Source organism: Nicotiana tomentosiformis, chromosome 1 (genome assembly GCF_000390325.3).
Source record: "Nicotiana tomentosiformis chromosome 1, ASM39032v3, whole genome shotgun sequence".
Taxonomy (NCBI): domain Eukaryota; kingdom Viridiplantae; phylum Streptophyta; class Magnoliopsida; order Solanales; family Solanaceae; genus Nicotiana; species Nicotiana tomentosiformis.
Window position 1 is genome coordinate 105,582,323 of NC_090812.1, and position 70,910 is coordinate 105,653,232.

At 37.8% G+C, this 70,910-nt stretch overlaps 5 protein-coding genes across 9 annotated transcripts; 2 read left to right on the top strand and 3 right to left on the bottom strand.

Moving 5' to 3' along the window:
• The first annotated feature begins 25,501 nt into the window (after positions 1-25,501).
• Positions 25,502-31,966, top strand: LOC104096487 (peptidyl-prolyl cis-trans isomerase CYP63). Of its 3 annotated transcripts, none has more exons than XM_070188862.1 (15): positions 25,502-25,649; positions 27,117-27,209; positions 27,335-27,389; positions 27,972-28,060; positions 28,686-28,710; positions 28,822-28,860; positions 28,944-29,061; positions 29,209-29,372; positions 29,497-29,827; positions 29,929-30,029; positions 30,114-30,294; positions 30,408-30,530; positions 30,644-31,003; positions 31,086-31,166; positions 31,378-31,966. In XM_070188862.1, exons 2-15 carry the CDS (start codon positions 27,132-27,134, stop codon positions 31,742-31,744), a joined length of 2,112 nt encoding a protein of 703 aa, XP_070044963.1. In that variant the 5' UTR covers positions 25,502-25,649; positions 27,117-27,131; the 3' UTR covers positions 31,745-31,966. The 3 variants fall into 3 exon arrangements, with proteins under 3 accessions (XP_070044963.1, XP_070044966.1, XP_070044971.1); XM_070188865.1 differs by having other exon boundaries at positions 31,381-31,966; XM_070188870.1 differs by lacking the exons at positions 25,502-25,649; positions 27,335-27,389.
• Positions 31,967-49,154: 17,188 nt separating this feature from the next.
• LOC104096486 (2-methyl-6-phytyl-1,4-hydroquinone methyltransferase, chloroplastic-like) lies at positions 49,155-52,156 on the bottom strand. Its single transcript, XM_009602862.4, has 3 exons — positions 51,324-52,156; positions 50,176-50,482; positions 49,155-49,566 (listed from the first exon to the last, which is right to left on the bottom strand). The coding sequence occupies exons 1-3, from the start codon at positions 51,878-51,880 to the stop codon at positions 49,411-49,413; spliced, it is 1,020 nt and encodes a 339-aa protein (XP_009601157.1). The 5' UTR covers positions 51,881-52,156; the 3' UTR covers positions 49,155-49,410.
• Positions 52,157-58,197: 6,041 nt separating this feature from the next.
• Positions 58,198-62,439, top strand: LOC104096485 (ammonium transporter 2 member 5-like). The gene is made up of 4 exons (XM_018770931.3): positions 58,198-58,507; positions 58,816-59,291; positions 59,752-60,037; positions 60,522-62,439. Exons 1-4 carry the CDS (start codon positions 58,390-58,392, stop codon positions 61,061-61,063), a joined length of 1,422 nt encoding a protein of 473 aa, XP_018626447.1. The 5' UTR covers positions 58,198-58,389; the 3' UTR covers positions 61,064-62,439.
• A 251-nt stretch (positions 62,440-62,690) lies between these two features.
• Positions 62,691-66,271, bottom strand: LOC104096483 (beta-carotene isomerase D27, chloroplastic). Of its 2 annotated transcripts, none has more exons than XM_070188887.1 (7): positions 65,949-66,271; positions 65,741-65,850; positions 64,844-64,936; positions 64,204-64,265; positions 63,948-64,054; positions 63,123-63,215; positions 62,691-62,933 (listed from the first exon to the last, which is right to left on the bottom strand). In XM_070188887.1, exons 1-7 carry the CDS (start codon positions 66,199-66,201, stop codon positions 62,863-62,865), a joined length of 789 nt encoding a protein of 262 aa, XP_070044988.1. In that variant the 5' UTR covers positions 66,202-66,271; the 3' UTR covers positions 62,691-62,862. The 2 variants fall into 2 exon arrangements, with proteins under 2 accessions (XP_070044988.1, XP_009601154.1); XM_009602859.4 differs by having other exon boundaries at positions 65,741-65,880; positions 65,949-66,268.
• Positions 66,272-67,439: 1,168 nt separating this feature from the next.
• On the bottom strand, positions 67,440-70,742 carry LOC104096482 (probable histone H2A variant 1). 2 transcript variants are annotated; one of them, XM_009602857.4, is made up of 3 exons: positions 70,528-70,742; positions 69,998-70,131; positions 67,440-67,953 (listed from the first exon to the last, which is right to left on the bottom strand). In XM_009602857.4, the coding sequence occupies exons 2-3, from the start codon at positions 70,121-70,123 to the stop codon at positions 67,657-67,659; spliced, it is 423 nt and encodes a 140-aa protein (XP_009601152.1). In that variant the 5' UTR covers positions 70,124-70,131; positions 70,528-70,742; the 3' UTR covers positions 67,440-67,656. The 2 variants fall into 2 exon arrangements, with proteins under 2 accessions (XP_009601152.1, XP_070044995.1); XM_070188894.1 differs by having other exon boundaries at positions 69,998-70,123; positions 70,528-70,693.
• Positions 70,743-70,910: the final 168 nt, after the last annotated feature.

Consider the following 70,910-nt stretch of genomic DNA (forward strand, 5'->3'; position numbering starts at 1 on the left):
TGCTACTGGGGAGGTCTGACACTTGACAGACCCTAATTGTAGACTGGTCTGGTATAATCACCCAATGCTCTACCAGGCCTGGGGTACTACATTCTCGAACTGATCTTCAACCAAGGGTCGATTTAGATTGAATCTTTGACCCCCATCATCATTGACGGTCTCATCAGCAGCTCTACGGGCTGCCTCAGCTGCTATCCGTACAACTTCTTGTTGTGCTGCTTCTCTTGAAGCTAAATCTACTTCGTCGTCACCGTTCTTAGCCATGTGTTTTGGGGTTAAAGATTGCCCCCAAGAACTTTCCGGTGAGTTCTTTCTCTTTTCTTAACTGTCGTAGACTCTTTTCCACCTCTGGATTGTATGGAATCAATTCCTTTGAAGAAGATCGAGTCATACAACAGAGAGGTCAATTTGTTGCCTGCACAAGGAGGGGGAAACCCATGAAGAATAAAATAAAAAAATAAAGTAAAATAAAATAAAATAAATTCCTGAGTTAGCACCAAAAACTAATTTGAACACTATTGATTGCCAATCCCTGGCAACGGTACCAAAATTTGACGAGCGCAAAACACAACACGAAATTGATGCTCGCTAATCAAAGATAGTATAATATAATATAGTCTCCACAGGGATTGGATTTAAACAATGTTCGAGTAATTCCTGATTTAATTGCTATTCAGGAGGATAAACACTTGAGTTAAATGATTAAGAACTAAGTTTAACTACTAAAATAGAGCAATTGACAATTGATAGCAAGGAATTGGAGATTCGCAAAGTGGTTTCTTATCAATGTGAGGGATAATAGTTTGATAGGATAGGTGCAAGATAACTATTTGGGATTTAACTCTAGTTTAATTCACTCTAATGTTCTAATGATTCTCACGAATTCACTCGATGATTAGTTCAAACATGTAGTCAAGACTCCTCTCTCGATTAAATCTTAACTATATGAGGTGAACTAATATAAGCACTGTGAAGTATGCAAGCATGCGTTAATGGATTGGTCCTTAGGAAGACGTCTCTCGAATATTCCCCTAACTTGATTCAATCAACAGTTTAACAAGCTCTTTCGATTACTTAAGAGAATCAATGAATTAAATCAAACAAAATAATGCAAAGATAATCACCAAGATATTCCTCTTCCGAATAAATGAACTGATGAATAAAGTTACAATAATTTAAAACTCCATAAACGAATTCAAGCATGAACTAGAGTTAAAATCCACAAATATTTATCAAAATACCATATATGTCAAACCCTAAGGTAAACTACTCTATAATCACGGATGAAGTCATCACAATTATAATTAAAGAATAAGAAAGCATCAATCTAACTTTACAATCCGAACTCTCGTATTGAATTGAAGGAAAGATGGTGGAATCCCGTGTCTTGTAGCCTCCAATGCTCTTCCAAAGGTTTCAAGGTCAAAAGTCCCTTCAAAAACATCTTTTTGATGTATTTATACCCTGTAGGAGTGGGCCCAGGCGAAATTACCTTTTCCAAGATGAAACAGGAAAGTACTCTGAGAAAATTACACATGCGCGCCACCCCATGCGGGACATTAGTGGGGAAGTTCAGAGATAGAATCTGACGAGCAATAGCAGAAATACACTGTCGCGCCGCCCCATGCGGCAACAGTGAAGTTTTTACAGGGTGTTTCGTTTTCTTCGCGTTTTGACATCTAGACTTGGCTCCCGACCCCCGAACGCGATCCCGGTTAAATCCCTTGGGCTTTTACTTAGACTTCAAAGCTCCAACTTGTTCCATTTAGCTCCCGAATATCATTTTAACTCGAAATCATTTCATACAAGGCATAAAATACATAATAAGTGCAATACACTAACATTTAAGCTCAAACACAAGTAAAATACAGTAATTTGAGTGCAAACTATGACTAAAATACATGATTCTAGCCTACCATTAGTGTGGCACTAAACTGGTCCCCTAGGAAGATGATATCTTGGACCTAATGAAATGAGCTCATTATTTGTAACCCAATAAATTTGGACTTATTTAACTTATATAATTAATCCAATAATATTAGCCCATAATTTTTATTTGGATTAATATATTCTGAATATAGTCCAAATTATTTTATTGAATAAATTCAATAAATTTTAAATTATTTTACTGAATAAATCCAATAAATTTTGCATGCTTACAGTAATTCATAAATACTGTACCGAAGTACTGAACGTCCACTCTACTTTTAAGAGTCTAATTACTGATTTTCTAGTTAGTAAGGAGCCAACGATTGATAAGGAAGGAAAGCATAGAGTTCCTTAATAAGATGTTTGTCATTAAGTGTGACTATTTCCATTATACAAAGAACCTTGAAAACTTGTCTCCATTATTGAAAGAAAAGAAGGAAAGAACAATATTTTAGCACATTTATATGAAAAATATCCTAATTATTATATTAGCATAAATAGTAAATATTTCAAGTAGAATTTTTCCTATACTATACATGCAAAGATAATGAATAAAATCAAACAAAGTTAATTAGCATAAAAAAGGAGTCTAGCTTCTTCTTGTTAAAAAAAAAACCTTTTTACACTTTTCTAAGGCTTATTTGGTAACTTCCTAGTATATCACCATTTGTTTGTTTTAGTATCTCTTTGTACCTTCTCATTTCACCATCACTTTGTGGTCGTGATCCTAGGTCTGTCTACATACTGTATGGGTCAAAATCTGTCTCTAGAGTATTTAAGTCAAGATATTAATAAAGGAAGAGTTCTCAAGTCATTGTTAGTCAAAATGACCCAAGAAGCAGCAAAGTCCCCGGTCGAGGTGTCGACAAGAGCAGTAGTCGAGATGTCAACAAGGGTCGAGGTCGAGGTCGAATATCATTGATAAGAGCCGTAACGGCTAGTCTTACAAGATAGGATATTAAAAGAGAATATTCTAGTGGATATTCTCTTCACTTGTACTATTAGGGTTTCTTAGGAACATGTCCCATAGATATAAAAAAAAGAGACAATGATAGGGTCATATGATATTCATTTGATAAGAACAGACTTTTGAGAAAAGATTCTCTCTCTTTTATAAAGATACAAACACTACCTTTTCATCAAGATTCTTGTTCATATTATTCCATACTTTTCCATCATATCCGAGAATAATTCAAACATTCTAGGATTTGTGTGTGATAAGTGGAAATTTTGACTACTTATTAGCGCCTTTTAGCTTTCATTTTAGTCCAAAAGTATCAAATTGTATTCCCGAAAACTGATAAAATATGCTTACCGGCAGGAGTATTGGAAAATGAGCCACTACGATGAAATCCAACTCAAGGAGGAGTGATCTGAACAAGGACAAAAAATCAGGCACATAAGCTCAAGTGCGGACTGCAGATTTCTATCTGCGGCCGCAGAATGTGAAGAAAAATCAACAGAGCCCTAGTGCAAAGTGCAGACCAAACAATTATTGTGCGGCCACAAAAAATACGTAAGAGCCAAAGTTCAGAGAGTTTCATTTCAAGCTCAAGAAGAAATGCGGACCGCACAATAATTGTGCGGCCGCAGAAACAGTTATGCGACCGCACTCAGGAAATGTGCAGTTAGCAGAAGAGCCAGTGCGGCCACACCCAGAATTGTGCGGACCGCAGAACATGAGAGATGCGGTCGCAATCCAGAATTGTGCGGCCACAGAGTCAACTCCTGTCAAGATCTGAAGAGAAGTGCGGACTGCACATATAATTGTGCGGCCGCAGAACCTCCGAAAGGGCAATTTTGTGTGAAAATTCTAGCTTTGTATAAATAGACTACTTTCACGAAATTAGGTCAAGTTTTGAATATTGAAAGTCTTGTAGCCGTTTTTCTTTACCCCTTTAGGCAACTTTAGCTTACTTTGGTGATTTAACATTGGATTTTTATTTTTTAATCTTGTAATATGAGTTTTATCATCTTTTCTTCTCTATTTTCCTCTATACCCATTATGAGTAGCTAGATATTTAGCTAGGGTTGTGACCCAACCCTAGTGTGTGAACCTAATGGTTGTTTGATTTATGGCTTGTTTATGGTTAGGTGTTTATTATTTAGTCTTGTTCTTGCCTTTAATTATAGAATTAATGGTTGCAAACATTATGCTTATTTGACTTGGTCTCTACTTGAGAAAGAAATACTTGGTCTAGAAAAACTTGGCTAACAAGAATTTGGGATAAAATCAAGAGATTGATAGTCCAAATTAAAGGGTTGAACCTAGAGATAGTAAAACTCGACTTAAGCATTTTATCAACTGTTTTGTTCAATACCCATTTTGACTTGAGCAAGCCAAATTGGACAAAATCACTCTCCTACCGAGAGGTATTGAGTGGGTATTTGAGTGTTGATTTCTATAACAAAACAAGCTTTAAAGTTTACAACCAGTTAGGCAAACACCTAGGTGAAGGTCATACCTCTAGGACTTTTTATATATTTGAAAATCATCCAAAAATAATATTCTCTAGTTTTATATCTTTAGAATTGTAATCCTTAACGTAATTTTTGAAGTAAAAACAAAACCATATTTGTGGAAGTACAACCAAGATACTTCTCGTGCTTTATCCAAATATATACTACTAATCCCATCTCAGCTCGCTGTGGATTCGATTCCGACTCCTTGTTGGGTATTATTATTGCAATCGACCGTTTCACAACCCCAAATAGAGGTGTGACTTGGACGAGACCAATTTTTGGCGCTCTTGCCGGGGAGCATAAAAATGGATTTAGCTATATATTTGGTTTTGTGTGTGAATTATCTTCTTTTCCTTCCGTGTTACTAATCTTTTTGGTGAAATAATTGTAGGTGAAACAATGGCTCTCAACAACAATGATCCTCTCAGAAATATGTCTTTGGGGGATGTGGACGTGGAAGATGACCAAGTTGAAGAGGTTCCTCTTGAACCTCAAGCAAATAGGCGAGGCTGACCGCCTCAAGACAACGTTCCCGTTCCACCTCCAAAATCCACCAAGAGCGGCTCCACACCGGGTGTTGCCGAATGAAGGGTATACAAGTGCCATAGTCCCGTCCCGTATTAGGGCGGGCAACTTTCAAATCACAAATGTTATGCTCACATTGCTAGAGCAACGGGGATTCTTCACCGGGGCTCCGAATAAAAATGCGTACAAACACTTGAAAGGGTTTGTGGACACTTGCTGGGGGAGTAAACAGACAAACGTCTCTCAGGATGCTTTAAGGTTGAGGCTATTTCCTTTCTCTCTATGGGGGAAGGCCTTGGATTGGTTAGAAAGGTTGCCAAACCATTCCATCCATACATGGGATGAATTGGCGGAGAAATTTATTTCCAATTTCTTTTGTCCCGGGCATATGGCTACTCTTAGAGATGAGATTGTAGCATTCAAATAAGAACCCAATGAGCCGTTGCATGAAATATGGGAGAGGTACCGAACTATGATGAAAGAGTGCCCAAACAATGACATGACGGAGGCTATGATTCAACGAACTTTCTACAATGGGATCAATACTACCAATCAATGCGTGGTCAATCAACTTGCCGATGGAAATTTCATGACAACGCCATATGCGGAAGCTTGTGAGATCTTAGATGAAATGGCGGATACTTCATCGACATGGCAAAGTAGAGAAAATGTTCTTCAAGGTGATCCAAACGTGATTCACCTACATAAAGAATTACATGATCATGGGCAAGCAATTGCCGAGTTGACCACCACAATGAATCAACTAGCCAAGGTTCAACTTCAACAAGTACAAGGTCCTAAGCAAGTCAATGCAATGGAGGGAGTTAATATGATGGTAAACAAGAGAAGGCAAAATGGTCATCAATTGCAAAACTGTGCGGAATATTATGTGCAAGAAGATAGTGCATTTGATCAAGATGAATCTTACAATGAACAAGAGGAGGAAGTACAATATGTGAACAATTTCCAAGGGCAAAGAAACAACTCTCAAGGTCCGAATCAACAACAATGGAGACCTCATGGTAATCAAGGGAATTGGAATTCTAGCAACCAAGGCAATTGGAATGGTGGTAACAACCAAGGGAATTGGAACAATCAAAACAATCAAGGAAATTGGAATGGTCAAAATAACCAAGGCAATTGGGGTGGAAATAGTCAAGGATATCGGGGAGGCAACAACCAAGGGGGGTGGAACAATGACCAAGGAAATCGGGGGTTGGGCTTTCAAAGGCCACCGATGTATCAACAACCGAGCAACCCGCCTCCTTATCCTTCCAATCATCCAAGCTCTTATAACAGTGAGATGGGACGAATTGAGAACATGTTCAAACAAATGATGGAAAAGAATGCCGACTCTGATGCCCAACTAGCCTCTCACAACACTTCAATTCGCAATTTGGAAGTTCAATTGGGGCAAATCTTGCAAGCTTTAAACACTCGTCCTAAGGGGACACTACCAAGTGACACGGTGGTGAACCCAAAGGGTGGGAACAACACGGGACATGCCATGGCTATTACTACAAGGAGAGGAAAAGGTGGGGATGCACCCACCTCAAGTCAAAAGAAATTATGGATGATGAGTAAGTGGTACAAGAAGATGATATCCCGAACAATGTGGCGCAAGCAAATAATGAAGTAAGAATTGATATTGATGACAATGTAGAGGAGACTCAAGAGGAAGTGAACCCATCTAGGGAGCACATTGATGACATACCGGAACCTGTAGTGCCAAAGGCTAAGGCACCAATACCAAGGCCTCCTCCTCCATATCCTCAAAGGCTTGCAAAGAAAAATGGCAAGAATCAATTCAAAAAGTTCATTTACATGATGAAGAGTCTATCTATTAATATACCATTGGTTGAGGCCTTGTAGCAAATACCCGGTTATGTAAAGTTCATGAAGGACTTGGTGACAAAGAAGCGGTCGGTGAATTGTGAAACTATAAAAGATGACTCATTAAGTGAGTGCAATTGTGCATTCAATGGCTCCTAAATTGGAAGATCCTGGTGCTTTCACAATCCCTTGTACCATTAGAAATACTGACTTTGCTAAATCACTTTGTGATCTTGGGGCAAGTATCAATTTGATGCCCTATTCGGTTTTCAAGACTTTGGGAATTGGGCAACCAAGACCCACATCTATGAGATTATAAATGGCGGATCGTACCATGAAGAGGTCGTTGGGAATAATTGATGATGTGTTGGTTCGTGTTGATAAATTCATTCTCCCAACGGATTTTGTTATTCTTGATTGTGAAGTAGACTATGAGGTGCCGATTATTCTAGGTTGACCTTTCCTTGCTATATGAAAGGCTCTTGTTGATGTAGAAACCGGTGAACTCTCTTTCCGGGTGGGTGATGAAAATGCGGTATTCCACGTGTGCAAATCTATGAGGCAACTGAATAGCAATGAAGTATGTTCGTTTGTGGACTTGGTGACCGATGTGATTATTGATGATACTAGTGCCACGATTAATGTTGATGATACTTTGGAGACTGTTTTGCTTAACCTTGATGATGACGAGACAGGTGGCTATGTGGAATGCATGAACTCATTGCAAGGAATGGGGTCGTACACTAGTGAACCCTGCAAATTGTCCTTGGATCTTGAAAATCGGAAGACTCCTCCAACAAAGCCCTTAATCGAGGAGCCTCCCACTTTGGAGTTAAAGTCATTGCATCTCAGGTATGAATTCCTTGGCCTTTGTTCTACTTTACCGGTTATTCTTTCCTCTTGTTTAACTAACGTGCAGGTAGACTCCACATCGGCGGTGCTACAAAAGAGGAAGAAAGCTATTGGATGGACATTGGCGGATATTCAGGGAATAAGCCCCGTATTTGCATGCACAAGATTAATTTGGAGGAAGATTCCAAACCCTCCATTGAACATCAAAGGAGGCTAAATAAAGCAATGCAAGAGGTGGTAAAAAAGGAGATCATCAAGTGGTTATATGCAGGGATTGTTTACCCCATTTCCGATAGTTCGTGGACCTCTCCGGTGCAATGTGTCCCAAAGAAAGGGGGCATGATAGTGGTTACCAATGACAAGAACATCTTCACAAGGTTTGGTACTCCGTTAGCCATTATAAGCGATGGGGGGTCGCATTTTTGCAACAAAGATTTTGATACCTTGCTTAGCAAGTATGGTGTCACTCACAAAGTCACGACCCCCTATCACCCTCAAGCAAGCGGACAATAGGAAGTCTCCAACCGGGAGATCAAGAGTATTTTATCAAAAATAGTGAATGCCAATTGGACGGATTGGTCAAAGAAACTTGATGATGCTTTATGGGCTTATAGGACTGCTTACAAAACACCGATTGGGATGTCTCCATATCGGTTAGTGTTTGGGAAAGTTTGTCACCTTCCGGTGGAACTTGAGCACAAGGCCATGTGGGCTTTGAAAAAGCTAAATCTTGAGTGGGATGTCGCCTCCAACTTAAGGGTGGCACAAGTGAATGAGCTTGATGAATTTCAGTACCATGCATATACAAGTTCATCCTTATAAAAGGAGAAGATGAAGTACCTCCATGACAAGTACATTCGGAACAAGAAGTTTAAAAAAGGTGATCTTGTGTTATTGTTCAATTCTCGGTTACAGATGTTTCCGGGAAAGTTAAAATCTAAATGGAGTGGCCCATTTGAAGTTGTGAGTGTGACACCCTTTGGTGCATTAGACTTGAAGAATAATAATGATGAAATATTTAGAGTCAATGCTCACCGGGTGAAGCACTATCTGGGAAATATTGGTGATGGCCACATAGCGGCAGTGATTCATTTCAAGTGATTGATGATAATCTACGTCGTGCCCGACGTTAAATCAGGCGCTTCTTGGGAGGCAACCCATGTTTCTTTTTCTTTTCCTTTTTCTTCTTCTTTAGATAAGTCTTGTTTTGTGCTAACTGGTTTTGAAGTGTGTTACAGGATTGATTGTGCTTTGTAGGAACTGTGCTCAGGAAAAGTGGCTAAGTGTGAAAAAAGTGCGGACCGCATAATTTTGAAGGCCACAACAGAAAGGGATCTGCGGCCGCATAATTCTTGTTGCGGCCGCATAACTGGAGATCAGAAATTGAAAACTCTCTAAAGTTGTGCATGTCAGAGAAATGGCCAAAGTGCGTCCGCACTCAAAAATGTGCGGACCGCAGATCATCAAAAGGGTAATTTGTAACAGGTAAAAGAGTGCGGACCACACACAAAATTGTGCGGCCACACTCAGCTCTTGAGTCCTTGCCCTAACCGGCCAACTATAAATAGTTCCTCCTCACCACTGTTCAAACTTTACGAACTTTAAACATTTGACACTAGGGCAAGTAGAGTGCACTCAATTGATTCAAGCATCTTACTCTCATTTCATCATCTTTGATTCTTCCTTACATCACTACATTACTAGTATGTTCAATTCATGATTAAATTTTTCAATTTGCTTAATTTTGTTCATAATTAGTTTAGTTATTTTTAGACCTAATGTTAAAATTCATTATCATGTAAGCTTAAAGTTGTATGGTTAACTTCCTATTTGCTAATTGGGGGATGGATAAACTGTATATCATGTCTAAATTGCCAATACCATGTCTAAATTGTTCATGAATTGAAAAACCCTAAGTGACTGTTGTTTGTTTTTGAATTGTGCGGCCGCACAAGGAATTGTGCGGTCCGCAGATCATTAGGCTAGGGTAAATATTGTGCAATGATTGTGCAAACCGCACTAAAAATTGTGCGGTCCGCAAAAATTTAACTGCGGCCGCAGAAAAGTGTGTGCAGCCGTAGATCGATAAATTCTCTGACTTCAGAGAGTTATCATTTTGGAGCTTGCAATTGTGCGGTCGCACTCAAGATTGTGAGGACCACACTTCAATTGTGCGGTCGCACTTAAAATTGTGCGGACCGCAGAACCATCAGTGCGGCTTCAAGAGGTCGAAAAAGAAGGAAATTTGGGAAGACAGATTTGTGAGCCTGACCGCTTTCAACGGATTCTGAGAGTGGTGGCCTCAGAGATCGCTCACACTTGAGCGTCAGTTTATTTTGAAAGACGTGGATAGGTACAATCCAAATGTGGCAAAATAGTTTTGGGAGAGAAAAAGGTGGGCATGGTTCACTAAAAGGGTGGTGGATGCCAAGGAGCACTTAGTCCGGGAGTTCTACGCCAATGTGGCGCACATCAAGAAGGGGACTAAGGTGACTAAGGTGAGGAACTTGAAAGTACGATTTGATCAGAGCTCCCTCAACACTTATTTGGGGCTCGAGGATATGGAGCCGGTGCAGTATTTAGAGAAGTTTGCAATGGGTAATGCAGCTTGCCCTTAGCTAGCTGAGATACTAGCAGCTTCAGGACCACCACCACCATGGATCACAGTAGGGGTTCTCATTCAGCGGAACACCCTCAACTTTGAAGCAAAAGGGTGGCAAACATTTGTGTGCAGTCGCATAGACCCAAGCCGGAATGAAAATAATCTCCCAATCCCTTGGGCAGTCATAGTTGCTTCCATCATGGCCGGTTACCCAATCAATGTGGTTGCCATCATGTCGGCCAACATGTCTCTGGTTGTCAGGCATGGTGAAAGCTCTTATCTGTATCCCAACACTATCACGGAGTATCTCACGGATGCGGGGGTGGAGCCCAAGAGCTTTGATACGAAGGTTAGGGCTAAGAAGCCCTTCTCCTGGTACTCTTTGAAGGATCCAAGGAACCTGAAGAACAAGGGTAAGTCGACTACTACCATAGGCCAGTCTGATGAGCCGTCGGTGGTAGTTGCAGATTCAGCTGTCATGCCTTCTACAATAGCCATGCCTTCCGCAGCAGTCGGGCCTTCCACTGATACAACTGCCATACCTCCACCTCCATCTTCAGGGCCATCAGTATCAGTGCCTTCCTCCTCTACTTATCCACTCTCTACACTGCGAGTCTCCCAGACACTGGTGAGTCTCAACAACTAGATGCAGACAGCTACTACAAAGCTGTCTGACCTATCCAGTGTTGTTGCAACTCAGACTTTTACCCCAGCACCCCAGATTCCTCCGTCAGTGGAGGAAACTTTGAAGAAAATATTGGAGAATCAGAAGATCATCATGGACACCTTGGTGGCACATGGGGGAGCAATTAAGGAGATTGGGAAGCAGGTGAAGAAGATGAGGAAATCTCAAGCTTCGAGGAAATCAGTTGACAAATTGAGATGAGAGGTGACCAAGATAGAAGCCGCTGGAGATCTTCCATTTGGCTTACTGATGGAGACAGATCCATCAGTACCATCAGCACCAGTGGAACCAACTGGCTAGTCTGAGGAGCCAGACCTCGCTACCCACACTGCTGAGGCGGTGCTACAGATGTTAACCAACCCAGCTACTCCCGAGAAGAGGATGATGAGATCTAGTTGGAGGAAACTGAGGGAGGTGATGTTGCTATGGACACTGAGACCACTTAGGGAGTCCTCTCTACTATTTCCCTTCCTTGTTTTTATTTTGTTAAGCATTGAGGACAATGCTTATTTTTATTCTGGGGGTGGAGTCTATTTTGATTTGACATTTGACATTGGCCTGTAATAACTGATAACATTCTCTTTTTATTTTTACTTTCATTATGTACATATTCTTCTCTCTCTATTGATGTATATATTCTCTTTCCCTTTATCAGTTTGTATATTCATTTATGCTTTTAGCAGTTTACTTCATAGCTTCTTTATTTTGTTTTCTCAGTAGTCAATGTTTAGTCTAATAGCTTCTTATTTACTTTAATAACTTATTTTTAATTTAGTAGTTTCTTTTCATGTATAAGTGATCAATAAGCCTTTGGTTTTCTTAATGTCACGGTTCTTTCCAAAGGTGGTTTTTATGTGAACCGGGTGACTCTTCCCAACGATGGATGGCGTGACAACCTTCTTAAGGGATTGAGTCCATTTTTTATGTTTAGGCAAGAACAATAGTAATAATGAATAAGAGGACCTAATTGAATCGAACTAAAAGAGTCAAGCATGCTTCACTTGGTACCAATACACTTAACTACATACTTATGATTAAAAATAAGTTCTTGGAAAGAAATAGCTCGAGTTAGTGACCTTTTGACTCTTGTGTTGACTTAAGCAATCATCGAGTGGTTTAGTTGAACCATTAGTGATTTTTAATCTCGAATATGGTTGTTGTGGGCCCTCGACTCTATCCTCTTGAACAATCCAGCTGTGTGAGAGGTGAGATCTTTTGTTGCAAGTCCAAGTACCCGTGTGAATGGTCTAGAACTTGCCCCGAATGTGTTTCTAGGCGAAATTCTAAGTTTTGCTTGGCTTAAGAAGTAATTGTAGGCTCTCCTTGACCCGTTTTGAAATTTTCTATGACCCACCAATGTTGTTATCCCTAGTCAACCCTTTTGAGCCTAAAACTTTTCTCATTTGATAACCATGTTACAAGTCTTTACCCGTTTTGTAGTGATCCTCTCTTGGCAGTCGAGCTATCCTTAACACTCTTGAGAAACAATTGGCTAAAACATAAGTTTGGGGGAGAGACGAGAAATTTGAAAGTGGTATTAGGGTACAAAAAGAGAAAAGAAATGAAGAAAAGTAAAGGCAAAGAAAAAGAAAGAAAAAACAAAAGAAAAAAAATGCAATGCAAAATGAAAATGAATAAGTTGAAGAGTTGAAGGGATTCAAAGAAAAGTAAAAATGCAAAGCATGGAGAAAACAAAGAAGAAGAAAACGAATATCATGACCAAGAAAGAGTGATGTTAAGTCTCTCTAGTTCCCCTAAGGAAAAAGAAAATGACTCAAAGAGTCGGCAAAGCATGAGCCAGCAAGAGAAAATGGAGTGCTTAAAGAAAGATGAACCCGTTCTATTCCAACATTTCCTACCTTAGTCCAAAAGCCTTCATTACATTCCGAAAAAGCCGTATGTGATTTCAAGCCGAGTGACCTTACATTAGCAGTGATTTACATGAGGGGCAAGCATAAGGTACTTAGAGCCTTACTTGTGACATTCTTTTGAGAAAGATGAGCGAACTTTTCACAAATCCTTGAAGTGAGTGCTACATTCTTAAGTGAGATATGCTAATGGAGAGTAGAGGAGGAGGAGTTTGGGACCCACAATGACCTACATGAAAGAGCGAACTTCCTTGATGAGTAAAGTCAACTCTTGATGCTCTAGTGTCACATTAGAACTATTTGTGCTTAAAACTTCAAATCATTGCCTTGTTGATAATTCATAGGTGTTGTGGGTAATTGTTGGTCCCAATTGATGTGTGTTTGATTCACCTTAGATTAGCTAGAATAGCTCTTATCTTGTGGAGGTGGGAATTACCTTATTTGCTTGAGCACAAGTAAAAGCTTAAGTTTGGGGGAGTTGATAAATGGAAATTTTGACTACTTATTAGCACCTTTTGGCTTTCGTTTTAGTCCAAAAGTATCTAATTGTATTCCCGAAAACTGATGAAATATGCTTACCTACAGGAGTATTGGAAAATGATCCACTACAATGAAATCCAACTCAAGGAGGAGTGATCTGAATAAGGACAAAAATCAGGCCCAAAAGCTCAAATGCGGACCACAGATTTCTATCTGCGGCCGCAGAATGTGAAGGAAAATCAACAGAGCCCCAGTGCAAAGTGCGGACCGCACAATTATTGTGCGGCCACAGAAGCTACGTAAGAGCCAAAGTTCAGAGAGTTTCATTTCAAGCTCAAGAAGAAATATGAACCTCACAATAATTGTACGATCGAAGAAACAGCTATGCGACCGCACTCAGGAAATGTGCGGTCCGTAGAAGAGCCAGTGCGGCCGCACCAAGAATTGTGCGGACCGCACAATATGAGAGATGCGGCCACAATCTAGAATTGTGATTCCACAAAGTCAACTCCTATTTGGATTTGAAGAGAAGTGCGGACCTCACATATAATTGTGCGGCCGTAGAACCTCCGAAAGGGCAATTTTGTCCGAAAATTCTAGCTTTGTATAAATAGACTACTTTCACGAAATTAGGTCAAGTTTTGAATATTGAAAGTCTTGTAGTCATTTTTCTTTACCCCTTTAGGCAACTTTAGCTTACTTTGGTGATTTAACATTGAATATTTATCTTTTAATCTTGCAATATGAGTTTTATCATCTTTTCTTCTCTATTTTCCTCTATACCCATTATGAGTAACTAGATTTTTAGCTAGGTTTGTGACCCAACCCTAGTGTGCGAACCTAATGGGTGTTTGATTTATGGCTTGTTTATGGCTGGGTGTTTATTATTTAGCCTTATTCTTGCCCTTAATTGTAGAATTAATAGTTGCAAATATTAGTTTATGCCTATTTGACTTGGTCTTGTTGCAGCCAAACGCACACGCAAGTATACGCGGTCGTCAAGTAATAAAGTGACTAAAAGTCGGATGTCGAACCCACGAGGACTTGTGATTAACTATTAACTAAATTAGACTATTCTAATTATCTAAACAAGAATTAAACCTAAAAATATTTGATTCTAAACTAATTAAATAAAAAAATATAAATAATGAACTTTGAACAGAGAAAGAGCAGATTTTTATGATATCAATGTAATGAAAACGATCTAGGTTATGGGCTATCTAACAATCCTATTGAATTCTTCAATTGAATTGACTGACTAATTTATCTAGCTTATTGGTTAACAGGGTTAATATTGCTCATAAAAATCTATCGAGTTCTTACTCGCCTATTCAAGCTAACCTAACGCCTATATGTCTATGGAGTTAGAATCAACAAGAACGCATTTATAATTCCTGTAAATCAACCAAGCAAGGCAATTAGGTATATGTCTATTCTAACCACGAATCCGTTCCCCGATGCCCGAGTTCAAGAACTTGCTCTACTTAATCCTATATGCAATCTAGAATTCTCACTTTCGAGTTCAATTCTAGATTCGTAGATAATATTCAATTGGTGATCAAGCAATTAAATAATTAAGCGCAAGATTGAAGAAATAAACCAATATGATAAATCAAGAAGGTAAAATCAATATCCGAATAATAATAGTCATGAAAGAACCACAACCCTAGAACGTGAAGTTTAGCTCCACATAGACATGGTAGCCAAACAACAAATCATACAAAGAAACATAAAAATTACTAAGTTTGGTGAGAGAAAGATGGAACTTGATGAATTTTGGCCTCCACGGCAGCCATGTGCTTGTGTTTTTTCTCTCAAAATGCCCCCCCTTTTAAAATAGGTTTAGGTTGGCTTTTATATGAGTTAGGGGCGTCTTGGGGTCAAAATAACCGAGCCCCGGTCGAAATAGGACATGTTCACATTTTTTAGTGTCTAGGGCAGCATGGGGCGCTGGCCCTGACGCTCAAATATTTTAGCTCCTGTAAATTGCGCCACAGCCAGCGCCCCATGCTGGCTGTGGCCCTCACATTTCACTTTTTGCCTTTTTGTCCCGATTTCGCTCCAATTCGCGTCCTTTCGTCCCAAATCGCATCCGAATGATCCCTACACATAGAAATACCAAAATTTAGCACAAATAATCATATTAAACATCTCAAATCATCGAGACATGAGCAAAATGTGAGGCGACATATATCAAAATATGCATACATTAAGCCGATTATCAACACCCCACACTTAGACTCTTGCTCGTCCTCGAGCAATGGAACTATATTAGCACCCCCAAAACATACTTAGCACTATGAAAGAGGACCTCACAATTAGCTCAATCAAACACCCTACCTTTTGACTATGATCGATGTCGGCAATTAAGCATGAACACACAAATTTCACATTCTTCCCGTTTTTAAATAGCCCAAGTATACTCAATGTTTTTCAACCAACTCAATCAACTCAAGCAACCTCTCCACAACCATCTTAACTCAAGAGACGACTCATTACCACTAAGCATATTCAACTACTCACCCAACACAAGAAAGTGTACAACATCACCAATCCGTTATGAGATCAAGTGCTCTCACCACAAGCAAAAGAATGAATATCAAAGTAGTCCACAAATTTAAATATGTCATTGAACGTAAATTAAGGACATCACACAATTGAACAACATTCACTCACTCTCATAAAGAATTCATGTGCATCCCGTGGTCGTACCATAAGCTTGCCCGTACTGTATATCTCTACTAATCTAAGCTAGCTAAATCTAGGATCAATTAGGACTTTAAGGTTGTAACGTAGGCTAAGGGACGGGTAGGATATATTTAGGAATAGTGACTAACCCTCCTAAGCACTTTAATACACTACACTCACAATTCAAGCGCAATTGCTTCGCAACCCATTCACTTGTCATACACCATTATTTGGTTTCACTAGCACGAGTGAGAAGGATTAGGAGGTGTGTCTTTCTACATTATTTGAACTTTTGTTTGCTCTTTCTTGCAAAAAATTTCCTCTCTTTTTTTTTTTTTTTTACACACTCCATACATTGAAGTTCAGAAGCTAGTGACCTTTATTCACAATTTTAGTGCACCTTAAGGGCCCTTCCATGGTTCCACTCGAAAGCCACTTCCCAATCTCTCACCTTACTTCTTCTAGCGACTAAGTGCCATAGGAGGTAAAGGTTCAACAATCTCACATTAAGAACAAAGTAGGAGTAGGCTTGTAATGTGGGTGCCAAGGAAACAGTCTATAGGCTCAAGGGGATAGCAATGGAAAAATTCTATTTGTCAGTGACAAACACCTTTATGGTCAAGCAAGAAACGTCTACGTCATCTCCTAGACTAGCACAACTTAATGATTTCGCGTTGATTAACACACAGGGCAAGTTCTAGACTATACAAGATAGCACAAAATATTAACAATCCTTACATATTTATGGCACTTGACTCACTCAAGACGGTTCTGTGTGACTCTCAGGTTAAGCAAGCATATCAAGTTGAGAATTCTTTTAAGCAACACTGCACTAGGTGGCATACAAGTCAATCAACTGAGAAAAAGGCGTCAAAGAGTAGGCTACTTAATTGACTTGGGCAGTACAATTCAAATCATATATGCAAGAAGCAGAGCGCATGCCCTAACTTAACTTGCCAACACCAAACATATCAAAAGGTATCTCCGAGCACCTCGGTTTTCTCCCTTATCCTACTCAAAAAAATAAAACAAAATACCTGGTTCGAGCTACACCCTTGGAAAAGAACCGGCGTCCAGATAAAAACCAAGGGATACTACCTAACTATCAAAAATAAAACAAAATAAAATCTAACAAATCATACAAAGAAACATAAAAATTACTAAGTTTGGTGAGAGAAAGATGGAACTTGATGAATTTTGGCATCCACGGCGGCTCTGTGCTTATGTTATTTCTCTCAAAACGTCCCCCTCTTTTTAAAATAGGTTTAGGTTGGCTTTTATATGAGTTGGGGGCGTCTTGGGATCGAAATAACCGAGTCCCAGTCGAAATAGGACATGTTCACATTTTTTAGCGTCCAGGGCAGCGTGGGGCGCTGGCCCTGGCGCTCAAATATTTTAGGTGCTGTAAATTGCGCCACAGCCAGCGCCCTACGCTGGTTGTGGCCCTCAAATTTTACTTTTTGCCTTTCCTTCCCAATTTCGCTCCAATTCGCGCCATTTCGTCCCAAATTGCATCCGAATGATTCCTACACATAGAAATACCACAATTTAGCACAAATTATTATATTATACATCTCAAATCTTCGAGACATGAGCAAAATGTGAGGCAATATACATCAAAATATGCATACATTAAGCCAATTATCAACACCCCACACTTAAACGTTGCTCGCCCTCGAGTCAACCAACAAATAACTCTATCTTTTAGCACACTACACCATTGACCATGGTTGATAGCAACAATTAAACTCTAGAGTATGCAATCACCACACACTTCCCTTTAACTTATGCCATACTTCAAAAATATTCAAACAAAGACAACATGCTCATAACAATCCTAGCCTCAAAAACCGACTCAATGTCATAATGCACTCATGGCTTGAACACCCAACATCCTAAAGAAGTCTAATAATGTTACCTATCCCTCGTGAAATCATGTGCCCTCGTAACAAAAGCAAAGAGAGTAAAATCAATCCACACATTCGAATCTCATGCTCACATATATATCAAAAAAATCGCTCACTCTCACAAAAGAAGTCACATGCATGTAATTGGTACCATAGGCTTGCCCTTAATGTAAATCTCTACTAATGTAAGCTCGCTCATTTTTTAAAATCAATTAGGACTTTTTCATGGTTGTAATGTGGGCTAAGGGACGGGTAGGATATATTTTAGGAATAGTGACTCAACCTCCTAAGCACTTTAACACATCACCAAATAACTTAAGCACAAATTCTTCAACACCACTTCAATTTCACAAATAATATCACCCCCAACAATATTTCCTCTTTCTTTAAGCACTACTTTAATTTATACCCACTAGCAAGAACAAGACAACAATTTATTCATCTATATTTTTCTTTCTTTTTTTCCAGATTTTTCTCTTCTTCTTTTTTTCTTTTTCAATTTCCGCTAGTGGTGTATTATTTTACAAAATAAATGCACCCTTCTTTCTTTCATTGGTTCCATGCAAAAGCCACCCCACACTTAGTCCCTTCTTACTTCTTTTAGCATTTATTTCACAATTAAAGTGCTTTAAGAGGTAAAAGGATCAAACCAATTTCAATTAAGAACAAAAAAAGGCATAGGCTTGTAATGTGGGTACCAAATAAAAGTCTATAGGCTCAAAAAGGTAACTAGGGATAAAAAAAATTTATGGTCTGCAATAAGCTCAAAAAGATCAAAGAAAGCCTAAAATCATTTCTCAAACCTAGCATCACCTAAAATTTTGCTTCAACTCACATACCGGGCAAGTTCTAGATACAAATACAATACATAGACTACACAAAAATCTCACCATACATAGCACATGACTCGCTAAGGACGGTCACATTCCGACTCTCAAACAATGCAAGTATTCGCGGAGTCACGAGATATTAAGCATTAAGCGCAAAGTGAACACAAGTCAAGAAAACGAGAAATAGGTGCCACAAAATATGCTATCCAATTTATAAAGGCTTCATGATCAATTTTAAAACATAGGAAAGGTACTACACATGCCAAAGCCTGAATATGCTACTATCAAACAAGTCAAGAGCCCCTAGAAATCTCATATTTCTTCCTCCATTTATTTTCTAAACTCTAATATATTCTAAAAGAAAAAGAAAATTACCTGGTTCAAACTACATCCCATGAAAAAGAACCGAGGCACAAAGAAAAACCACGGGGGATTATTGCTACAAAAAAAAATGTTTTTGGATTTTTCTATTTTTCTATTTGTTTTTTATTTAGACTTTAATTCCTCAAGAAAATTGTCTAGGAGATCCATCGTCGGGAAAAGTTCAAAAACAAAATTTCAATTTTTTTATTTTTTTTATTTTTTATTTTTTTAAATTAAGCTACTAAAACTACTACTATACTACGCCATTAATTCTACTAACTATGTTATTAAAAATAAGAATCTAGCTAACAATAAATAGATAAGAAACTAATAACATACTAATATAATACTATAGAAAGAATAGAGAATCCTCCACCCCACACTTAAAAGAGTGCAGTGTCCTCAATGCACAAATAAAGTAAAAATAACAAGGGTGGACAAGAAACTCCCTGAAAGACCAAAGGCCGAAGCAATAGCAGCTCACGGGGTACTCAGACTTCCCCCATGCATGGTCCTTTGTGTGGGTACCTCACACTAGTTCCAATAATCTGGCTTGCTTTTGCACACTTCCAATGACTTTCTTCCTATGCTCATAATCCTACAAAATAAAATAACACTACAAAAATAATAAAAATAATAATTAAAAAAAAAGTAGTAAAGTTGGGTTGCCTCCTAACAAGCACCTAATTTAACGTCGCGGCACGACGTGAACCACTTTTTGCCTCCACCTCGAACTTATGAATTGAGCCCCTAACATGGCATCCAGTCTGCGGCTATGCTCCAGTGGTGGGGCTACAACGATAACCAGGCCAAGTAATAAATTTTTTACTCTACACTTCTCGACCTTTAGATGAGGAATGTAATTTTTGCTTTTTGGCACAACAAATTCAAGAATATAGGTACTTTCATCCTCACCCTTTGACCCCCTCATTAGCTCAGATGGCTCGATTACTATCTTACTATCTAAACACAATGTGAAAAAATGATTGGAATGAGGTCTAATGCGCTCTAACTCATGAATTGTACTACTATTTATATCCCCATATATACACACACTCAAGTCTCCCAAAGTAATGTTATCTATTCCCTCATATGACTCTAGAGCATTCTTCTCAACATTGGCATCCTTAAGAAAAACATGATCTAATGATTGGTATTCTCGTTTTAGCTCCTCAATTTGGTCTAGAAGATTTTTTTCAGCTTCACACAACTCATCATTAAATTGTTGGGAGTTACACGCATCAACCTTTTCATTCAAATTTGCATCCAAGTTATGCATAGCCAAGCCAAAATTATCAATTTTATGTGCAAGATCATCTCTCTCCTTAGACCAATCATTTACCAACGTTGTCAGAAGACAACATCGTTTCGCATATTCCCTTAATCGAGAATATTCATCCCAATACCAACCCTTACTCCCATATTCAAATTCAGATTTCCAAGAGTTCAGGTCATGACAAGGCCAAAATGACGGGCCATATAAGTCTTCCGTCAACCAAGAGTCTTCATCAATAACCTTACCTCCATAACTAAGTGCCTTAGGAGGTAAAGGTTCAACAATCTCATATTAAGAACAAAGTAGGAGTACGGCTTGTAATGTGGGTGCCAAGGAAACGGGCTATAGGCTCAAGGGGTTAGCAATGGAAAAATTCTATTTATCAGTGACAAACACCTTTATGGTCAAGCAAGAAACGCCTACGTCATCTCCTAGACTAGTACAACTTAATGATTTCGCGTTGATTAACACACAGGGCAAGTTCTAGACTACACAAGATAGCACAGAATATCAACAATCCTTACACACACATGGCACTTGACTCACTCAAGATGGTTCTGTGTGACTCTCAGGTTAAGCAAGCATATCAAGTTGAGAATTTTTTTAAGCAACACTGCACTAGGTGGCATACAAGTCAATCAACTGAGAAAAAGGCGTCAAAGATGTAGGCTACTTAATTTACTTGGGCATTACAATTCAAATCATATATGCAAGAAGTAGAGCGCATGCCCTAACTTAACTTGCCAACACCAAACATATCAAAAGGTATCTCCGAGCAACTCGGTTTTCTCCCTTATCCTACTCAAAAAAATAAAACAAAACACATGGTTCGAGCTACACCCTTGGAAAAGAACCGGCGTCCAAAGAAAAATCAAGGGATACTACCTAACTATCAAAAATAAAACAAAATAAAATCTTTTTGATATTTTTAATCGGACTTTAATCCCTCAAAAAAATTGTCTAACAAATCCATCGTCAGGAAAAGTCCAAGAACAAAATTTCAATTTTTTCTCAATTTTTTTCTGTTTTTTTTTAATTTTTTTTTTAATTACTACTACTAATATACTACACCATTAATTCTACTAACTATGCTATTAAAAATAAGAAGCTAACTAACAATAAAAAGATAAGAAACTCACAATATACTAATATAATACTATAGAAAGAGTAGAGAATCTTTCACCCCACACTTAAAAGAGTGCAGTATCCTCAATGCACAAATAAAGTAAAAATAACAAGGGTGGACAAGAAACTCCCTGAAAGACCAAAGGCCGAAGCAATAGCAGCTCACGGGGTACTCAGACTTCCCCCCATGCATGGTCCTTTATGTGGGTACCTCACACTAGTTCCAATACCACACTTAAAAGAGTGCAGTATCCTCAATGCACAAATAAAGTAAAAATAACAAGGGTGGACAAGAAACTCCCTGAAAGACCAAAGGCCGAAGCAATAGCAGCTCACGGGGTACTCAGACTTCCCCCCATGCATGGTCCTTTATGTGGGTACCTCACACTAGTTCCAATAATCTGGCTTGCTTTTGCACACTTCCAATGACTTTCTTCCTATGCTCATAATCCTACAAAATAAAACAACACTACAAAAATAAAAAAATAAAAAAATAATAAAATAAACAAAAATAAAAGAAAGCAGTAAAGTTGGGTTGCCTCCCAACAAGCGCCTAATTTAACGTCGCGACACGACGTAAACCACTTTTTCCTCCACCTCGAACTTATGAATTTTACCCCTAACATGGTTTCAAGTTTTCTACTATGCTCTTTTGGTGGGGCTACAAAGATAACCAGACCAAGTAATAAATTTTTTCCTCTGTACTTTTCGGCCTTTAGACATGGAATGTAGTTTTTGCTTTTTGGCACAACAAATTCAAGAATATAGGAATTCTCATCCTCACCCTTTGACTCCCCTATAGGCTCAGATGGCTCGATTACTATCTTACTATCTAAACACAATGTGAAAAAATGATTGGAATGAGGTCTAATGCGCCTTAACTCATGAAACTTACTACTATTTGCAGCCTCATATTCACATACACTCAAGTCTCCCAAAGTAATGTTATCTACTCCCTCATAGGACTCTAGAGTACTCTTCTCAATATTGGCATCCTCAAGAAAAACATGGTCTAATGATTGGTATTCTCATTTTAGCTCCTCAATTTGGTCTAGAAGATTTTTTTCATCTTCACACAACTCATCATTAAATTGTTGGGCGTTACACGCATCAACTTTTGCACTCAAATCTATATCCAAGTTGTGCAAAGCCAAGCCAAACTTGTCAATTTCATGTGCAAGATCAACTCTCTCCTTAGACTAATCATTCACCAATGTTGTTAAAAGACAACGTCGTTCCGTATATTCACTTAATCGAGAATATCCGTCCCAATACCAACCCTTACTCCCATATTCAAATTCAGATTTCCAAGAGTTCAGGTCATGACAAGCCCAAAATGACGGGTCATATAAGTCTTCCGTCAACCAAGAGTCTTCATCAATAACCTTACCTTCATATATTTCATCCCCAGATGTCATGGTGAAAGAACTAGAAACACACTAATAGAAAAATCAAATAGTTATAGAAATAAAATATTTACAAAAAGAGAAGGAAAACAAAAACTTGTAAAGATAAAAGTAAAAGCCTAATGTAGAAAAATAGTTAATTTCTAAGTCCCCGGCAACGGCGCCAAAAACTTGTTGCAGCCAAACGCACACGCAAGTATACGCGGTCGTCAAGTAATAAAGTGACTAAAAGTCGGATGTCGAACCCACGAGGACTTGTGATTAACTATTAACTAAATTAGACTATCCTAATTATCTAAACAAGAATTAAACCTAAAAATATTTGATTCTAAACTAATTAAATAAAAAAATATAAATAATGAACTTTGAACGGAGAAAGAGCATATTTTTATGATATCAATGTAATGAAAACGATCTAGGGTTATAGGCTATCTAACAATCCTATTGTATTCTTCAATTGAATTGACCGACTAATTTATCTAGCTTATTGGTTGACAGGGTTAATATTGCTCATAAGAATCTGTCGAGTTCTTACTCGCCTATTCAAGCTAACCTAACGCCTATATGTCTATGGAGTTAGAATCAACAAGAACGCATTTATAATTCCTGTAAATCAACCAAGCAAGGCAATTAGGTATATGTCTATCCTAACCACGAATCCGTTCCCCGATGCCCGAGTTCAAGAACTTGCTCTACTCAATCCTATATGCAATCTAGAATTCCCACTTTCGAGTTCAATTCTAGATTCGTAGATAATATTCAATTGGTGATCAAGCAATTAAATAATTAAGCACAAGATTGAATAAATAAACCAATATGATAAATCAAGAAGGCAAAATCAATATCCGAATAATAATAGTCACGAAAGAACCACAACTCTAGAACGTGAAGTTTAGCTCCACATAGACATAGTAGCCAAACAACAAATCATACAAAGAAACTTAAAAATTATTATGTTTGGTGAGAGAAAGATGGAACTTGATGAATTTCGGCCTCCACGGCGGCTCTGTGCTTGTGTTTTTTCTCTCAAAATGTCCCCTCCCCCCTTTTAAAATAGGTTTAGGTTGGCTTTTATATGAGTTTGGGGCGTCTTGGGGTCAAAATAACCGAGTCCCGGTCGAAATAGGACATGTTCACGTTTTTGAGCATCCAGGGCAGCGTGGGGCGCTGGCCCTGGCGCTTAAATATTTTAGCTGCTCTAAATTGCGCCACAGCCAGCGCCCCACGCTGGCTGTGGCCCTCAAATTTCACTTTTTGCCTTTTTGTCCCGATTTCGTTCCAATTCGCGCCCTTTCGTCCCAAATTACATCCGAATGATCCCTACACATAGAAATACCAAAATTTAGCACAAATAATCATATTAAACATCTTAAATCGTCGAGACATGAGCAAAATGTGAGACGATATATATCAAAATATGCATACATTAAGCCGATTATTAGGTCTCTACTTGAGAAAGAGAGACTTAGTCTAGGAAAACTTGGCTAACAAGAATTTGGGATAAAATCAAGAGATTGATAGGCTCAATTAAAGGGTTGAACCTAGAGATAGTAAAACCCGACTTGAGCATTTTATCAATTGTTTTGTTCAATACTCATTTGGACTTGAGAAAACCAAATTTGGCAAAATCACTCTCTAACCGAGAGGTATTGAGTGGGTATTTGAGTGTTGATTGCTATAATACAACCCGACCAACAAAACAAGCTTTAAAGTTTACAGCCCGTTAAGCAAACACCTAATGAAGGTCATACCCCTAAGACTTTTTATATATTTGAAAACCATCCAAAAACAATATTCTCTAGTTTTATATCTTTAGAATTGTAATCCTTAACGTAATTTTATAAGTAAAAATAAAACTATATTTGTGGAAGTGCAACCAAGATACTTCACGTGCTTTATCCAAATATATACAACTAATCCCATCTCAGCTCCCTGTGGATTCGATCCCGACTCCCTGTTGGATATTATTATTGCAATCGACAGTTTCACAACCCCGAATATAGGTGTGACTTGGATGATATTAGTGTGTCACTCATCATTGTGAGGAGGGACAATCATCTAGTTCATCCTTTATTGGGTGAACCACTTCTCCTATTTACTTAAATGTCATTTAATGTTATTTATTGTTAGTTCTTCCTCCATTATTGCTCACGTTTTTTAGAATAATTAATGTATGTTATAGTCAACCCACTACCGGATCTGTCTAATATAATATTTACGTTTTCAGAACTCACATCTAGAGATATTATTTTTAATTAAGTTTAACCCATTATTATATAAACTCAACTGTTTTAGCCGAAAGTTATATTTTTCGATCAAACACATACAATCTAGTACTTCACTTGTTATTTTTTAAATTCAACCTGATATTTTCTTTCATTGAATATTTTCGTCCAATGTAAATTTATATTATTTTCAAATTACCAATTTCACTGCTAGCATAATCTAATCAGTATGTTGTAGCAGCTTATTTGTGCTATTTTTAAATTATTAATTTCATTTATTATAGATTTTTTTGTTTCAAATTAACTAATAGTGCAATTTTTTTAGAAGGTAAACTCGTTAAAAAATTAACCATAAGAAAATCTAATTTTCCATTTTTACCATTGGTACTGAGATAATAATTTTCTGTGTGGTAATAAGTACGTTTACAAAATCGTGAAGAGAACACACTGTTTGTACGCACGCACACCCTCGCCTCTCATCACTTCAGTCGCGCCTCCGAGGAAACAAATGGACGCTTCTCTTTGTTAGCTTAATCCGCAGCTTTGGACGTCAACTTCACTTCACCGGGAGCACTCAGTTGCTATTGTTTAAGTAAATTACACTCTTTAAGTTCTTGATCTTTTTCTGTTCTCTTTCTTGTTATTGTTGTTGTTTGTGCAATTTGTTACTCTGAGATGAAATCTTGCTTTCGTATCCACACCCATCTGCAAATTTTCCGGCTTTATACTGATAAAAAATCTGGAGCATATCGATTCGTGTTATAGCTTCTGTTTTATTAGGGTTTAAGAGTTTGTCCTTTTCCAAAAATTCTTTTTTTTAAATACTTAATTTCTCTCTGCAAATTTTGCGCTTTTACAATGTTAATCCGGTGCTTCATCGATCTGTGTTGTAGCTGCTGATTATTGGGGCTTAAGAGTCTGCCCTTTTCCCCAAAAAGAAAAAAAGTTGATATTTCTTTCGTAATTATTCTCCAGTATTCTGTGCATGGTATTTACTAGATTTGTTTGGTTGCACTAATTTAGTTTTAGGGTGTCTTTTCAATTCGTTGCACTAAAACTTAATGTTTGGACCTTCTGATTATTGTTCCATACAAAGAAATAGGTAGGGGAAAAGATCTCTCTGTCTATCTTTGTGTCTGTTTGCTGTAAAGCTTCAATCTTGGTAGTGATATTCGCTTGGATGCATAGGTGATATTGGACAGTCGAGGGTTTTATATTTTGTTCTACAGACAAGAAATTGTTATGGTAGGTTCTTTCCTAAGCACAATTTCCATTGACGGGAGAGAGAAGGCAAATTGATACTTATTGTAAGCAATGAAGAGCAATATATTCAACAAGTAATAGGGGGTGTCAAATGGGCAGGTTGGGTCAACATTAGGCGGATTAAAATGGAGGTCAATATCATGCCTGACTTACGAAAAGTTTGATTGGGTCAATTTGGACTAAATGGGTCGTAACTCCAGAACTCAAACATTTTTTTGTTTGTTTGTTGTCTTTTATAATTTGTTTAGTTACCAAATCAAACTAAGAAAATTAACTTTTATTTTCTTTATAGAGAGGGAAAGTGGATGAAATTGTGGAGAACTTTTTCTTTGTTACATGACAGATTTTGTATGGGTTAATTTGGATTGTGCGTGAACTGACTCATAATTGAATATATTCCCAACTCAACCTGCTCAAGTTTGGACGAGTTTGGCAGTATACACTTATACGGGTTATAATTGACACTCCTACATAGTACCATGCTTCCCTAGCATCCCCCCAAAAAGTCTTACTTTGGTAGCTTCAAATGGTGGTAGGTAGAGTCTCATTCGAGATTTAGGAAGCTATTGGCTCCTTTTGAGATGGTTGCACTGACTTTTGCCCCAATCTACTAATTATGTATGGAACAATATTTCACATGTTCCTATGGCTTGCCTGTCATCCTCTACCCTTTATCTCTATGACACCTATGACTAAACAAACAACAAACAAATTTATGATCTAGTAATCTAAGAATTTATGAATTTCTTTTGTTCAGAATAAATTCTAACTTGAAATGATGTTTCTACATCTTTAGGGCCTGAGGTGCAGGATGAAGAAGAAGAAAAATCCTCTTGTATTCTTAGATGTATCAATGGATGGAAATCCTGCAGAAAGAATTGTTATTGAGGTATATATGAAGCTTACCAAGCTTCCTGGAGTAGTTTTCCTTTTTCTTCCATATGAAACCATGTCTTGAATCTGTTTTTGATATATCATGCATGCAATTAGCATTATTTTTTGGGAAATGTGCAGCTCTTTGCAGATATTGTCCCGAGGACAGCAGAAAATTTTCGGTCACTCTGCACAGGTATATTGTTCGTAATGTTATTTGCTTTGTGCTAGAGAAGTACTTTGCTTGAGGCCCCCTAAGGTTCTAAATGTGTGTTAAATAGTGGAATAGAAGTCATGAATTATTGTGAAGGGCCTTAAGGATAATCATCTCTGCCTTGCCACAATATAGGCCTATGAGCACCATTCAAAATGCTGGGCGTGTGTGAGGGCATTAATGTCCCACCTTGTTTAAGGGAATGAACTATTGTCTCCTTATATGGTCTTGGATAGTCCTCGCTTCACGAGTCAGTTTTGGGTTTGAGTTAGACTATGTCGATTTTCTTAACACTGCTAGGATTATTATATTCTGGGATGAGCTCAAAGGTTGGTCTAGAAAACTTGAATAGATCCCTATTCATGTGTCACTGAGTCATTAAGAAATCACATATTCTTGGATAACAATAAATTATTGTGAATGGGTCTTTTGATTGGTTTTGTTGTTTTCATGACATTAATATTACTCTTCCTTTTATTGACTTACAGTGCTTGCGTGATTTCACGGGTATAATTGGTTGATCTGATGAGTGTTGTGGTTTTGCTGGTATGTTATGTTTTGAAGGTGAGAAGGGAGTTGGAGTATCTACTGGGAAACCTCTGCACTACAAAGGATGCTTATTTCACCGTGTAATCAAAGGGTTTATGGCACAAGTATGCTCTCTCTCTCTCTCTTTCTCTCTCTTTGATATTTGTATTCTTTGTTATCTTTTGAGAATAAATAATGTAGGAATTGATGTATTTGTTGCTACTTATTCTACCTAAGCTTGGGTATCATAGGAAAAGCAATTGTTTCCTCCAGCTTGGTATAAGATAATTCTTGAATTTGGGTTTGAAGTTCACAATGTTTTTTCTTTCTGCATCCACAGAAATTACACTTTCTAATCATACAGTCTCATCTTACTCGCTCTCCAATATCATGAGTTAATGTTTTGCTATTTTCTCTTCTAACTTATGGGATTTAAAAGGGGTAGCTGCTAATCATAATAAATTCAGACTTCCCCCTTCCTAAAAGAAAATCAAAACTTAAAAGTGAGAAACATTGTTCGGTTTTTAGTTCCATGTGCTTTACAGATTTTATGGATATCTTATGAAGCAGTGCAGGTCTATATCTATTGTGCTTGTCAATTATTTCAAATGAGAAAATAATTATGCAGGGGTAAATTTCAGCTGATCCCAACTTGTTTGTGACTGAGACTTACTTGTAGTAGTAGTTGTTGTTTAGTCAATATATTGGGGAATAATCATCAGTCCCATGACCTCTTGCTGTTTTCTACAGGGTGGTGATTTCTCCAAAGGGAATGGTATGCTTTTTCCCCTTCTGGGCACTGAACTTTCAATTGGCGCAGAGGACTCTTTAACTTCCAACCTCTTGCCCAGACAAGTAAGGCACACGAACTTTTAATGTTTTGCAGGCACTGGTGGAGAGAGTATATATGGAGGGAAATTTCCAGGTAGATTAGTAGTATATATGTTTGAGTGTTTGATATATGGTTATATGATTGGTTGCTGATGGTAATTTTTTTTATTTATGTAGACGAAAACTTTAAAGTTGATCACACTGAGGCTGGTATTCTCTCGATGGCGAATAGTGGTCCTAATACAAATGGATCCCAATTCTTCATTACGTTTAAGAGAACTCCCCATCTTGACGGGTATTTATCTGATATACGAGTGCACATTAGTTTCACCATGTTTTATCCTTCGGTAGACTTGTACTCCAAATCCTACTAGGAGAAGAAATAACTATGGTTATAACAATACCTAGTTTAGATCATGAAACATCTATTTTTCTGTTGCAGGAAGCATGTTGTTTTTGGAAAAGTTGTAAAGGGAATGGATTTTGTGAAGAAAATTGAACAGTTAGGGACAGCTGATGGGAAGCCATCTGGCCTTGTGAAAATTGTAGATTGTGGCGAAATGTCTGAAGAGAGGAAAAGCAATGATACAACCAAAGCAGAGAAAGGTGACTTTATCTCTCTAAGACTAAGATGTTCCTACTCTGCGGCAGTGTTACTGCCTCAGCTAAGAGAGTCTGCTGTGTCATCTCGTTTCTGTTGTTCGTTCATATATCTTTGCCTCGTCCGCAGGGAAAAATAAGAAGTCAGCAAGAGCTCTTTCCTCTGATGATGGTTCAGACAGTCAAGAAGAGGGGAAACGCAAAGCATCCACTGACAGAAAGAAAAAGAAAAAGAGGAGATACTCTTCATCTGATTCTTACAGTTCTGAATCAGATACTGATTCCTCTTCAGGCTCTGACTCAGACTCTGAGCTGGACTCCTATTCTTCTAGTTCTTCAAGTGATGGAAGGCGTAAGAAAAGGAAGAGGTCGACTAAGAAAGAAAGGAGTCGACATGGGAAGAAAAAAGACGAAAAGACGAGGAGAAGAGTTCATCGAAATAAAAGATCGAAACGCAAGCGGTATTGTTTTCTGTTGGCCCCTGTAATCTGTGTTATTATGCTGTACTTGATCGCTGGCTTAGTCCACCAAAGTTTATTTATTTTATTCCCATTGCATTCAGGAGCTCTGCTAGTTCTAGTGGCACAGACAGCAGCAGCAGCAGCAGCAGCAGTGATAGCTCTGATGATGAAAATGGCAGGCGCAGTAATTCTGCACGAAAAAGTAATTATTAATTTTATTCATGGGGGTGGAAAAACATGTCTTGTAAGAAGATTTGTTAATTCATTCTTTCATCTTACGTTACAGCTTTGGGGAAGAAATCATCAATTCCTCTCAAAGGACAAGCTGTTTTGAAACAGCAAAAGAATCTTGAAGAGGGTGAAGTATCTAAGAATGGTAAGCTTCCGAATAATGGTCATGGTGGAGATGTACCAACTGACAGGACTCTCGCCGCCAATGATAGATCTGATAATTCCAGCAGATCCAGGTCCCTTCCTTTGCTTTACTGAATGCTTCATGATGTGGTACTTGTGTATGTAGCTGTTCATATAAGTTACATATCTTCACAAAGTGACGTCTTTCTCTTTACATGATTAACAGGAGTGCAACACCAAGTCCCAGAGGGAAGCCAAGACCCAGCCGCCGGAGCAGTCGAAGTATGAGCCCAGCAAAAGTGTCTGATAGACTTGACCATGATAGATCTGATAATTCCAGCAGATCCAGGTCCCTTCCTTTGCTTTACTGAATGCTTCATGATGTGGTACTTGTGTATGTAGCTGTTCATATAAGTTACATATCTTCACAAAGTGACGTCTTTCTCTTTACATGATTAACAGGAGTGCAACACCAAGTCCCAGAGGGAAGCCAAGACCCAGCCGCCGGAGCAGTCGAAGTATGAGCCCAGCAAAAGTGTCTGATAGACTTGACCATAATGATGGAAGTCCTCAAATTGAGTCAAAGGAGAGAAGTTATCCAAAGAGTCCTTCACAAAAAATTACTCAGCCATCTCGCTCTAGTCCTGGCAGGGATTTATCCGGAAACCGTTCTCCTGATGGAACGTCAAAGCGAATCCGAAAAGGCCGTGGCTTCACTCAACAGTATTCATTTGCAAGACGCTATCGCACCCCATCTCCTGAGCGTTCACCTTACAGGCCTTATTACCAGGGTGGGAGAAATTTCCAGGGGAATCGTGATAGGTACATCGAGTTCATATGTAAAAATTGTCCGTGGAAGGAGCAAGTCTGTTATGCATGCTGAATACATTGTTATCTTTTTTAGGTACTCAAGCTATAGAAGCTATTCTGGGCGTTCTCCACCGGGACGATACAGACGCTCACCAAGAGGCAGAAGTCCACCCAGGTTTTCCTTCTGAGTTCCTCCCTATTGTCTTTTTTTATTTTTTATTTTTTGTGAATGTCTCTTCATACGTCCAAAAGTTACACAGTGCTTCAATTTCTTTTCTGTTTATGATATCTCTGAGTTCTTGGTTTTCTCTTTTGTTCCATTTAAGATTGTAACCTGGAAAAATGACTTCACATCCCTTAACCCCCTTTTCTTTTTCTTTGTTCAGTAGATACCGGAGAAGGAGTCGAAGTAGGAGTATTTCTCACAGCCCTAGTGCTCGTCCTAGGCGTGAGAGGCGTCGAAGTAGGAGCCCTTCACGCAGTGCTTCCCCTACAGATAAGCGGCAGAAAATAAGTGACAGATTGAAGTCTCGTCTTGGGCCTCGCGTGGATGATCAGAATTCTCCTACTAGAAGGTCAGCTTCAAGATCTAGAAGCCGCGACTCAACGACTCCTCGATCTCCTGATGCTGCTCCAAGGAAGCACAGTAGAAAAGTAGGATCTGAATCGCCCAGTAGTTCGAGGTCAACCTCCCCAACTCGACAGAGGGGTCTAGTCTCATATGAGGATATCAGTCCCACCGGGACAAACTAATTTGTAGCCTTGAATTAAGCTTATATCGGAGTGACTAAATTTGCAAAAAGCTTATTATCTAGTTTTAAACTTTGTTCCATCAGACGTTGCTAAGCTGGGGTTGGCAACTCAGTTTTATTATTTTTGTATTTCAGTAAACCAGCAGCTCGACATTGATTGTTTTACCATTTTCTGGAGTCAGGTCCAGATTTTGCATATTGATTTTCATAAATGTCATAATAATTCGTGGTGTGGTGGTAGTCGATGATGTTATATGCTAGTACTCAGAAATTAATGGGTTGCTCGGACTGCGTAAAAAGATAATATATGCTGAGAATAAGGGTGTTAACTGGGCTGGCCTGGGACCGCGGGCTAAGTGCTCCGGGACCGGTAGGATCGTTAGAGGTGGGCTTGGGCCGATCTCGTGGGCCGGTTCTTGAGTAGGAACCGTTAGGACCGGGATTGTTTGGCCCGCCACGGGACCGGGACTGGACCGATCCTTTGGCGGGCTAGATCTCGTGGGCCGGTTCTTGAGTAGGAACCGTTAGGACCGGGATTGTTTGGCCCGCCACGGGACCGGGACTGGACCGATCCTTTGGCGGGCTAAACAAGCCCAACGGTAATTTTTTTTTAAAAAAAACTAGTTGTTTGTCTATTTAAGAAAAGAGTTGTTGGACTTTAGCCATTTAACCCCAACGTTGTCTTAACCTTAAACTTTTTATAATTACACTTTTTTCCTATTTTCAACTATAAATACCCCTCATTCTTTCATTTTTCTTACAAAATCAATATCAATCTCTCTCTAATTTTCTTCTATACTTGCTACTATTGCTTACTTTATTCCAAAAAATAGTAAAACAAATATTGAGATTGTTACAATTTGTGAAAGAATTGTGAAGTTGGTGAATTGAAGTCTTCAACGATAATCAATTTTCAACAAGTTGTTCGTCAATTTTGGCACATCTTGATTAGTTTCTTTTTCTTCTAAATGGTGGCATTAGCACCTTGTTGTGCTCATTCCATAGGGGGGAGAAAGACTAAGAAAGATATTGCCATATTTTTTTAATGGTATAATAAAATTACAAGGCATTGCTTTGAATATCTTTTTATAATATTTTTATCTTTAAATTTGAATTAAAAAATTTAGGTCACAATTCTATAATAAATTTACAAGGCATTGCTTTAGATATTTTTTTTAACACTATTTTTGTCTCTAATTTCTATTTTTTTTTTATTTTTAAAATCACTATTTAGCCGTTGGGCCCACTTAGCCCGCCTCGTTTAACCCGGGACCATGAGTTCGTGGGCCCGATCCCGGGCCGGTTGCTTTGTTGCTTTAGCTGGAGTATAATGCATTGTTGCTTTGTTCATACACTTGGAGAAATTTACAAATTTTCGGGCGTTGGGGCATTCCTGTCCCAGTCTCAGTCTATCTAGTCCCTTTATTGGTCGACCTGGAGAAAGCTTAAGAGGTCGAGCAATGAATTAGAAGTCTTGTGCATGTCTTTGCGTACTTCGACTTGAAGTGTCCCCTTCGTCACCTCATTAAAAATCTCTTTGAGAAAATCCAATTAGGACAAAACTCAAGTGAGGGAAAAAAGAGTACGACTTGGGGGACGCTTTATCTCTTAAAAGTTAAAGTACTTGAGGTGGGTAATATTCCAGTTGTTTAGTAGTAGCTTTCCTTCCATTGTTTCTAGTTGGAATGACCCTTTGTTCGCTATTGCCGTGATTTTGTACGGGCCGTCCAAATTTGTTCCCAATTTGCCTTCCCGTGGGTCTTTGCTTGCTTGTGTTTTAGATTTAAGCACGTAGTCCCCGACTTTGAGCGGCCTGACCTTTGCCGTTTTGTTATAATAGCGTTCTGCTTGTTGTTTTTGGGCGATCATCCTTACGTAGGCCATGTCTCTTCGTTCTTCGACTTTGTCGAGCTTCTGCCTTCTTCTTTCATCGTTCCTTGGTCCGCTCTCGTGGGAGTATCTTAGGCTGGGCTCCCCGACTTCGACCGGTATTACTGCATCAGTCCCATAAACTAACGAGTAAGGCGTCTCTCATGTGCTTGTCTTCGGCATTATTCGGTAGGCCCAGAGTACTTCTGGTAATATTTCTAGCTACAACCCTTTGGCGTCTTCAAGTTTTTTCTTCATGATGTTCAATATCGACTTGTTGGAGGACTCCGCTTGTCCGTTTTCCACGGGGTGGTATGGCGTTGAGAGTATTCTTTTGATATGCCACTTCTCAAAAAATTCAGCGACCTTCTTTCCTGTAAATTGGGTACGTTATCGCAGTTGATCTCTTTGGGGAGGCCGAACCGGCATACGATATTTTTCCATATGAAGGCGATCACTTCCTGTTCACATATTTGGGTGAATGCTCCTGCTTCTACCCACTTAGAGAAATAGTCAGTTAAAACCAAAAAGAATCGTACGTTACCTCGCCCTACCGGGAGAGGGCCCACGATGTCCATTTTTCATTTGATGAACGGCCAAGGGGAAGTGATCGAGTGGAGGTGTTTGCCTGTTTGGTGAATCATTGGTGCATGCTTTGGGCATTGCTCGCATTTTTTCACGAAGTCCGTGGCTTTTTTCATGGTGGGCCAGTAATTTCCTGCCCGTACGAGGCATCTGAACAAAGCCTGATTGCCGGAATGAGCTCCATAATGGCCTTTGTGCACCTCTTCAAGGACGTGCCGCATTTGATTTGGGCCCAAGCATTTCGCCAGAGGGGCGCTGTACGTTCTCTTGTGCATGTCGTTGTGGATGATGATTTACCTGGCTGCTTGCATTCTCAGTGTCTTGGCCTCTTTTTTATCACTTGGGAGTACACTGTCCTGCAAGTATGTAACAGTACGGTTGCGCCAGTCCCAAGTCAGGTTTATGGTTCTTACCTCGATTTGGTCTATCGACGAGTTGAGAAGGTGGACTACACTTCTGTATCCGGTTGCAATATTTTTGGTGGTTGCGGCTAGTTTGGCGAGACCGTCCGCCTCGGCATTCTATGCTCGTGGGATCTGGTCAAGTTGACATTCATCAAACTCGGGCGACAACTTATAGATTTCGGTCTGATATTTTTGTAACCTTTGTTCCTTGATTTGGAAAGTCCCTATGACTTGGTTGATAACGAGTTGAGAATCGCAGTGTAGTCTTAACCATTTCCCCCCGTATTTGAGTGCTAGCCTTAACCTTGCAATTACAGCCTCATACTCGGCCTCGTTGTTAGTCATGTCTGGGGACCTTATGGGCTGGCGAATCACTTCGCCAATTGGGACTTCGAGTAAGAGTCCCAGTCCGGACCCTGACGCGTTAGACGTGCCATTAGTGTAGAGGACCCAAAGGTCCTGTGTTTGGGGAGAAGCGTGGGCGGCTTCTCTTTTAACTTCGAGCATTATTTTTATGCTGAAGTCGACGACGAAGTCAGCAAGAACTTGTGACTTTATTGTTATTCGCGGCTGATATGAGATATCGTGCTCGCTTAGTTCGATGGCCCATTGGCCAACCTGCCCGATAGCTCGGGTTTATGTAAAATGCTTCTTATGGGGAAATTCATGACGACCGAGATGGGGTGGCACTGGAAATATGGCCTAAGCTTTCGTGAAGCTACGACTAAGGCCAGGGCCAATTTTGTGAGGTGAGGGTATCTCGTCTCGGCGTCAACTAGTGTTTTGCTAATGTAATATATGGAAAACTGCGTACCTTTATTTTCTCGGACCACGACTGTGCTCATAGATACTTCAGATACAGTGAGGTAGACGAGGAGACGTTCCCCTGGCTCTACTTTTGAAAGCAATGGTGGTGACAAAAAATAAGTTTTTAACTCCTTCAGGGCTAGGACGTACTCAGAAGTCCATTGGAGTTCGTTATCCTTCTTGAGTACGCCGAAGAATCTGTGGCACCTATCTGATGATCGCGAAATGAACCTTGAAAGGGTGGCGATACGGACAGTCAACCTTTGAACCTGCTTTTTGGTGGTCAAGTGTTCTGGTATCCCTTCGATAGCATTGATTCAATCAGGATTGACCTCGATTCCTCATTGTGATACCAGGAAACCTAAAAAATTTCCTGAGGCCACGCCCAACGCACAATTTTCGAGGTTCAATTTCATTCCGTATCGTCTGAGTATGTCAAAGGTTTCTCTTATGTGGTCGATGTGATATTCTTTCCTTTTGGACTTGACTAGCATGTCGTCTATGTAGACTTCCATTATTTTGCCTAGCTTGCCTTTGAACATCCTCGTCACTAACCTTTGGTAAGTTGCCCTTGCGTTTTTCAGCCCAAAGGGCATGACCCTCTAGCAGTACGTCCCCTAATGGGTGATGAAAGTGGTTTTCTCCTGATCCTATTCCTCCATGAGGATTTGATTATATCCCGAATAGGCATCCAAGAAGTTCAGTAATTCGTGTCCGATCGTTGCGTCAATGGGTAGGTCGACATGGGGTAACAGAAATGAATCCTAGGAGCATGCTTTGTTCAAATCTGTGAAATCTACGCACACCCGCCATTTCCCATTCTTCCTTTTCACCATGTTCGCGTTGGTGATCCACTGCGGGTATTTTGACTCCCTGACGAAGCCATTTTCCAATAGCTTTTCCACCTCTTCGTGTACTGCATCATTGATCGCGGAGTTGAACTTATACCTGACCTGCCTCACTGGGGGTGGAATGGGTCGACTTTCAGCTTGTGCGTGGCGATTTCCTTCGAGATACCCGGCATATCTGCATGGCTGAAAGAAAACAAGTTTGCGTTAGTAGTTAAGAATTGACGAAATTTACCTGGTTCCTAAAGTTTGCAGCCAATGTAAGCTTTCTTGTTGTAGTCGTTGGTGTCTAATTGAACGGGGTCGAGGTCTTTTATGGTCGATCCCGCAGCTTCGACCATATCGGGGTCTCTAATGACGTCCTCGCTATCGTCACATATCGACCTCGACTCTGTTGATTGCTATGCCTCTTTTTCTTTGTCCTTCATTTATTGAGTGACCGTGCAGTCTAGGGCGATGTGGTAGCATTCCTGGGATATGCGTTGTTCCCCTCGTATACTGAATATTCCCCATGAAGTTGGGAATTTGATGACTTGGTATAAGCTAGAAGGGATGTCTCTCATGGAGTGTATCTTTGGTCGCCCTATTATGGCGTTGTATGTTGTGTCTTGGTCCATGATATGGAACGTGGTTTCCAAAGCTATGTCATCGGCCAGGACGGGGAGTGTGATTTCGCCAGATGTTCGCTCAACTGCATTGTTAAAACTATGTAGCGTGATGCAATACAACACTATCTTTTCCTCAAGTTTCATTTGTGCAAGTACTCGGTGGTGGATAATGCATGCACCGCTCCCATCGTCTACCATAATGTGTCTCACATCGGTACCTAAAATTCGTAAAGTGATAACAAGGGCATCATAGTGAGGGAAAACTAAACCGTTGGTATCTAACTTATCGAAGATGATACTTTCTTCGAGTTCATCATACCATTCGTGGGTGATTGACCGTTTGAGCTTGTGGGTTGTGGTGAACTTCACACTGTTGATGGAAGCATCGTCGCCGCCACCGATGATCATGTGGATGGTGCGAGTTGTCGAGGGTGGTTTTGGCGGTCCTTGATATTGTTCACGTCCTCTGGTAAAGTTGGTCCTTCCTCGGTCGCTCAGCAACTCTTTGAGGTGTCCCTGTCGTAGCATGTTTACGGCCTCCTATCTTAGGGCGATGCGATTCTCGGTCTTGTGCCCTCGTTCTTGGTAGAACTCGCAAAGGGCGTCCGATTTTCTAGTTCTTGGGTCTGACCTCATCTTTTGTGGCCACTTCACCTTTGGTCCGAGCTTCTCCAAGGCGTAGACTATTTCTGTAGGTGACACGCAAAAATTGTGAGCGGATAATAAAATGGGCATACCTCTTTCGTTCCGGTGAGTCCCTGTCCTTAATCTGGGTGGGCCTTCTTCGTGGCAGGAGGAGGACGCAACAACCACTCTGACATATGGTAGATGTCGTTCCATGTTGGGTCGCGGAGCTACGAGGTCCCTTCTGGTATCATTTCTACGATCTTTTCTAGATTCGGCCTGTACTAAGGTCAATCGATGAGCTGGTCCATTGAGGTCGTCCTCATCTACACGGACCTCGGCACAATATACATTTTGTATTTCATCCCAAGTGGTTTGGAGGTATTTTATCAGTTGACTTAATAACTTTCTAGTCGCCCTCGAACCATTCCTGCTCAGCCCGTTTTGAAAGGCTGCGACCGCCATCCCTTCTGATACTTCGACAAGGTCATCCTTACTCCGTTGAATCGGGCGAGGAAGTCCCTCAATCCATCTCCCGGAGACTATTTAATAACAAATATGTCGTTTACTCTCGCCTCGGCCTTCTTGGCCCCAACATGGGCCGTTACGAACTTGTCGACCATTTCTTCGAAAGTTTCAATGGAACACACAGGTAGTTTTGAATACCATGTTAACGCTCCTCCTGCGAGGGTTTCACCAATTTTTTCAACAAAATGGAAGACACTTTCTTTTTGGCGAGGTCATTGCCTTTCACGGCAGTGACATAGTGAGTCACATGATCTTCAGGGTCGGTCGTGCTATCATATATCCTGAGGTAGGGCGACATTTTAAAGCTTTTTGGTATGGCATGTGGTGTGGCGTCATCACTGTATGACTGCTCGACGAACCGGACGACATCTCTTTTAAGCAAGAGCGTAGGGGCGCCCAACATCTTATCGCCCTTTTTTGGTGTTCTCTCATTTGGTCCCGGAGTTCTTTGTTCTCATTCTCCATTTCTTCCATCCTTTTCAGAATGGCTACGAGAGTGTCGTCACCTGCACTATTAATGACATTATGAGCAATACCTGTCATTGGGGGAGGAGAAAATTGGTTATGCTACTCGTCTGCTAGTTGTATGACGCAAGTCCTTGCGTTTTCTGTAGCCGTGTCCCGAGCGGGCTTATGGAGAACGCTGGTTAGCGTATCAGTTAGCCAAGCTTCAATGAATTTTTTTTACAGCTGGGGGCATCTCCTCCGCCACAGATGTAGAGGCTCTCTTACCAAGAGATTTTGTGATGCTGCAGTGAGGATGGGGTGACCCATCTCGCCTAGGAAAGGCATTGGGAATTGTGCCGCCATCCGTTATTTCATAGCTCTCATTGTTGACGTTCATGAGGTTGGTAGGGAGGTCACTTATTATTCTCGTCCTTTCTTCTCTGTCACCTGCCATATTGGATTTGTGAATACAAAGAAATGAGATCTTGTTCTTGATTTTTTTTACATTAGCGATCCCTGTTAGTTATAGATCTAGAAGAAACTAAAAATTTAACTAGAAAATCTCCACAGACGGCGCCAAATTGTTCGACCAAAAAATATAACTTTCGGCTAAAACAATAGAGTTTATATAATAATGTGTTAAACTTAGTTAATAATAATATCTCTAGATGTGAGCTACGAAAACGTAAAAAAACGTTAGCCAGATCTGGTGGTGGATTGACAATAACATGCATTAACTGTTCCAAAAAGTATGAGCAATAATGGAGAAAAAACTAGCAATAAATAACAATAAATGGCATTTAAGTAAATGGGAGAAGTGGTTCACCTAATAAAGGATGAACTAGATGATTGTCCCTCCTGACAATGATGAGTGACAGAAAAATCCTAGAATGTTCGAATTGTTCTTGGATCTGATGGAAAAGTGTGAAATAATATGAACAAGAATCTTGATGAAAAGGTAGTTTTGTATCATTATCAGAGAGAGAGAATCTTTTATCAAAAGTCCGTTCTTATCAAATAAATGTCACATACCCCATTCATTGTCTTTTTTCCTATTTATATGGGACATATCCCTAACAAACCCTAATAGTATAAGTACAGAGAATATCCACTAGAATATTCTCTTTAATATCATATTCTAAAAATTAGCCGTTACAGCTCTATCTGCGGTGCTCGACCTCGACCATTGTTGACATCTCGACCACGAGTCTTGTTGCTTCTTGGCCGTCCTCGACTGACTCTTTCCTCAATGGTACCTTGCCCTAAATATTCTGGAGCAGATTTCGACCTATACACCGTCACCGGTCAAATGGTCGTTGACCGGCCAAAACCATAACGACCTTTCATCGCCTCTTTTCCTCGTAATCAAATCTTCAAACCTTCAAAGTTTTCGGCCAATGAAGTATGTATTAGACCCTGTGTTTGAATAAATACTCATAGGTCTGAAATCTTTGACCAATTTGAAACCACTGATTTTCCACGTCCAGATTCTCTCCATTCCTCTTACTGACAGTGATAGCTCGATAGGTATACTGCTTTCTCTTTCCCTTTTATTCTCAAATTGCACCTAGCTAAATCACTTATTTGTTGTCAATTGTTAATTGTTTATTTGATTGCATTACATGTTATAGATTAGTTTTAGGTTAATTAAGAGCATGTTTTAGTTAGCTTCGATTATACCTAGTTGAATTTGCTAAATTGTAATTTGAATTGATAGTTATTTTTTTAATGTTGCATCAATAATTGGTTATTAGTTTGTTCTTTCATATGTTTAGCATGCTTTAGATTAGTCAGGATTTAAGATCCATTAATTCTATGTCAGATTAATAGTTTAGTTACATAGCCGTTAGTTTAATTGCAAGTTTGTAGGCTAAATGATCTTGATTAGATAATTACATGATTAAATTAGATTAATCACCTAAATTGGGTTAGATTTTGAATATTGTTTGCTTTGCTGTAATTTTCAATTTATTTAAGCTTCTTGTGATGGCTGTTTGTAATTACTCGAAGTACCAGGGGTCTAAAGGAAATAGGAAAATTAGGGAATCTTTCTGTTTAGCTGTTAAGAAAGTTCTAGAAGAGAGTAATAGAGACTAAAAGGCAATGAGACAAGGAAATTAGGTCAAATGAGGGACTTAAGGGTTAAAATACAAAAACAAGGGGGAGACTGGAAAGAAAGAGAATAATCTGAAGGGGACAACTGTCCAAAATCTATTAAAAAGATTCTTTTTCCCTACATTCACAACTGACACATTTTTCTATATATTTTCTCATTTTGCATATCACACACATACAGATACTCATTTTCTGCATTTTCAGAGAATACACATTTCTCTCCTTAACACTCACTCTTGGACATAGTTTTAGTATTTCATACACTCTCATCTACACTCATCTACACTCACCCGTTTAAGAACAATCGTAAAGAAAAACTCAAACTCAGATATATAGAATAACCAGCTCTAAAACCAAAACCAAAAACCAAAGAAAAACAAAATAAAAGGATTTCTAAAGGCTATTCTGATTTTCTACTATACTACTTTGAGAATTTATGGGGTAACTCAGTTGTTTTAGATTGGAAGCAGAAGTTTTCTGCTAATGCTGTTGTTGTTTGCTGTCAAACTCTAGTTGAATCTTGTCATCTTTCTATTTAAGACCTTTATTTGGTCGTTTGCTTTGATTTCCAGTTGCTAGGTATGTCAAAACTCCATCTGCAGTCCCTTCTAAAATGCAAATGAAGCTTTGAGTTGTTTGATTTCGTGACTGTTTAATTTCCTGAACTTTTGTGCTTGTTTGCTAAATTAGTTTATGTGCTCCCCTGTTAGCATCCATTCATATTTGTTTAGTGTTAATTAGATTGAAGTTGCTCACAAACATTCTAGATTGTTGCTGATAACCTCTCATTTTAATGGAGCATTCTAAGTAATCTGAAGTTTTACATAACCTTAGTGTCTTCTGCCTTTGATAATTGTGAACACCTGTTGTGAACACCTGAAATGCGTGTGAGAAACTGGATTTGAGTTTGCTTCGATTTGTGGAGAAAACTAGGAGCGAGCAGCTGAAAGTTAGTAGCAGATTATGCACTGAAAATTCATTTTGAATCATAATTTGTAATCATACACTTTATTCCAGATTATGAATGTAATTACAACTATTATTTTAATTGTTAGAATTAGCTTGTCGGTGTGGCAATTAAACCTTAGAACTTAAGATTTTGTTAATTAGGAGTTAATATCTTTACTATTTTTATAATTATTTTTATTTATATTTATGTATATTTGTGTGTGAAAAGAAAGTTCGAATGGTTTATGGGCCTGTTGGGCCTATGCTCTGCCAAAAGTTTGGGCCCGACACTTGGTCTAAACAAGCACACGCAAATCTCTTCTGAATAGCTCTTGGGCATGCTGGGGCGATGGCCCAACGCCTCAAGGTCTAAAGGACCTGCCCATTTAACTGAAGGGCCTAGATTTCAGAGGCCATACCTTGGGCCTCAATCTCAGCCCATAGCGTTGCTCTTCAAAATGTTAGCCCATATAGAATGAAATAGCCAAGGAGAGTTATAGTTTAATCACAAAGCCTTTCTAATTTAACTGATGAAGATTCCTTTAACAAGATAAATGATTGTTTAACTGCCGACTCTAGTTACTAAATGTGTCTAGTACTTGATGCGAAATGGACTGCTAATGTTTCAAGATTTGCACGGACTCTCAAAGGAATTTCCGTAATACATGATTTTGCAATAATCTCAAATTAGCTTAGGACAATAACTCTTAAAAATCCATAGAATGCTTTAGGCGCATTTCTAATCTATTATCATGATTGTGTACACGTTCGCGTGACATAATTATGATTTTCAAAATAAATTAAGGTATCTCATCACATAGGAGATAACCCACCGGTTGTACTCAAATCAACAACTTACCATGAACCTACCATAATCAGAACAACTGGGCCACTAGCCCGCCTTTCCAAGTCCGTGCTTACCAACCAGATATAAGAGCCAGCCTTGTACCATAAATGAATGACTGAAAGATTTAACACTGCATCTGCTCCGAGACTAGACAACACATCATGATGATAATCAAGCATCCATAACCCTTCGTAATCCATCCGCAACATCACAGATCGTCGGCACATAGCAAATACTGTTAGACTCCATTATCGGAGTCAATCGAAGGAAATTTGAAATGAAAGAAAATCCTAAATCGGGAGAGAAGAGAGAAGAAAGATATTTTTTTATTATTATTTCATCTACCATGTTCTAGATACATCCGAAGGTATATAGTCATTTAGTAACTTACTTACATGTGGACTGGGCCGGCTACTATACAATTGGGCCCAAATAATAAAGAATCAAAAATGGTAATGCTACTAACTAATGGGCTTTGTAGGAGAAGAATTATGCAGCCCAACACCCCCCTCAAGCTGGAGGGGGAAGCCACTCCAAGTTTGCTAAGCAAATGGTAATGAAGAGGCCCTGCAAGGGACTTAGTTAAAATATCAGCAGGCTGATCAACAATAGAAATATGGTGGAGAGAAATCAAACCAGACTGCAAACAATCTCGAACAAAAATGGCAGTTAATATCAATGTGCTTGGTCCTTTCATGGAAAACAGGGTTCTTGGCGATATGCAAAGCAACCTGGCTGTCACAGAAGACCTGAATAGGAGAGGAGAAGACCAAGCCCAGGTTACCAAATAAACGAACCAACCAAGAAACCTCAGCTACAACTTTTCTCAAAGCTTTGTACTCAGCTTCAGCAGAGGAAAGATAAATAGTAGGTTGTTTCTTGCATTTTCAAGAAATGGGACACCCACCAAAGCTAATGAAGAAACCAGTGATGGACTTGTGAGACTGGGTACATGCAGCCCAATCAGAGTCAGCATAGGCCACAAGAGAAGTATCAGAAGACCTTGATAAAAGAATACCCTGTCCAGGATCATTTAACAAGTACCTAAGCACATGGAGGGTAGCTAACATATGGGGAACCTGAGGAGCCTGAAGGAATTGGCTCAAATGATGGACAAAAAATGCAATATCAGGTCGAGTGTGTTGCAGAAAATTTAATTTCCCCACAAGTCTTCTGTAGAAGCTGGGATCAGTAAGGGCTTGGCCCATATCAGGGCTGAGCTTGACAGAAGACTCAAGAGGAGTGATTACTGAAGTGAAGTGATGACAATTGAATTCATTCAAGATATCAGAGGCAAAACTTGTGTTGACTAACTAAATACCCTTGAGAATTATTGAGGACTTCAAAACCCAAAAAATAATGGAAAGACCCTAGGTCCTTAATTTTGAACTGGGAGTCCAAGAAAGATTTCAAACTGTCAATCTCAGTCACATCATCCCCAGCAAGTAATATATCATCAACATAAACAACAATGACAGTGAGAGAAGAAGGAGAAGACCTGGTAAAGAGTGAGCAATCATTCTTACTAGAAATGTTGCCCCTAGAGAGCAGAGCTTCAGACAGTTTAGAAAACCACTGTCTGGAAGCCTGATTAAGGCCATAAAGAGACTTGAGAAGCTTGCAAACCAAAGGAGAAGAACTAGAAGCCATGGGGTTAGAAATCTGAAGACCGTGTGGAAGTTTCATGTAAACCTCTTCATGGAGATCACCATGAAGAAAGACATTATTCGCATCAAGTTGATACACAGTCGAGTCCCTCTTGGCAGCAAGGGAAAGAAGATACTTGATGGTGGTAAACTTGACAACAGAAGAAAAAGTCTCATTGTAGTCAATTCCCTCCTTTTGAGTGTCACCTCTAATGACCAACCTGGCTTTGTATCTTTCAATGGAGCCATCATACTTTTGTTTGATTTTATAAACCCATTTACATGGGATAGGCTTCTTGTGAGGAGTAAGAGGAATAATTTTCCAGGTATGATTTGCATCTAGAGCCTTAAATTCCTGTAGCATAGCCTTTTGCCAAGCAGGATGAGATGCAGCCTGCTGGTAATAAAGAGGTTCTTGCAGATGAAGCTCAGTAGGAGAAACCTTGGAGATGTCAGAAGCAGGTTTTGTAAGGGCTGAAGAACAAATATAATCCTTGAGGTAAGGAGGAGTGTGGCATACCCGAGTGGACTTTCTAAGAGGAGGAGAAAGTGGCAAAGGAGGGGGTGTAGAAGAGTTAGATGAGGGGGTAGAAGAGATGGAGTTGAGAGAATCGGATGCAGAGGAAGAAGGAGAAATACAAGGAGAAGGAGGAGTAGAAAGTACTGGAGGAGGAGAAGGAGGAGGTGTTGATGAGGAAGATATACTATCCTAAAAAAGAACAGGATGGAAGGGCCGTGGAGGTGGAGAGGGAGAAGAATAAGGGAAGATATGCTCATGAAACATAATATCTCTAGAATAGAAAATGGAATGGTTGGTGAGATTAAGTAGTTTATATCCATTTTTACCACAAGGATATCCTAAAAATACATATTTGATAGCTCTAGACTAAAATTTATCCATGCCAGGCTTGAGGGTAGTAGCATAGCATAAGAAGCCAAATGATTTGAGGTAATCATAAGAAGGGGAGACACCATGAAGTCTTTGGAAAGGAGAGATGTTGCCTAGGACAGAAGAGGGCATACTATTTATTATATAAGTTACATCCAACACACATTCACCCCAGTATTTAACAGGCAAATGAGATTGGAATAACAGAGCTCTAGAGGTTTCCAAAATATGTTTGTGTTTTCTTTCAACCACTCCATTCTATTGTGGTGTGTGAGGAATAGTAGTTTGGCGAAGAATCCCATTTTCAGAGAAAAAGGCTTTTGCTTCAGAACTCCCACCCAGTTCAAAAGCATTATCATCTCTGAATGTTTGAACAGAAGAATGGAAATGAGTTTGGACCATTTTGGTGAAAGCTTTAATGATTGTAAAGGCATTGCTTTTACATGATAATAAGTGGGTCCATGTTACTATAGAGAAATCATCAACAATGGTGAGAAAATATCTAAAACCATTGTATGTTTTGGTATGATAAGGACCCTAGAGATCTAGGTGAACCAGTTGGAAAGGGGAATTAGATTTGATATGACTTTCAGGAAAATGAAGTCTTTGTTGTCTAGACATAGGCTAAATAGAACATGAGAAAGACAGTTTAGAGGGAATTATGTCAGATAAAACTGAAATTGATTTCATCTTATGAAGAGGCATGTGACCTAATCTTTGATGCGAAAACAATTCCATTTTACTAACATTGGTAGAAGAAGTACAAGAGGAACTGGTGAAGGGGATAACAGAATTGGAAACAGTACATGTATTAGAAACACTACATGCATTACCATATGGATTGACAGAAACAAAAGATGAATATTCAGCCATGTCAGGGAGCAGAAAGTATAACCCATAAGAAGCTCTACCAATTTCTAGTGGCCTCTTCATAGAAGGGCCCTGTAGAAAACAAGAATGACTGCTAAATAATGCTAAGCATTGTAATTGAGAAAAAAGTTGATATACAGAAATAAGATTGAATTGGAAAGAAGGAACCAACAGTACATTGTGCAAGATAACGTCTGTTCTAAGTTGTAATGACCCAGTAGAGATTACTTTAACTTTATGTCCATTTGGTAGAGTTATTAAGTAAGGTTTAGGTAAAGGTTGTAAGTTGTGTAAGAATTATTTATTAGAGGTCATATGATTAGTTACACCTGAATCTAATATCCAAGGTATCTTTCCTAACTGAGCAGACAAACATTGAACTGCAGAATTAACTACAGGCAACTGATCTACAGGTAGGTGACACACACCTGCAAAGTTGGCATAGGCAACATTGTCACCAAAAGTGGAAGAATGATTGCCAGTAGATATGTGAGCCTGCTGAAACAGAGACATGAGGTGTTGATACTGCTTTTTGCTGAAACCATAAACTGTGGGTTCATTTGGAGGTCCCACTTGAGCAGTATTATCTTCCGCTTGTGCACAAGAAGCAGACCTTTTGTTCTTGGTGAACTTGAAGTTAGTGGGAAAACTATGAAGCCTATAGCATTTGTCTATTATGTGCCCATGTTTCTTGCAGTATTTGCAAGACACAGAAGAAGATTTTCTTGTTTGATCAAAGTTGATTCTTTGATTGAAAGGCTTTGCATTATGTTGGTGATTCCAAGGAAGATTGGAATTAGATGAAGTAGCAGAAAAGGAGGCTGAATCACCAGAGAAACCCAAATTTGGAGGTTAGTTTTCTTTTTGGCTTTCATCATGTTTAAGCAAAGAATATGCTTTGCTAATTGAAGGAAGTGGAGACATAAGCATGATGCTACTCTTAAAGGTGGAGTAGGACTCATTTAACCCACTTAGGAATTGAAAAAGGTATTGGTCTTCAATAAATTTGGGTAATACTCCACAAGAGCATGTAGGACCAACATAAGCAGAGTTCAATTCATCCCATAAAGCCCTCATTCTGGTAAAATAATTGGCAATATAAGAAGACCCTTGGGAGGTAGAACTGATTTCCCTCTGGATTTGAATGTATTTGGATACATTGGATTGCCCAAACCTCTCATTTATGTCACTCCACACTTCTCTAGCAATGTTGAGACACATGACACTCACTGCTATCTCCCTAATCAATGAATTGGTGATCCAAGCCTTCACCATATCATTACATCGTTCCCAGAAGGAATAATAGGGAGAATTAGGTGGAGGTTGAGCTACTTTACCAGTCACTATTCCTAATTTATTCTTGGCAGACAAAGAGGTAAGCATACTACTACGCCAATGTACAAAACTAGTTCCATTGAACGGTATAGCAACCAATTGACTTCCAGGGCTATCAGAGGGATGGGCATAGAAAGGGTGAGATGGGTCTAAAGTGAACTCGATAAAACCATCAGCAGTAGATGAGGGACTCCCCATATTCAGACACAATGACAAACTTCTAGACTAACAAGTCATAGGTAAAAAAATTTACAGTAGAAGCCCTAATTTCACAAGCATAACAAACCCTAATTTCACGTAGGTTTTAAATGCAAATGAGAGAATAAGGTTTTTACCCTCCTTCTTCGCACACCTGAAGAAGCTAAGGTTTTCCAATAGAAGGAACAGACGAAAGCTTCGAAAAGATTTCCAGATCGTTCTGACTGAAGAGTCTTCGTTCTGAACAAAATCAGCGAACCAAACTTGATGGTTACCATCGGACGATAGCTCTAAGTGAGACGGATCGACGGTAGTGCTCTGATACCATATTAGACTCCATTATCGGAGTCAATTGAAGGAAATTTGAAATGAAAGAAAACCCTAAATCGGGAGAGAAGAGAGACGAAAGATATTTTCTTATTATTATTTCATCTACCATGTTCTAGATACATCTGAAGATATATAGTCATTTAGTGACTTACTTACATGTGGACTGGGCCGGGTACTATACAATTGGGCCCAAATAATAAAGAATCAAAAATGGTAATGCTACTAACTAATGGGCTTTGTAGCAGAAGAATTATGCAGCCCAACAAATACTGAGTGTGCAACATCGCATATGAACGAATAAGAAGAATCAAAATCGTAGGTTTCCAGCTGAAACAAGGCCGCACGATAAGGAAAGAAAGAAGAAAATTTTTCCTAAATGCCCTGTAGCCTCTCGAAGATAGGTATGGACGTCATTATACCGATCCGCAAGACTCTACTAGACACTTGCTCATGACTCGTAAAACCTATGAACCTAGTACTTTGATACCAACTTGTACACGTATGTGTACGTGTGACATGATTTTGGCATAATAAACACAACGGATATACACACATGTTATCCGTTTCAAAGATAAATACATAACGTCATAATTAAAAGTGTTAAAAGGTAAAACACGCATAGGTTCTTAAAATACGTAATTAACAATTAAGCCAGGTATGATTAAAAGCGACCGTGCTAAAATCACGGAATTCGAGAGTGCCTAACACTTTCTCCCGGGTTAACAGAATTCCTTCCCTGGTTTTCTGGTTTTGCGGACTTAAACAAAGTCAATTTTCTTGATTTGAGATTTTAAAAATAAACCGGTGACTTGGAACACCATAACAATTATTCCAAGTGACGACTCTAATTAAATAAATAATCTCATTTCGAATAATGTCACTTTAATTGAAAAACTCCTTATCTTCAGAAAAAAGAAAAACAAAAAAAAGGAGGTGTGACATATAGTACCAAGGGTAATAGTCGCTGCATTATTTAGTGTTTTTCTTCTTACGGGATGTTTTAGTTTATTTCATTCAAAACGGGATACAAGTACAATATAAAAAGCATGATATACATAACACTATTTTTTATTCATCGGTTAAAAAGCAGCTGCTCTTTTCGTCTGGCTTCAGTTATCAGCAAATAGGTTAGTATTCATGCATCGAGATGTCTTTGCGTCAGATGATTATGTCTTTTTCAATGTTGATTTACTGGACTTCAACATCTTTTTACTCTCAAAAGCTAAGATAGACAGGAAAGAAAGACTAGTAGTCAAGCTGAAAGTTAACGTGCTTATGTTGTGAAACTGAAAGATTTGTCTCTTATGACAAAAAGTTTCTAAGAGGTGATCCTTGCAATCTGAACTTGTTGTAAAGACGGTTAAAGAATTCACCTTCAAGTCTCAACTATCGACTGACTCAGGCTCCAAATCGATGACCTTCATCTTTCCATCTCTTAATTGCTGGGAATTGGGAAGGATTTACTGCAGAACACAATGAAGCATTGGCGGGGTAACATTTTCACCCAGTCAAATTTAAAAGTTGAAATTAAGCCATCTAGATATAAAAGGGAGTTCAGTCTACATCAGAAAACTATATTAACCAAGGTCAGTAACCAAACTAAGATGTCAAACATAATTTGTCAAAAAGTACGTTTTGCAATTAAAACAGATTTATTTGCCGAAAATTCTAGCCATACAAAGGAAACACGGAACTGCGCTAACTAGAACCAGGTGCAGCAGGAGAAGCTGGTCAGCCAGTAATTACTAATTAGTAAGTTGCTCGCTATCTCACAGAGGTTCGCCTTCAGGAACGACCTGGTCTTTAACCCACATATAAATAGGAACCAAAACATAGTATGTTGCTGCCATTACCCCCAGAAGGAACCGCAACATAAAGACAAATGGATTTACAGGTTTCTCCACATCCTCTGCCTTTGGGCCAAGCTACAATTATGAATAAACCAGGGTAAATATAAGGAGGTGAAAAAACTTGCAACACTTTTTACCAACTGTATAAAGATAAAAGAGGCGAAGAAGGGTCCTCGGAATCCAGTGGGATTAGAGGAGAAGCAGAAAAAGGTGTAACATCATAACATCCAATCATAATTCACTCCAATGCAACCAATTAGAACTTGTAACTACAATAGTTGAACATATAGTTATGTGTTCATGGAATAGTATCGTGATGTCATCGCTCACTCTAAACCCATGTTCTATTTAAAGTCAAATCAAAATTATTTCTTAAGCAAACATCAATTCATCACTAATAAGTTAAAGTTTGTCATCTAACATTTTAAGGCAATGTGATGTGTTTGGGCATATTTAGCACACTCATATAGCATGTGATAAAGCAGTGATGATCTTTATCAAGATGTAACAAACTGCTCTACAAACAATTATGAATTACAACCCCTCCCCCCCTCCCAAAAAAAAAATATAAAGAAATAAGATAAATAATTCACGAAATTAATCAGGTAGAAAACTAAAATGAATGTACTCCTAAATAAAGTAATTTCTTTTTTAGGGCACTGGTGGAGGAACGTGAGAAATTACCTGCAGTGGTGAATCACCAGGTGTAGACTTCACACCAGTTACAGAACATCCCATGATAAGCCCATGTCTACGAACCCCACGATACCATTTTGGGCCAATCCTCTTCAGTTGAACATCCTCGAATCCTGCCTTCTCAAACCAGTCTAAGTATTCTTCCTCCTTAGGGAAGAGCATCCATACATCAGCAAAGAAACGAGACAACCAAAAGGTAGGGTGGACAGGACCAATTAGGCACGCCTTTCCTCCAGGTTTCAGAACCCTGTACGCCTCTCTGATGCCTCGTTGTGGATCTGGCCAGTACTCAATACTGAGAGGAAAAAGATGATCAAGGAACTTCATTATGATGAATTTCAGACAATCTTTACAGCTTTTTCAATTGAAGAATGAAAATATTAACATAACTACTACCATAATTTAATTTTCATTTGAGCTGGTCATTTCACAACTTCTACTACCAGATGCAGATATAAGACACTTTGATTTCCTTTAAAGAAACTATAGACATTCATGTAGGTTGATAACGGGATCTACCATCATAATTTGTACTTACTAGTTATAAGTGAAGAATCCAGACAAATTATAAACGACTGTGACACGTGAGTACCGTTATATATTGTCAATGGATTTCTCTCAGTTTTTTCACATGCATGTAGCTTTCCAACAGTTCACATTATAGATATACAGGTTGGAGAAGGCGACAGCACAACCCTTGCTTGAAAATGACCATTAGTCCTCTAAATGAAAAAGGGCAGCCCGGTGCACTAAGCTCCCGCTATGCGCGGGGTCCGAGGAAGGGCCGAACCACAAGTGACTATTGTACGCAGCCTTACCCTGCATTCCTGCAAGAGTCTGTTTCCACGGCTCGAACCCGTGACCTCATAGCGTCTAAAAATCCTGTTCAAGCTTTGGGAAAATTAAACATACAAGTGTTGGATAAAGTGTCCAAACACATGGAGAATCGAAACGACTGGTACTCACTAAGACTAATTCTACAGCTAAGACCATTCCAATTAACTCAGTTATAATATCCTAACTGAAAGGCAATCTATTATACTATATGCAACTCGAAAACGCCCGTTATGTAATAAACAATGATGATAAGAACAAAAATATAGCTAGAAAAGTTAAAAAAGGGAGCAGACATAAACCTTCCAGCGGATACATATCGGTCAGCATAATCTGTTTGGAAGGGAAGATCCTCGGCATCACCCTCAATAATTTTGCATTCTTTCAATGGCGCCTTTTGCTCAGCCTTAGCAAGCTGATGAGGAGATTGGTCAAGAATTGTAACATTCTTAGCATCCACATGCTTCACTATACCCAAAGTGGTAAAACCAGTGCCACCACCAACATCAACCACAGTCAAATTCCTGTCATTAAGGTGAGCTGGTTCAAGTGCATCGTCCCTCATATCTTCAGTCCAATGCCCAGGATTAATCACATGATCATACACAATGGATAAGAACCTATAGAACCAAAACGCCTCTTGCTTGTGCTGTATGAATCTTGGCTGTGAAGCTGGCCTAGATGTTGAAACACTGCACCTTGGACCTAGGGTTTTGATTTTATTACTGGTTATTGATAAACCCAACTTGGGGAATTGCTTGCCTTTGAAATCTGAACCGACAAAGCCTAACCCATTTGGGGAAATTCTCCTACAAAGACTTAAACTTTCAGTTCCACTGATGAGCATTGAATTTGCCATACTCACAGAGGGGTAAATGCAAAAGAAATCAAAGTCTTGAAATCTTTTGAAGCAATGACAAAGTCGTCAAAATCGAAGCTTTGCTGAGATATAGAGTGAAGACACCACTGAGGTTGTCCTAGAAAAAGGGCAAAATAATAGTAGTACTAACCTTGTTTTCAATTGTTTCAGTTTACAAGAAATTTTGGTGGGCTTGAGTGACAATGATACAGTCTTTTGCCCCTTTGATAAACTAGTTTAATACAAAATGGGAATGGAAAACGACAATTGTGCAGATCACGGTCGGGGTGCAAATGTATATTTAAAACCGGACTAAACCAATTAAGTTAAAAATAATAAAGTATTAATTTTTTTCTTGCGTCTTGAATTATGAAAATGATTACAAGTCAACAAGTAATTAAGATCAAAATCCTAATTCTCAAATCTATTATGCTACTCCTACTGAAACTAAATTATTTCCAGCATATTCACTAGCAAGACACAAAGTATTCCAACGATTTTGAGTAGCAAACTACATTGTATTGAATATGTTTCCTTTAGTGTAATTTAGATTTATCTTTTTGAGTATTTAATTTTCTATATACTTTATTTTTGAGTCTCAACTTGGTTAATATCTTTTGACTTATGTGATTTATCTTTTTTTTTTTTGTCTTTACGTGGTTTCTTTTACGCAACTACAGAGTAGTTGATGGATCTATTCTCTAGTCATCTTTCATGTTTTCATAATTCATCACCATTTAAACAGTAAAATTGTCCAGAGAGTTTTGTTAAGTCCTATAAAAGTATGTACGTTATTGCATTCTACTTTTACTAATGATTTTTACATGACATTTAAAAAATATCGAAAATTAACCGAATCATACCGATACCGAAGAGAAACCGACATGATTGAGATGGTTTTAAAAAGTTTAACTTTGGTTATACATAATAGAATAACCGAAAAATTAGTATGGTACAAATTTTATAAAATAATCGGTCGAACCGAACCATTGACACCCCTAATTAGGGCGAGTGAGAGAGGGGGTGGGGGAGGCAAAAAGTTATGTTTTTGTGTTTTTTGGGATAATCAGATACTACTCCTAACTAAATTAGTTATAAAAAAATTAGAGTTGCTTGGTCTAAGAATCTGAAAATAGATTACGATTTCCGAAATTAATACTTATCAAAATGCTTTTTGAACTAAATAATAAAAAATAATCTAAAAGTAAGTTATTACAAAAATCTAAATCCAAACGCTCAATAAATAAATTTGTCATTTGTATAGTCTAAGGTTACATTAATAAATTTGGTGGAAGATTAATCTTCTCATATGATATATTTGAGATACAGTCAAATTCGCCAAACTTTTAGAGTTATTTCCTCTAATATATGTCATCAACTAATCAATAAGGCTACTATCAAAATAAATAAATATTATAAATAGTCATCAAATCTAGTATGTAACGCCTGAATTGACCAATGAGACAGCATGTGGAGTAGCCACTACAAGAAAGTAAAGATACAACGATATTTATTTAGTGACATTTAAAATAAATATCAGGAAAAAAAAATTCTTAATATTTATGACAAAATATCGTAAAAATAACGACATTTGTGACAAAATGTAGTAAAAACATGTCATTTGATTCAAAATGTCATAAAAATAATGACATTTGATATAAAATGTCAAAAAAATTACGACTTTTATTTTAAATGTCATATTATAGTCGGTAATTACCAACATATACATTAATGCTAAAAATTCTCTATATTTTTTAATTTTAAATCATTCCTTTCTAGAAGTAAAAGAAAGTATTCTTTTTATTGCCCCAAGTGTTGTGATATTACTTTTTAAGTAGAATATGTGGAGTTTAGTTGTTGATATATTGGATATTTAGCAAATTCCGTAGTGTGGCTGCAACCTATTTGAGTTGTATTGCAAACTGATTTCGGACAGTAGTTTTATACCTTACTTAGAATGAATTGAGTAAAAAACTACCTTTCCTACTCATCTTTTCCATTCCTTTATTTCTCTTCGGTTTAGTATTTAGACGACGATGACGACAATAACAACAACCCAATAAAATTTTATTAATGGGGTTTGAGAAGGGTAGTGTGTACGCAGACCTTACCCCTACACCGAAGGAGTAGAGAGGTTGTTTCCGAAAGACCCTCGGCTAAAAATAACAAAAGGACAAGGACAAAAAGGAGACAATATTAGTATCACAACAGAAATCATAGGAAAAATAGGAACACCATAAAATCCAAAAGAAAGATGCAAAGCAAAGGGAGACAATGTTAGTATCACCATAACAATCGTAAGAAAAATAGGAACACCATGAAATCTAGAAGAAAGATGCAAAGCAAAAGCGATAGCTAGTAAATAGGACCTGCACTGAATAACAAAATAGTAAGACAAATATTGCCACTAGCTATCTTAGATAAAAACCCTACATGGCTAGTCCCATAATGGTACGAAGTAAGGCGCGACTCAACTACCTCCTAACATACAACCCTAATACTCGACCTTCACATCTTCCTATCAAGTGTCATCTCCTCGGAAATCTGGAGCCTCGTCATATCCTGCCTGATCACCTCTCCCAAATACTTCTTAGGCCGCCCTCTACCTCTTCTCGTGCCCTCCACAACCAGCCGCTCACATCTCCGTACCGGAGCATCTGGGCTTCTCCTCTGAACATGTCCGATCATCTAAGCCTCGCTTCCCGCATCTTGTCATCAATGGGAGCCGCGTGCACCTTCTCCAAAATATCATCATTACTAATCTTATCTATCCTAGTGTGCCTGCACATCCACCGCAACATCCTCATTTTTGCTACTTTCATCTTCTGGATATGTGAGTTCTTAACGGGCCAACACCCATCCACATACATCATGGCCGGTCTAACCACCACTTTATAGAACTTACCTTTGAGTATCGGTGGCGCTCTCTTGTCACACAGGACTCCAGATGCTAACCTCAATTTCATCCATCCTACCCTAATACGGTGTGTGACATCCTCGTCGATCTCCCCTCCCCCCTGGATAACCGAACCAAGGTACTTGAAGCTGCCTCTACTCTGGATGACCTGCGAATCAAGCCTCACATCCACGCCCACTTCCCCCGGCTCAGCGCTGAACTTACACTCCAGGTATTCCGTTTTCGTCCTGCTCAGCTTGAAACCCTTAGACTCAAGAGCATGTCTCCAAACCTCCAGCCTCTCGTTAACACCGGTTCGCGACTCATCAATCAGAACTATGTCATCGGTGAATAGCATGCACCATGGCACATCCCTTGAATATGGTGTATTTAGTATTTAGACAAATGCAATAAATCCAAGTCTTATAACATCATCACATTCATTATATTTATTTTTATTGGAGGTTTGAGATTATCTTATAAATTTGTGAAACTCAATTCTTTTCTAGTTATTATTTCTTTAGATATGAGAGTTATAAGTAGGATAATTTTGGCCTGGCGTATTTCTTTATAATTTTTGCCTATTCATCTTTAGTTTGGTTTGGCGAACGTTCTATCATTGTTTGGTTGAAGTATGCTTAGTTGTAGCTACTTTTTAAATTTATGTTCACTTGAATTGATGGGTCTATAATGGATGATATCTTTGTGATTTGTGAATAGTAAAGCTTATAGTTCAAAAGAACTTTTTCAATGTTGTCACAAAAGAAAATCTAGTATAAAGGTGCTATAAATGTTGCCTCTAGACCTTTGCTTCTAATTTAAAGTTTTTATGCTATTTTTGTAGAAGTGTGCGACATTTGGGGCTTTATAGGCTTTGTCTTGTTGATTAATGTATCATGTACTCTACGCTCAATTTTACATTCTATAAACTATCAAAGTAACCTTTCTAATATTTCTTTCTCGGGTTAACAAAATTAAGAGGAACGAAACTAATGAACTTGGGACCAAAAAAAAAGTGGGTAAGTTTGAAAAAAACATGCAACATATATGGTATTTTTTCTAGTTTTATTACATAATTGTAATTCTCCTTTTATGTGATTCTTCGCAGAACTTCTGAAGGATGTAAGATCAATTATTGGCAACAAATACTTGACTTGTGGAAGATGGATCCATAAAGCCTTGTTGCAGAATTTATTCTAGAATTTAAGAGAATTTTATTCAGATGAGAAGTGAATTTGATATAGTTCCATGTTAAAATTACGTTATCTTTTATGATTTAGTTAGAATTACATTTTATTTGAGATATAATAATTCATTTGATTTGAACTCTAACGTGTAAGGAGAACCCTTATTATGTCAATACTATGTTCTTTAAATACAACATATAAAGAATTTTTCTTTTGCATATTTATTACATTGTGTATAAAGATTGACATTTATGAATGTACAAATGGAATATATATATATATATATATATATATATATATATATAAACTAAATAAAAGATTATTATTTATATTTTAGAAAATTTGATATGCAAATTTTAATGTGACATTTGAGAAGATTTTTAAAAAAGGTACTAATTTATTTGACATTCACCTAAATGTTGTAAATTATTTATTGACATTTACCAAAATGTCGTAAATTATATTGCGATATTTTTTAAAAGCTGTAAATAAATGTCATAATCTTTTTACCAACATTATTCTAAATGTCAACAATTTCAAGTGACGTTTCAATAAATGTCATAAACAAATATCGTAAATTCCTTACCGACATTTATATAAATGTTGGAAAATTTCCGACCCCAAATTTTACGACATTTGATACAAATATAAATTAAATGTCGGTAAATGATTTTATGACATTTAAGCAGCATTATACGACATTTATTCGTATCCGTACTTTCTTGTAGTGAGCCTTTGCCCTCAATGCTGGAATTCAATTTGAGTTAAGGTATCAAATACGGACACCAATAGCTAACGTGGTCGTGTTGAAACCTTTTCATTTTCTTCTTCTTCTTCTTCTTTATTTTTAGTTTCTTTCCCTGGTTACGTATAGCTAACCTACCTTCCTTACAAACAAATTCGATTCCTGTCTCTGTCATGAATTCCATATAGTATATTCTTTTAAGCTAAGAGAGCTTAAGTTTTCTAAGTTTACTTGTAAAATTACTTTTTCACTATTTAGCTGTCGTTCTTGTTGATATTGTGGAGTATTAGTTTTCTGCCTTCGTTAGGAGGGACATCACGATCCCCAAGAGTTTGAATGACCGTGACATCAAGAAAACTAGAATCATATAACAAAACTTTTATAATAGTATGAAGTAATAACTTCTCTTTTATTAACATTTCTCTTTTTAGTTTCTCATGTGATGTCTGGTATTCGTATTGGGGATCGATTAATTCTGGATTCATGCCGAAAGTCTCTTATTGAGGTAAAATATTTCCTAACAAAAACGATTTTATACTCATAACTCAAACCCGAAATCTATAATTAAGGATGACAACACAACCTCTGTTCATCTTTTATTAACAGTTCAGAAGCTGCTAATTAAGTCTTATATGCAATAAAATATTATAGAGAATACTTCGTTTTCAAGAAAGGTTTTGTTAGTTAATATATTTAAGATCGAAATACTTAGTAACCTTAGATTAAAACTTTTTACTAGAGAGAAACTTTGATAATTACTGTCAGGGCAGGATCTAGGGCAATAAAAACATGTTCAGCTTAATTTAATAGCTTTAACTCAAATTTTGTATGTGTTAAAAAAAATTGTAAATTAATACAAATATATAATACATTTGAACCTAATAAATCAAATGGACAAGGGTAAAAATTAAACTCGAAACTCATAACGTTCAAATCTTTGATATTATTGTGCTTTTTATTAATAACAATAAATATTGCTTATCATTATTGGTGTCTAAAATGTATTTTGATGATAGTAGTTTCATCACCAAATATCGCTGCAAAGCGTTCTGATTCTTACCATCACACCAACATATTCTTTGCAGAGGAAACCAGATTACCAATTTAAGTACTATGGTTGATATTAATATATCAACAGGCTTTATATTTGTTACATTTTTTTTCTCAATAACATTATTTGTTACATATAGAGTTTAATATAGCAGTTCAAAAGTTGTTGGCAAATTGGAAGCATAGATTTCGAGTAAAAGCAATTTTCGTTGGATTTTGCTCAAATTGTTCATTTGTCCTTCAACTTCCTGGCATGCATGATATCACCTGCTGCATGAAAGAAGATAAAGTTGATGATGTAAGTCAAGCTAAGAGCCAATTTAATGCCATTTTTAATGCAAATGAAGTAGCAATATTAATATATAAGGGAATACAAAATTGTATCTTAGTTAACTCAGAATTTCCTACAGTTGGGAAGTATCGACCTGGATCTCCAAAGCTGCGTACATCAATCCTGTTTCGCACTTGCTTTTTAACTCTAGCGCTTGAATTCTCCGCCTGTAATCTAAAGAATCCTACATTCAAGATTCATATAGCGCATATTCTCATCGATCTTCTGTGTGATTTTCGAGCAGTGAATTTATGCACCTTTTTTTTTATATCGGTATTCTGAAATCTTCAACTAATAATAATGGCGTACTTGCCTAGAAACCTCCAACCAGATGATGCAAATCCCCCATGGATGAACAAAGCTGATAACGCTTGGCAATTGACTTCAGCCACTCTCGTTGGCCTTCAAAGTGTTCCAGGTATTAGGACTCTTACGCTATAAGCCTATAACTCTTGTCAATAATATTGTTAGATGATATACTCAAAACATTCTTGTTTTAGAGTACGCAGAATTCTTGGGTTCAAATCTCAATGCCACTCAAAAAGCATAAAAAAAGTTTTCACGTGTTTAATTGGTCCATGATAAAAAATCAGGCCTGATGTCACCGAATGTGTCGAGACATAGCTCTGATATCATGTTGAATTATGGGACCATTTCTCTTAAAGAATAAATAGTTAGAAAGAACACACTTTTGATTATCTAATTAAAATAATGTCTTAATACCAGGTCTTGTCATCCTTTATGGTAGCATCGTCAAGAAGAAATGGGCTCTCAACTCGGCTCTGATGGCCCTTTACGCTTTTGCAGCAGTCCTTGTTTGTTGGGTTGGCTGGGGATATCAATTAGCCTTTGGTGACACATTAGTTCCATTTCTTGGAAAACCAGATATTCATGCCTTGGACCAGAAGTTCCTAATGAGTCAAGCATTTTTCGGCAAGTATCCAAATGCTTCCATGGTTTATTTTCAGTTTGTGTTTGCGGCCATCACTTTGATTCTAATAGCTGGTGCCTTGCTTGGGAGGATGAATTTTATTGCATGGATGTTGTTCGTTCCTCTTTGGCTTACTTTTTCTTATACAGTTGGTGCTTTTAGTATTTGGTGCCCTCAAGGTTGGTTGTTCCGAATGGGAGTTATTGACTATTCCGGAGGTTTTGTTATTCACCTTTCTTCTGGTGTTGCTGGTTTCACTGCAGCTTATTGGGTATGTATCTCACTCGAGATGTCACAATTTCTGTGAGCAAAGATACATAAGATGCTTCTATGTATAGGCATTTGGAGCGTTATTTGGACTATAAGATCAAACAGCGCAGGATTCCATAAGTAATAGCCAACAAATTGGGAATCATTTATCAACAGATTTTTTTCCTTCCATTTGAACTGATATCAATAATCCTTTTAGTTGTTTTAATATACGTGTAACTGTTGTAGCTCGTCAATAAGAAATTTCTATTAAAATTTGGAAGTCAAATAAAATATTGTTTTGTATCACATTCATTTTTCTTTCAGTTTCATTTGAACTCCTGTATAATAGAAAGACTTTAGGTCAATGTAGCACTAATATATTTCTTGGTTCCATTTTTATTAGTATATGGAAAAATTGCTATTAGATGCCTAATAACTCTAGAAACTATGAGATTCTAAAGTATAAAGAATGGATGTAGGTCGGACCAAGGGCGCCAAGAGACAGGGAGAGGTTCCCACCAAATAACATATTGTTAATGTTGGCTGGTGCTGGCATTCTATGGATGGGATGGACAGGATTCAATGGCGGCGATCCATATGTTGCTAGTCTTGATGCATCCTTAGCTGTGCTTAACACGCATGTATGCGCTGCTGCGAGTTTGCTCACTTGGCTAATGTTAGACATTCTCTTCTATGAAAAGCCTTCTGTCATTGGTGCTACCCAAGGGATGATCACTGGCTTAGTTTGCATTACTCCTGCAGCAGGTAACTATTTGTACCAAGTGCTCGCTTTTCTCGTTTTCTTCCAGTAGAACCTCAGGTCTCACCTATAAGAGGGTTAAATTTAGAATGTTAAGGCAGCGAGTGCACATCTTAATATAACATACCTATTTTTAAAGAACTTTCAGTATGCATACGTTTAGTCCAAGCTTGAGACATTGGATGCATATGCATTCACTGCTTATATTCTTGATCTTTGGACAATGAGAAATTATGTTGTACGCAATATATGGTGGTAAATGTAGAATTTAATAGCAGTGAGTGTATTTATAGTCCTAGATTGATATAGCAGATGCACGTGCGCTCATTGCATATATTCTGGATTTTCCTCTGCCTGTAATTCTTGATGCTTGAACTCAAAAAAAAGAACACCAATGTTAAGACCTATAGGCTCGGGCCATGAGAAAAAAATTGTGGGCCAATATGTGGTGGTAACTGATTAAAGAATTCTAACATGGCAATTCAACAGGGGTGGTGCAAGGTTGGGCAGCAATACTAATGGGGTTAATGTCCGGATGCATTCCATGGTTCAGTATGATGTTCCTCCACAAGAAAATGTGGTTACTAAAACAAGTAGACGACACCATGGCAGTGTTCCACACACACGCGGTAGCAGGAACCTTAGGCGCGATTCTAGCAGGTGTATTGGCAAATCCAAGACTCAGTCGCATCTTCTACATGGTTGATGATTGGCCAAAGTATATAGGCTTTGCTTATGGCATTCAAAATGGGAGGTCGCGTGCAGGGCTCAGGCAATTATGGGTACAATTAATAGGCATTGGATTTGTTTTCGTTTGGAATGTGATTAGCACTAGTGTGATTTGCTTATTAATTAGGATGGTGGTTCCTCTGAGGATGACAGAAGAAGAGGTAAGTGAAGGAGATAATGCAGTACATGGAGAGGAGGCCTATGCACTGTGGGGTGATGGGGAGAAATTTGACAACTCAAGGCTTCAGTTAGTTCATGAAATTGAAGAACCTCCCTTGTCTAAAAGTGGCTATGGACTTTGATTGGATAGAGTCTGTTGCTAATGTTATTACAGCATGTTAAAATATTTGTCAAGTTAAATAATTCTCAAGCCTTTTCGTCCTGTAAGATGTCCTCGTCCAAATTTATCAACTCTGTACTGTGTTTACCTATACCTTGGATAGTTAAATACAAATGAAAGAAAGGGACACGCTCAGTAGTCAATAGCATCATGCTGCGGACTTCCCTTATCAAGAATTGAAACATCTTCCTTTACCTTCTTCTTTTGTCACATGACATGATAGTTGGCGTCTACTCTATAGTTCCATGAATGGCAAAGTGGTAGATCTCACTTCTCTAAAAATTTATGGTGTTTTGATGTTTGCTGGAATTCATTTACATTTTAAGTTGACATAACTGAACTACTTTTTTCTTATATTTTAATGTGAAAAAGAAAACAACAAAATACTAAATGCTCCTGTATTTATTTTTTTTATAACAACTCTACGCACCCAAGATTGTGGCCTATGAGTAAATAAACTGATGTACAGTGGGAGGTAGCAGATGCTCGATAGAATAGTAAAGTTATGTGCCGTCTGACTTGAACATCATGTAATTTGGAGAAGTAAAACAAAAAAAGCAACCTTGTACGTCAATATTCAAGTGGTGTAGAAATGACAGCACAAACTTATATGCTCTTTCGGTCGTTAACTAATGAAGTTGGCAGACAACCTAGGTCCACCCTTGCTACCCCGGAACCTTACAAAAGATTTTTTCACTCTTTACCAAAACAAGGTAAACTATTGCATTGCCCAATAGGCCTTAGCAGTAAGAATGTGCAATACTGTCTAAAGTCCATCAAAGGATTCATGAAACCATCTTTCAGTTTCAACTATATGCACGCAGAAGAAGATAAGACATCAAATATCCGGTCTTACTCGCCTTCTGGATCCTTCTAGTCAGGGGTGGGCTAGAAGCCTAGGAACGGGTTCGGCCGAACTTAATAGTGTTTGCTTAAACAGTGCATTTGTGTTAAAAAGTTCATTACATATGTACAAATTATAAGTTTAAAACTCAGTTATTATCTTAAAGTTGACGTTCTAAATCCAGAACCCATAAAGTTAAAATCTTAGCTCTACCTCTGCTTCTATTCTATTGCATTTTCATTCACTAATTGGCTTCTGTTGCCAGATTATACAAATCATAGCGTCTGCTTTATAATATGTTTGTTGGTGATCATCCAAAATTGTGAGGTTACAGTTCAAGCTGGATAAGATGTGACACAAAGTCTTTGAGAAAAATTACTTGTTGGACTAACCACATCTAACTGTTAGAGGAATTGCTGCAATCACACTTGTACTACTTCAATATGTTGAAGCATTCTTTTGGTTCTTCATTACTATATCTGTTCATTTCTGATTGTCATACTCATACTAAGAAATAATTAGCTCGAAATAATTTTCTGACAATGGAGTTACCCCTTATGACGTTTGTTTCTAGTTTTTGTGGACCAGTAATCAGCACGGTTTGCTGGATATCTAATATTCTGAGCTTATATCTTATGGTTTGTATCATGTGGCTCGGGAAGTAGTCTGTTTTCACTTGACCAGAAGTTAAAACATCTTAGGAGATATAGCTGCAGTTTTCATATTTCTTTAAATTTTGGTGTACTTTCTGAAGATAAATTCATACCATGTTTTATACCTGCAATCGAATAATTTCAAACAATATTCAGAAATTTATCTGGTAATACCCGTATGTGTATTCTAATTGGTTCCTGTGACACCTCTCCAGTTACCGATGTTTTGATATGAAAATAAATTGAAAGGATATATGAACGGCGTTATGAAATCTCCACATCTTTCTTCTTCATTTGACTGTTGCAATCCTGTTGGTGTTTATTGCCAAGTTTGCCTGCGCGAATTTTGTAGAAAAAACATGAGTAACATATTCTGGCACACTCAATATCCATGATAGTTTTATTTGTTTCATAACATTTGTTTTCCCGAAATGTCAGCTTCTGCATAGATTTGAATCTCTGGCTAAAGAGAAGAAGGGCATAGATTAATAAAAATTTGCAACTATAGTAGTTGAAAAAGTTACATAATTTGTAGCATGGCTGCACAAATGCTGGATCTGTATCTGGTGGGGGAGCATCCTGTCCAAATATCATCTCACAGCTCATATCATCAAAGTCTGCAAATTAAGCAAAGGTCTCAACATCTGTTATATGTAGAATTTGGCTCTTTTTCTTACCATATGATTAGTGTAGGTCATGGAAAAATGATTGGATGTGGGGATGGGAAGTGCATGAACTATTACTTTTCTACATTTGAAAAAGGAATCCTGCACTTAGCATTGTGAGACAAGTCTAATTCATCTAATTCATTTTTTCTCCTCTTTTTTCCCCTCCCTCCTTTGCCTTGGTTGAATTCTTGTTGGCATAAACTACAACAACTATGCCTTAAATTCTAAGCACGTTGGAGTCGGTTATTCACTGTCCATGTCACCGTTTTGTGTGAGTTTGCACACATTGCTAGTCCCAAGCCCGAATATAGGAGGGCTGAGAAGAATCCTAGTAGGTTAACAGTTAGCGTAAAACTAGTCAATTTATGATGAATCCTCACAATATGAGACACGATGGATTCTTGTTGACATAAAAAATACAAAATATTGTCTGCTATTTGCTACAATTTTCAACAGCAATATGATGATACTTTTTCAGAATTGCACCTTCAGTGGCATCAAGGTGGGGCCTCCCAATGAAGTGATATGCAAAGTCTCCAAGTTCTAGTGCAGGTACTATTACTCTTTCAATAGGGTAAGGTGATTTAAGCTTATTCTTGTTGACATAAAACTACAAATTACTCTTTGAAATATTTGTTTTTGAAGAATGTACAAGTATGTATTAGCATTTGGTATACTTACTTGGTACCATGTTCACTGGCATTCCTAATGTATCCTTGATGAACAATTGAGAAGGCATCTTGCAGAGGTTAGTGCACATTCCCACGCAATTGGTTTCCTCCAGAAACCTACAATGTATTTCATTTGTGAAGAATGGAATTAAAAGGTTTGGGAATTAATATAAAATACTTACGTTTGTTGAAACAGATAGTGAATTCCTATACCATCACCATAACAATAGACAATCTCAAGACTGGACCGAGAAACAGATAAATACCTGCATTTTTTGATGTGGACCACATTGTTTTCCTTTCTCCCGTTAAATTCTGACTCTTTCACCTTCAAGCATGAGAGAATGATTAAGAAATAGAGGAGCCAGACTTTGAACTTTATGAGTTCTGAATTTGCTAATGAATTCATTGCTAGTTCATTTTAGTTACTGCGTTCACGGAAGACTAAAAAATCTTTGTCCACCAAAAAAAAGGCCGTAAATAGAGAGTGATGAAGGAGGAAGAGGAGCTTGCTTCGCCCTCCCATTCAGTGGGGCTATTAGAGAATTAGGCAAGTTTGTATGTTTGAGTGTTCATCCGGGTGAATCTATATGCAAATTAAATATTTATATATATTTAATAGATTTTTTAAAACAAATACATGATCGAAGCGATAGTTATTGAATTCGTCTAAAACCCATACCTAATACTGTGATGGTTACTTCCATTTAAGGTCCTGTGGTTGTTTCATTTTTCAATGTTACTCCTTCATTTTTGTTCGTTGTTATTGCCAATGTTATCACTGGTTTAATTGTTATTCCATTACATACGTAAAAATAAAAACGTGTTGTGACATGATACACTGTTTTATGTGCGGACAGTTACAAGATTCCTGTCACAAATAATTAGGAATATTTAAGAGCGTACCTCACAGGGTCCCACTAGCCAAGAGAAGAAGACTCTGGTGAAAGCAGCGCAATACTCTCTTGCCCACTTAGATTGTGGTAGTACCATCTTCATCTAAAGTTTATATATGTTTTAATAAGTGAGATAATAATAATATGAAAATAAGACAAATTATTGGCTACATGTTTAAATAATTATATTTATTTATAACGTCGATACATATAAATTAATTTCGCTACAAAAAACAGTTTGTATTAATGAAGTATTATTATTCAAGTGACAAGCTAAAACAATTTTCCGTTTCACGTTTTACTTCTCGATATTTTTAAAACATCACCAACATGTCATCCCCAGTCATCACTACCAACATTGTGTAAAGGCATAATAATTACCGATTTGTTGGATAGAAAAATATTTTAAGCAACTTGTTTTATGTGCTAGCTCTTTCTGTCTTTGTCCCATTACCTAATAATTTCTGTTTTGTTTGAGAAAAATATAGACGGGCCATTGAGCAGTGTTTGCCTTTAAATAATACTCCGACGAAATAGTAGCATTAAAAAAGGGTTTTCCAGTTGGAAGTGCAATTGGGTGATAGAAGATAATAACAAGAAAGGATCTATGATAAAACCAAAGTTCTCTGATATGAAGCTCTACTTTGGAATCAGAAGCATCTAACTTTTGTCCTACTGCCTAAATATTAACGTGCATGTTAGCCTGCAGAAAATTGGATTCATACATGTTTACTCAACTTTTCATTTTATTGCACCAGAATCATTAATCCGTTTACTGTAACAAAAGAATCACTCAACTTTACCTAAGTATTACAGAAAGTCACTAAAAATTCACCCAAATATGCTTAAATATTACAGAAAGTCACTAAATAAATTTGAGATAAGGAAAAAAAAGACATGAACTTGCCAGGGAAAGAATAGGCTTAGGGAATGCCTTTTGAAGAGCTTCAACAACAAGATTTACTTGACGCGTTGAGTTAAAGTTGGTATATACCATCTTTGCAGCCTCCGCCAAGCCTTCATATCCACTCTTATTGTTTCTTAATCCTATAAATTAACTTAAAAAAACATTAAAAAATATAAATTAAAGGAGAGAGACTAGTATCTTAATTTACCTGTGGTAGCTTGTATACTTTGAGAGAGATGATTAATGGCGAGACGATCGAACCAATTATCTTTGTAAACATTATTGGAAGAACTGCCTGTGGTTGTTTCTGCATTATGATTTTGATTATTTGCAGGTGGCTTCGTTAATATGGAGCATAGTGGATATGGTATATTTTTGTATTTATAAGTATTGATCTTATTTCTGTTTCTCATGGATACTGTTGAAAAGCTATGGTAGGGTTGAACAAGATTTGCTTCCATTAGAAAGAGAGAGAAAGAAGCTCAGTGTGATGAATAGCAACTTTGGATTAGTAGAAGAATAAATGATACAAATTGTGGGAGAAAATGACAATTTTATAGTAGAAAGTATTATAATTATATATGGGCGATCAGAAGTACATACAAACAAACAAAAGAGAATGTAAGAGTATATTAGGACAGCCTCTAAATCTTGATACCTCAAGTGAATTAGACATATTGCCAATACTAGTATTAAGTTGCTTACATCATGCCCCTACCAAAACAAAACTTAATTGAATAAGCTTTTTTCTTTTTTCAGGTTATAAATAGTGATAGTGTACTTTAATATGTGATATTAAGCTAGTTACCATTTCGTCAAATTAGTAATTGTTATATTTATCATAAAAATTAAGTTTAAGTGCATAAAATTTAAAGTCTTAAACACATTTACTTTTTCCTTGAAAAAAGGAGATAAAAGAAAAGTGGGGAAGAAGATGCCTCTGCAGCCTCCTTCGAGAGAGCACTCCCTTCTTCTATTCTAATCTTTTTTCTTCTCTTTGTTTCTTCAGTGGAAGACATCATAAAATAGAATCCACCTCTCTTGTGTCGACTGGTTCACTAATAAAGATTACATGGCTTAATTTCGGCCTCACCTGAAACACCTTTCTTATAGTAATTTCTAGATCAACGTAGGCACTAATTAGCTATAACTTATACGAGACACCTTATTCTTAGTTTGTTCGAAAAATAATCGTACGTTTAAATAACTTTGCATGTTATTTATTTATAATACACAAATATCTATAGATTATCATGGACCATAAGTTATTTTCTTTAACTTTATGCTAAATTTGCTCTATTACGCAATACTATTTCAATATTTCTAGTGTCACCTAAACTCCATTTCATTTAATTTCCATTTTGTAGAGTTGATACTTCCAAATCAGTGTCATCCTAATCCTCGCAATAATCTATTGTACACCACTCGTAAGCTTAATATAATAAAGTCAGTCTCAAACGCAGATAAAAGCAATGTACAATAGAATACAGTGATTTCAAAATCCATTCTTGCCCAAACATAGGCTCTGTGATAATAAAGGATGCAGTTCAACAGCCGACACAAAATCATAAGTGGTCATCCTGTGATTCGAACTACACGCCTTTATTTAGGTCTGTCAGAAGGTTGTAGATTTTCCAAACAGACCGCTAAAATACAATAAGCATCTACTACACAGGTCCAATGACATAGATACAGCAACTGATCAACAACCAACAAGACAATATAAATGTCGAATTAAAATTTCCAGTGTCCACTACATCCTACAAGTTTACTTGATCAAACATGACTGAGAAGCTGAAAACGTTCCTAAATTAAAATACACAAGCCTACTGATATCAAACCAGAGAACAGAACAAAAGACACTTACACGACCTGTCATTAAGTCAAGAGACAACAAAATTAAAAGCAGGAGTATTTCACTCCTTGGTGGTTTTGTTTATGAGTGATTTGTGAATGTGAGGGATGACACCACCACCAGCAATGGTCCCTTTAATAAGGGTGTCGAGTTCCTCGTCTCCACGAATGGCAAGCTGCAAGTGCCTGGGTGTGATCCTCTTCACTTTGAGATCCTTGCTTGCATTACCAGCCAATTCAAGAACCTCTGCTGTCAAGTATTCCAGAATTGCAGCAGAGTAAACAGCTGCTGTCGCTCCTACCCTTCCATGGGCCGAGGTTCTTGACTTGAGTTGACGGTGAATTCTACCGACTGGAAACTATAATCCCCCAAACGTACCAAAAAAATCATATCAAGCATTGTACAATATATCTTGGTAAAAATTATACTTCTGTTCATTGTGCTAGATGCAGTGAAGAAGAAAATATCCTAGATAGAAAAATTGAATATCACACGACTGTGTGAGATAATCTTCTATGATGCAGCCTTGATAAGATAGATATCTTAATGCTATTGTCAGAGTGTTCATTATACAGCATGAGTTCAAAGATGATGTTCATGCCAAAAGCTAAAGACATTTTGGACATATATCAACAATGTAATTTACACTTTTAGACGTGTTGTTTAGCCTTGCATTGCAAAGGACAAGTAAGCAGGCTGGATTTTACAGATAACGTCTGCTGTATTTTCTTTGTCATACTTGTCCTTGTACTCTTGGCTATACAGTTTGTGTAACACATACATATCAAGTTAATTCCTCAAATAGTTATTCAACTTAATGAATTATCTAGTAAAGTCATTTTTTTGTTCCAATAAAGTCACTGTACTTCATATATTTGTCTTACTTACAAAGCAACAATAGCTAGAAAACCACTTTAAAAATTACTTGAAATGATTGTGAATATAAAACCACAAACTATACCTTCACACTGTTTATTATATTAACTGTCGGTTAATATATATATAAAACTGTCAGTTACTGATTTTATTAACATTGTTTATTTGATTTGTTTTTTATTTATTCCATTAACTTAATAAGAAACAAAAAGAAAGTGTCATGAGTTCCAAAATATATGTATATATAATACTCTGATTTTGACTATCTTTACTTGTCACTTAGATTAACTTTTGTTGAAGTAAAAGACTACAAAAGAGGAAGTGGAATAATAAGTGGGAAGAAATAGAAACAGGGGGAAAAAAGGCAATCCTGAAAGACTAGCAATCCCTAACCCATCTAATATTAGAAAGATTAACTTTTCATGTAAATCTTGTGTAAACACTAATTCAAGTTATTTTTTCTATTCAAGAGGGATAAATCTGCCCTTCTATATTTAGAATAAGAATGTCAAGGAGCAAATATGGGAGATAATAGAATCTGTAAGGAAAAAAGGTCTACATTTTCCCCAAATCAGAGATAATTTTCAATTTCTATAAATCCTCAAAGAAAAAGATGATCCTAATTGTTATTTCTTGATGATCAGAACTAGATATCAATAGTCAGAAAACATACCTCCCAAAAAGAAGGGGAACTCCACACCTACAACTCATTCAGTTCAATGTTTCTTACCCTTATTATTAATATTACCAGTATGCTTTAAACCATATTAACTTGAAAATATTTTATTGTTATATTGCTATTTATGGTATGGTATTCTATTGGTTGAAATCGCAAAGATTCTAATTTAATAAGTAGGACTGTTGCTTTGTTATTTAATACTTTATTATATATGGTATAGATAGTAAGTGATTTTATACCCAAAACCATTTTAAGTAACTTTTAAAGTGGTTTGCTAGCCATTATTACTTTGTAAGATAAGTGTATGAACTTAAGTGACATTATTGGGACAAAAAAAGGATAAATGACTTTACTAGGTAATTTCACTAAGTTGAATGACCATTTGAGAAACTACCTCCTCAGATGCCTATATACATGAATGGACAGCTAATTGTCTTTCACTTGGCAAATTATATTCTCAAATCAAATTAGAATCAAAAGAAAGTATACATATACAAGGATAATGAAACAGAATAGGCACTCTAATCTGCTTACATTAGCACTAGTTTTTGTACTACTACCATGCTGACAAACACTACTAGCACTATTTTTCCTATTGTCCATGGAGAATATATGAAGCAGTACTATCTTTAAGACAAAAAACAACATAACAAAACAGAACAAGCAACCACTGTGTGAAAAGGAATACAAACTTTCAACCAGTTTTAACTTAAGTTTGCACCTTCTATGAAACCCTTCAACAGAAAAACTGTAAAACCCAAATCTTTTAGCAAGTTTTTTGAAATCCTTCAACAGAAAAGCTGTAATGAACAAATCTTTTAATATAAGAAGATGAAACAAATATTACCTGGAGACCAGCACGTGATGAACGAGAAACGGGCCTTTTCTTGTCTTTCTCTTTGTTGGCTGCAGCTGCTGCTGCCGCCGCTGTTGTCTTTCCTGCTAGCAGTCCTTTGCCTCCTTTCCCCGCCATCTTCAAATCTAAATTAAATTTAAAAAGCAAGAAAGGAAAAGGTCAGTATTTTGTTTTTGTTTCTCAAATCTAAAAAGGGAGCACAGAAGAACATAAAATTAAGAGAGATAAAAAAGCTTCTCAAAATTCGTGTCAACGATAAATCCATAAGATGAAGTAAAATCTGATTATTTTTTTTACCCAGGAATTAAACAATTGAAGACAGATCTTTACTCCGAGTTAGCTAAGAGAAAAGGGCAATTTTGCTGAGTAGCAACAACAAACAAAGATTTACCGAACATGAAAGATAAAAGAAAAGAAAGACAAAGACAAAAAATTAGGGTTTTTAACCCAAATCTCTTTCCCGAAAAGCAAACTACAACTGGGAAACAAATTACAGAGAGGAGAGAAGAAAATGAGCGTACCTTCGAACTTTTGGTCTAAGCAGAGAGAGATAGAGAGAGAGATTTGAGAAGAAGATAAAGAGACTAGTCAGATCTGTAATATTTCCTTTAACTGCAACAACTGCAACAAATTTATTGGAATTTTGGATTGTTGTGAATGGTAAGCCAGTTCGCCGCCTACGTTTTCCTTTTGGGTGGGAATTCTGAAAAAATTGGACTCTTTTTAAGGTTTCGAATTTTCGTTGCTCTACTAATTTACCCTCCTCTTTAACCCATCTTTGGGTGGAATACTCATGGCCCAACCCAAACCTTCTAGCCCAAGCCCGCATAGAGTCCAATTTCAGGGCCTGATGTTAAAGTCTTGACTCATGGAATAAAATAAAGATTGGGCTTTTAACACATTT

What these genes read in the sequence shown, in the direction of transcription:
- LOC104096487 (XM_070188862.1), top strand. Translation starts at nt 27,132, where the DNA reads ATGAAGAAGAAGAAAAATCCTCTTGTATTCTTAGATGTATCAATGGAT. An exon ending in TTTTCGGTCACTCTGCACAG is followed by an intron (nt 27,390 to 27,971) that starts GTATATTGTTCG and finishes TATGTTTTGAAG; the next exon opens with GTGAGAAGGGAGTTGGAGTA. An exon ending in TCAAAGGGTTTATGGCACAA is followed by an intron (nt 28,061 to 28,685) that starts GTATGCTCTCTC and finishes TGTTTTCTACAG; the next exon opens with GGTGGTGATTTCTCCAAAGG.
- LOC104096486 (XM_009602862.4), bottom strand. Translation starts at nt 51,880, where the DNA reads ATGGCAAATTCAATGCTCATCAGTGGAACTGAAAGTTTAAGTCTTTGT. An exon ending in CGATATGTATCCGCTGGAAG is followed by an intron (nt 50,483 to 51,323) that starts GTTTATGTCTGC and finishes TTTTCCTCTCAG; the next exon opens with TATTGAGTACTGGCCAGATC. An exon ending in CTGGTGATTCACCACTGCAG is followed by an intron (nt 49,567 to 50,175) that starts GTAATTTCTCAC and finishes TCATAATTGTAG; the next exon opens with CTTGGCCCAAAGGCAGAGGA.
- LOC104096485 (XM_018770931.3), top strand. Translation starts at nt 58,390, where the DNA reads ATGGCGTACTTGCCTAGAAACCTCCAACCAGATGATGCAAATCCCCCA. An exon ending in TGGCCTTCAAAGTGTTCCAG is followed by an intron (nt 58,508 to 58,815) that starts GTATTAGGACTC and finishes TCTTAATACCAG; the next exon opens with GTCTTGTCATCCTTTATGGT. An exon ending in GTTTCACTGCAGCTTATTGG is followed by an intron (nt 59,292 to 59,751) that starts GTATGTATCTCA and finishes GAATGGATGTAG; the next exon opens with GTCGGACCAAGGGCGCCAAG.
- LOC104096483 (XM_009602859.4), bottom strand. Translation starts at nt 66,201, where the DNA reads ATGGAAGCAAATCTTGTTCAACCCTACCATAGCTTTTCAACAGTATCC. An exon ending in GGCTAGTGGGACCCTGTGAG is followed by an intron (nt 64,266 to 64,843) that starts GTACGCTCTTAA and finishes TCATGCTTGAAG; the next exon opens with GTGAAAGAGTCAGAATTTAA. An exon ending in GCAGCCATGCTACAAATTAT is followed by an intron (nt 62,934 to 63,122) that starts GTAACTTTTTCA and finishes AAATTCGCGCAG; the next exon opens with GCAAACTTGGCAATAAACAC.
- LOC104096482 (XM_009602857.4), bottom strand. Translation starts at nt 70,123, where the DNA reads ATGGCGGGGAAAGGAGGCAAAGGACTGCTAGCAGGAAAGACAACAGCG. An exon ending in CATCACGTGCTGGTCTCCAG is followed by an intron (nt 67,954 to 69,997) that starts GTAATATTTGTT and finishes GGGGGATTATAG; the next exon opens with TTTCCAGTCGGTAGAATTCA.